Source organism: Bidens hawaiensis, unplaced genomic scaffold (assembly GCF_021521415.1).
Source record: "Bidens hawaiensis isolate Kalapana, Puna unplaced genomic scaffold, B.hawaiensis_p1.1 tig00020146_1, whole genome shotgun sequence".
Lineage (NCBI taxonomy): Eukaryota > Viridiplantae > Streptophyta > Magnoliopsida > Asterales > Asteraceae > Bidens > Bidens hawaiensis.
The window spans coordinates 67,929-140,017 of NW_027493068.1; the positions used below are offsets into that span (position 1 = coordinate 67,929).

The following is a 72,089-nucleotide window of genomic DNA, read 5'->3' on the forward strand; positions in this document are numbered from 1 at the left end:
AAAATGCCGAAAATACACAATGCTGTAAAAAAAGGCATAATGACGAAAATAAACAAAAGACAATTATAACTAAAAACACACAATATATCACAAAGTATAACACAATGCCGAATAAAATATAATACAATGTTGAGTAATATAACACAATATCAAGAAAAAAAGATGTAATGTCAAGGAAAAAAGACACATTCGATAACGAAAATAAACACAAACCACAATGATAAACAAAAAAACACAATGATTTTTTTCCCCCAACATTGTTTTTTTTCTTTTTTTTAAGAACAAGAAAGACGGTGGAAACATTTTTGTGTTTTTACTTTTTTTCTTTCTTTATTAAATTTTGACTTATGATTTTTTAAATTTTTTAGGGGTTTTTTTACGCGGCTACAAATCCTTCTCATCTTTTTTTTTTGTCCCACTTTGTAGAATAAATCAACCCTCTCTTTGTTAGTTCAGAACAAAAGATTACAATTACACAACATGAATATATATATACAAGAAAAAATTAAGGCATCTAACTTGCTTTTTAAAAAACATAAATGAGCCCTAAGGGGGGTGGGGGTGGTTTAAAAACCATCACTTGCTCCCACAAATACAAGTGTGTAACCTCACCCCACCACTTTTCATCACTAGTGATGGAATTTTGGTGGGGGTGGTGGTGTGGTGTGTTGGAAATTTTTTTTTAATATTTTTTTATAACTTAAAAATTAAAAACAATAGTAAATTAAAAAAAATAAAAGTTACATTAAACAATCTACTCCTCGTCTGAATTCGGAAATTCCAAACCTAAAGAACCTACAAGTTCAACTAGATCATATCTCAACCGATGGAGAATATCTTCGTTCCGTAAGTCTAATCGCACGTTCTCAGGAACGGGAACTTGAGTAGGAGGATCCGGCACCCAATCTGGAAAAATTGCACGTCCGTCTTCTTTTATTAGCATATTGTGCAATATGATGCATGCATATAACATGCTAGAGATCATGGGTTTTTTCATTGCACTAACCGGTCGACTAAGTATGCACCATCTACCCTTTAAGACACCGAAAGCTCTCTCGACATATTTTCTTGCCGATTCTTGCAACTTCTTGAACGCCTTTTCCTTGACCTCGACAGAAAACGAAAAGGCTTTCACAAAAACAGACCATGCCCCGTAGATACCATCGACAAGAAAGTACCCACGTCTGTAATATCTCCCGTTGACAAAATACGGATAGAAGGGTGCGGTACCATCTGTCACGCTTTGAAACAACGGTGATGTGTATAGAACACTGATGTCGTTGTTTGAGCCAGGAACACCAAAATAAGAATGCCAAATCCATAAATCATTTGACGCAACCGCTTCAAGTACGATAGTGGGTCGTTTGATATCACCCCTAACATACGCCCCTCGAAACTCCCGTGGACAATTCCTCCATTCGATATGTGTACAGTCGACGCTACCAAGCATCCCTGGAAAATGCCATCTAGCCTCATGAGCGGCATAAAGACGTGTAATGTCGTGTCTTGTTGGTTTTCGTAGAAACTCTTTGCCATACAATTTAATAATCGCGTTACAAAAGAATTGCAGACATTCACGTGAAGTTCTCTGAGACATTTGTAAGTATTCATCGAATTGATCGGGTGGGTTACCTGTTGCTAATTGACGAATAGCGGATGTGCATTTTTGAAGCGCCTTAAAACTTCATTTGCCCCTAGCGTCGTAAGATTCTTGAAACCATTCTTCGCTTGCTTCGACGTCCGCTACAATCTTTAAAAATAAAGATTTCGGCAAACGAAACCGATCCCTGAACGTCTCGTCATTGTATTTCGGCTCCTCCACAAAATAGTCGTTCATTAGCACTTCGTGGGCATGTATACGATCACGATCCACCATTTTTTTCTTTGGACGGCTCGGGCCTTCAAGTTCGTTATATAACAACGGGAACCATTCAACAATGTTATCGTCCGAAGACGAAGAGCTATCGATGTCTAGCGGAAACGAGTTGCTCGGAAAATCCATATTTTTTTGTTTTGAATTGAAGTGGTGAAGAAATAGGTTTTTGTAGTAGAAGATTGAGAGTGTTTTGAGTTGGATTGAAATGGTTGTTAATTTATATTGTTATTTTTTTTTAATTCCCCAACCCCAACGGTCACCCCCCTCCCCAACGTTCAAATTTCTTGGTATTCACCACGTGATGGCCATCACGACCGGACCCCCATCACGCGTGATGGGGGACCGGCGGCGGTGTTCGTGAGGCCATCACGCGTATAACGGACCACCCTCACTTCCCTAATTGTATTATTAGACCCGGCATCATATGCAATTAATTTGAACAATCAGTAAAACAAGCCCAATAAGGCTTTCACATCCAATAGAATTATGTGTTTTGGGATCTTTATAGAATAACTAAGAGTTAGCGACTAATATGCAATACCTCGTATGTGTTAGGCATAAACCCCAAAAGTCCAAACTTTGGGCCCCAAAGTGTAAATGTACGATAATATAGCATGTGATGTCAAAATCTCTCACACCAACCCCATTTTCGTAACTATGCGTCTAAGTCATCGACTTGGTCGCGTTTCTCGTGCCCCCAAGTCTCACGTGATGACGTGAATCGTGATTGTAATTTTCAAAATATATTTTGCTTAAAATATTCTATTCTGTCACAAGCTTCTTATTTACAGTAAACGCATGCTGCATTTATTAACAAAGTACTACGTTTATTGTTTTTTTATAACTATATTACAAAGTAGATAATTATTTTAACGCACAGTAGGTTAAAAAAGAACCATGGTTTTTTTTTTCTTTACATATGTTTATTATAGTATCACGTTGACTCCTATCTTTTTGTTCGTCAAACAAAGATTCTAAAATCAATTTTTTTTAACTTTTATTTTTTCTTGTACATCCTAAGGGCATTCACAGTGGTAACAATGAAAGTCTTGTCACGTAGATGAAAAATTCTTTATAGAAATATGCGTAATGGTTTCACCAATCTTATACCTTCACCCAAGTTTTATCTCCAAATACACACGAGAAAGCCAATTTATACAACCACCAATCTCCATACAATAATAATTAAGATAGAGCTCGTGTGATACACGGATGGTTAAAAAGTAAAATAAAAAAAAGTTAAATTTAAGAATATACATATCAACATATTTTATAAATTCATAAAATATAAATAATTCCTAAAATAAGAGAAGACTAACATCAATTAATCATAGTTGAGTTGCTAGGCCATAAACATTTTAAAAGCAATGTAATGAGTTTAATTCCCACCACCAACATATTTTTCATTTAATCACCTATGAAGGGAAAATTATAAAAATAGAGACTTGTACATTTGGAGCCTGTGTGAAAGATCTAATTGAATGACATGTGCCAAAATTATGTTGTTTTAATAATATAGGTAGATTCGTGCCGATTCCATATAAAACGTATTAATTAGGGCTGTCACTTTTACCCGAAACCCGAAAAAACCCGTACCCGAACTCGAACTAACCCAAACCCGAGAAAAGACTAACCCGAACCCGAACCGAAGTAATTTGGGTTGGTTCTCGGGTTTGATTTTTAAGTTTCGGGTCAACCTGAAAAACCCGAATAAATTTCTTGTTTTAAAATTAAATATATTTTTATGTATAATAAGCTATAAGTCTTAGCTACTAAAGTTATCATAATCTAGCTCTAATCGACTGTTGTCATTCTAACTATTATGGATCGATTGTTTATTATTAATTTATGTTTTCTGTTCATTACTAATAGCAACCGAAATCGAACAACCAAATCACGCCGGATTGAATATGAATAAGGCTCGAGTTAGTTTTACTCTTCTTTTGAATTGTTATATCAAGTTATGTTGGTTTGTTATTTGATTATTTGTGTTATAAGCAAAGAAAAATATGTTGTTTTAATTTTAGCATTGTAGTTTTTAAAATTTTTTTGTTTTGTGGTTTTTTTTTCCTTTTGTTTGTTTGTTTTCTAGGATACTCGAAACCCGATTAACCCAACCCAAAAAGACCCGAATCCGAATTACCCGAACCCGAAAAAACCGTGAGAGATTTGGGTTGGGCTTCAGGTCAAGATTTAAAAATTTAAAACCCGAAAAACCTGACATGAAAAACCCGAAACCCGAAAAACAAACCCGAAGAACACCCATAGTATTAATGAAATATTATTATTATTTTTATAATAATACGTATTAAAACGTATGCAAGCTAATATGAAAATAATATCATTCACCCCTATTAATAAAATATTATTATTATTATATCGCTTTTATGAAATCATAAAGTTGGAAAAAGCAAAATTGAGTGGGACCATCGGCGGTTCAGTCTTTGCACATGAACAGCAAGTGTCGCCTCCGTTTCTTTACACACTTTCTCTCGTCGTCGTCTTCTTCTTCTTCTTCAACCGCTTCCACACATAAGACGATCAAACAAATAATATTAATAATAATAATAATAATAATAATAATGTTATTGCTAACCCTAGCCCTAGCCTCCGGCGCCGGTGTCGGCACCGGCGTTTCCTTCGTCACGGACTCCAACGACATCCAGTTCGCAAACCCTATGTGGTTCGTTTACGCCGGAGTCTCCTGCCTCCTTGTCCTCTTCGCCGGCATCATGTCCGGCCTCACCTTAGGCCTCATGTCATTAGGACTCGTTGAGCTCGAGATTCTTCATCGCAGTGGCACCAACACACAGAAGAAACAAGCTGGCACTATTCTTTTCCTCTTTACTTTACTTATTATTATTACTGAATGAATTTGTTGTGACTTTGAGTCTACCTAACACATAATACGGTTATGTTATCTGTTAGGTATATATATTTTTTGAATTTGATTGTGATCTGTTTTTTATTTTAATTGCTTGCAGCTGCTATCTTACCGGTTGTACAAAGGCAGCATCAGCTTCTTGTCACGTTGCTTCTCTGTAATGCTGCGGCTATGGAGGTAGGTAGATTCAAATTTTGTGTTTATTATATTTCACTGTTAGTATTATATAATTTTTTTAATATTTTCTGAAAGTGGTTGTGAGTGACCGGATTGAGAAAATATAATGATAAAGGTATAAAAAATATTATTTAATTGAACGAAAAGAATAAAATGCAGTGATTTTTAGTGTGAGGGATAGTATCATTTCAAAACTGCAAAAAAGTTGAAAACTTCTAGGAACTCATAACAACCAAACATTTTTTTTGATATTTTTAATATATTAACATTGTTTGAGACTAGTTTTACCATATTTTATATATAAATTTTTTTATTCCATATCAAAATCACAAGTTTACATATGTGTAAAATTTATGTAATAACAAACTTACATATATGTAAATAAAATTTAGGTATGTGTATAAACTAATTTTCATAATTGTATTCGTAAATACAGATATAAAAAGTGATAAAACTACAATCAAATAACATAACATACAAATTTTTTTATAAAAAACGTTAGCTATTAAGAGTTCCTTCAAGTTCTTAAATAATTTAAGAGTTCTGTAATGATACTCATCGTTTAGTGTAATTATATGATATATATGGATATATAGTAGTTTGGGTACTTCTTGCAGTACAATTTGTGTGCATATTTGGAGAAATCAGATATGTAATTGGTAAACACTTTGTATTTGAATAACCTAATTTTATCTTCTTTAGTTAAGACACCAATAGATTTTTTTGGTTTCATAAGTCATTGAATGAACAACTTATAACTTTCACATGTGTATTGTTATTTAACACCTCTATATATATTAATTTGTTAATAAACAGGCTCTTCCTATATACCTGGACAAGATTTTTCATCCAGCTGTTGCAGTGCTGTTGTCTGTGACTTTTGTATTAATTTTTGGAGAGGTATTTAATGCGATCATGTGATGGTTCTTATTGTTACAGTATGATATTTTACATGATTAAAAATATTGTAAAATGGCAGATAATCCCGCAAGCAATATCTGCAAGATACGGCCTTGCTGTGGGTGCTAATTTTGTTGGGCTTGTTCGAGTGTTAATGATCATTTGCTATCCTATTGCTTATCCTGTTGGAAAGGTATATCATGCAAGTCGGTTTAGTAACTAACTTTAGCTTAGGTGGCAATAATTATATAAAAAGCTTTTTTTTTTGCTAATATTAGTGTGACAAATATGCAGGTTTTAGATGCTTTAATCGGGCATAATGATACCCTGTTTCGGCGTGCCCAGTTGAAAGCACTTGTCTCCATACATGGCCAAGAGGTAAATAAACATCCTTGATGGTTGTTTGTGGCATAATGCTACAAATTGGCTAGATGCTGAAATTTCGACCCGTTTACTTGTAAAGGGGTCAATTTGAGTTGTGCTTTTATCTTAAACAGTTGGTCCAAAGGTAGCTGTTCAACGTATTACTTATGAACGAGTCAATTTATGTTGTGTTTTGTCTCAGAACTCGTCAAATAGAAAAAAATTAATTGGTCAAACTGGTGCAGCGGGTTGAAAATTGCTGTCAACATTTTAAATTATGTTGATCGAGATCTAAATTGTTTTTACAACACTGTTTAATTTACATTTCATTATTTATAAAAACTAAATAATGAACAAAGGCGTTTACAGGTCCGCCCAACTAAACCCGCTCTGTAGCCCATAAACAAAAATGGCTCGTTTCAGCCTGGGCCCAGTTTTCCCACCCATCCATCTTTCTACCTCTAAGGTGGCATAGGCTTATTAAAATCCAATGCATTTAGCTCAAAACTTGCATAAGCGAATGGTGGATTATTAGTGTGCTATGGTTTAATTTTTTCACTATAACAATATTTTTTTTATAAATACCATGATAGGCTGGTAAAGGAGGTGAACTTACACATGACGAGACTACCATCATAAGTGGAGCACTTGATTTGACAGAAAAGGTATACTCTGCTGTAAATAAATTAATATATCATTGTAAAATTTCCTGTATAATGCAAGTTTTTAGAAAAACATATAGTGAAACAATATCTTAAAAGCTCTTCTATTGAGCAATCTGGTTCCAGATATGTTTCTTTGCCAAATATCTCGTTTGTTTTGACTTGATATTCTAGTCTACTTGATTGGTCTAAACTCATCTTGTTTTGTGCGTAAATCATACGAATCGCACAACATAATGATGAGCATCGGTAGAGTGTGTTTGGTAGCCTCTTAATGATTTCATTAGAGAGTGTATACGCCTTACTGGTTCATGTATCCTCAAATTTATGGGAAGATTTCAATTTGAGTTTGAGGACAACCAAAAACTTGAGAACAAGGGAATCGATCTGGGCCCTTGTATCCGAAATATGAAGGACCCAGATTAAAGAGATCACATGCGAATAGAAACATTCACATGTGGACACTTTCATTCATTTATGAGTTGTGGTTCTTTATCCGGGCCCTTTATTTTTCTGACCAAAGTCTAGATTGGTGTCTTGTTTTGTGGTTCTAGTTAGTTGTATTTTTTGGGGTTGTATTTGTCTACTATGTTTTTCTTAAAGAAGATGATGAAATGGATAGAACAAATTGGAAATTTTTGTAGACTGCAGAGGAAGCAATGACACCCATTGAATCAACATTCTCACTGGATGTTAAATCAAAACTGAACTGGTGAGTTTTATCACTGTGTCTTTCATGCTTTTGTAAGTACATAATAAGGTCCACAGTATTATGGGTGTAAACAAGCAGAGCTTGCCTCGTTTAACTTAAGAGAGCTCAGCTCGTAAGTGGTTTTCCAAGATTGAGACGGCTCTTTTATTATTTATTAAATAACTTATTTATGCACATTTTTAGTTATTATATATATTATATATACATATAACATATAACATATACATATATATATATATATACATACATGTATATATATATATATTTACAATCTTTTATATATAGTAAAGCACATGCTGTTTAGTTATACTTATCATAATTGTATATATAATAGGGGTTAGGTTCAAATAAGAAGTTTGATTTTCCTAAGAAGCCTAGGAAGGAGGGTATTTTAGTCTAACACTTTAATATCAAAACCCACCTACTTTAATCTCAAAACCCACTTACATTAATTTCAAAAACCCACTTACACAAAACCCAATTACATCTTCACTCATCTCCTACAACCACCACCACTCCACCGCCCACCGCTACCACAACCGTCACCCACCGCCACCACCTCGCCGGCAAAGTTCGAAAAACACAATGGAACACACTATGAAAAACACAATGTAAAAAACACGATGGAAAAAATCACTGAAAAAAAAACACAATGATAAAAACACAATAAAAAACACAATTGTATGACACAATGTAAAAAACACAATGAAAAGAAAACACAATGAAAAATATTATTGTATAACACAATTTTGTAAAACACAATATGGTAAAACACAATTTGTAAAAAAACCCACTAATTTTTTTTAATTTTTATATTACAATATGGTACTCATATAAAAGATAAAAAGACACTCGTTATTATGGTGAATTTGTTTTTCAATAAAAACATCGTAAAAAAAAAGTTATGGATGTTTAAAAATGATGGGGAAATTTGGCATGTGCCTTGCATGTGGAGAGAGAAAGTCAACAAATGTGTTATTCTTTTTATACCCTTTCCCTTATTTTCATACATGATTTCCCCCTAAACTAATCTCAACCCTCCATGTTCAAAATCAATGGATAAGATTACTTCTTATCTTTCCTACAAAAACTATACTTCCTATATAATAGTTATTATATAATTTTTTTTAAATTTGTTAAAAGAAGTTATATAAATAATAGGCTCGTGTCGAGCTCAGTTTTGAACTCGTTTAAGCTCGGTTCGGTTCAAGCTTTTAGCTAGCTGATCTCGAGTAGCTCACGTGCAGCTCAATTCGTTTACACCACTACATAGTACACCTCCATTTATTTGACATGGCTTACATAATAGTTTCACTTATATCAGGGTAGACATTTATTCACCTTATATTAATGTTCTTTTTGTTAATTTGCAATATATGTATCTGATATTATTTAGGGAAGCATTTGGAAAAATTCTTGCTAAAGGCCATAGTCGTGTTCCTGTTTATTCTGGCAATCCAAAAAACATCATAGGACTCTTACTGGTATGTTTTGAAAATCTATTAGTGTCTCAGCTTTTATATATATTCTTTTTTTAAATTATTATCTGTTTTTGTAAAGTTGGGTTCGTTTCTTTTTCACCTAGTAGGTGAAAAGCCTTCTTACAGTTAGAGCAGAAACCGAAACTTCAGTTAGTGATGTTTCTATTAGGAAAATCCCCAGGCAAGTTTGTATTTATTGAATTCTTGAAGGTTTATTTTAAATTAAACATACCAACTTTTCATATTTTATCAATTAAGTCCCTAAAGTTATTCTTTTGAGTGGTTTAGTCTACCAAGTGTTTCTCGTTCTGTTGCAAAGTGCAAACATAAAAAAGGAAAAATGTTTTCTAAATTAGCACATAGTTCTCTTGACTTTATTTAAACCATTAAATTTTCAAATTATGAAAGCTCAACTAAAAATACGTCCCCTTTTGCATGATTGAGTTCCTAAACTCTGTTAAAACTCAAAAAGTAGATACTTTTTTGCATGATAATGCTCTTAAATTTTATATGAAGGCATTTTGTTAAGTTTTTATACATTTAGGGACTTGAGCATGCAAAAATAAAGTTTACAAACTTATATGTGAAAAAGGGTTATGGACGGATGGACCTGGCAGATTATCTGTGTTTTAAGCTTTTTAATAATGCAAATACACATTTGTGCCAAACCACTATGGGCGCGTTCGTTTCACGGACTTTTTTTAAAGGATTTGGAATTGGAATTGGAATGGAATGTTTGAGAATCCCTATCATGTGATTGGTTGGTTAATATGTATTGGAATTGGAATTGGAATTGGAATTGGAATTGGAATTGGTTTCGAGCTGACACGAGTTTTCGCACTGGACGGGTTGGGTTTCGGTTTCCTTTGTTTCTTTTTGGTCGGTTTCGGAGCACTAAGCAGGTTGGGTTTTGGTTTCTTTTGTTTGTTTTTGGTCGGTTACAGATTCGTTTCGGCCTTTTGTTTCGTTGTGGTCGGTTTTTTTGTTTCATTTCTGTTCGGTTTCAGTTTTTTTGTTTCGCTTCGAACGATCTTTTCGGTTTCCATTAATTCGGTTCAGTTTTGGTTTGTGTTTCGTTTTCGTCGACTTTCGGTTTCGGTTCATTTCTCGGTTTTTTTTTATTTTTTATTTTTTATAAAACGAGGGTAAAGGCGGAAACATTTTAGTTTTTTTACATTTTTCGTTTTTTATTTATATTTTGAGTTATGATTTTTTTATTAATTTTTTGAATTTTTTTTTGGAGGGGTTTTTATTGTTAATAAGAAAATCCTTCATTTTCCATAACAATCCTTACAAAATAGGTGGGATTTAAAATCCCATGAAATGTGGGATTTGATGGGATTTTGCTTCCATTCCCATTCTTTCATTTAATGAAACGAACATATCAATTCATGGGATTTAAAATCCCATTCCTTAGAATTCTTTCCAAATCCTTGAAACGAGCAGGCCCTAAGGATAAATTAACTTTTGAGACTTAAATAATGAGTTGTGGGAAGTTGTTTGGTTTATTTCAAAATAAACTCTTTTCTTAAAAAAATAAATTTGGCTAACATTATTTTTTTTTTATATATTTTTTTCAGGGTTCCAGCAAACATGCCATTATATGATATCCTTAACGAGTTTCAAAAGGGCGGAAGTCACATGGCGGCTGTTGTTAAAGTGAAAAGCAAGAATCATCCGCCTGTTGATGTTAGTGATCGAAAATTAGTCGGGAAAAATAGAAATAAAAATAAAAATTCACAACTAACTAAACCATTGTTGCCCACACTTGAAGAAGAGTCAAATGTTGCGGTCGACATTGACAAGGCTTTAAATACAACTGTGCAACATACGGGCCCCACAACCAATGGTTTAAGAGGTGTTAGTGATGATGCGGAAGATGGAGGTGTCATTGGGATTATTACCCTAGAAGATGTTTTTGAAGAACTTCTACAAGTAAATTACTGACTCTTAGTTTCATACATATCCTTTCTAGTTTTCAAACATTCACACACACACACACACACGTGCACACGTGAATATGTATCAATATGTGTGTGTACATATATAAACTTTTAAGTACTCTTAACAACCAATCATTTTATTTATTTATTTATTTATTTATTTTATATATATTTAATATTATTTGAGGGTAATTTTAGGTGAGATTTTACTGGGTATGTGTTGTTTGTTGAAGGTAGTTTTGTCATTTACTTCGTTTACTATATGTAATTTATGGTTAGATATATGTAAATTGTTTATTATACAGGTGTAAATTGGTTATTACATACTCACAAAGTTATTTACAATAAATGACAACAGCCCAACAATAATTTAAATATATAAAATAAATAAATAAAATGATTGGTTGTTAGGCGTTTAAAATTTTTTGGGTATCTTTTCAAAGTTTTGTAATGTCATATTAGGTCTTTCGAAACACTAAAAGTATCATATCTGCCCGTAATAAATAAAATAAAATCAGTTGGCTATAACAATGTGCTTCACTGGATAAACAAATAGGAGAGCGTTGTTATTGTGAATCATTTCAACATAGTGTTCTCTTCGCTTATCAATGTAACAAACTGTTATTAGTAACTGATTTTGTCTTATTTACTATCGGCTGGGTAAAAATAATACTGTGAAATTTAAAAGGTTATACATTTTTTTCCATAACTTTTGCTAAATAGTCTCCCTCATTCATGCAGGAGGAAATTGTTGATGAAACTGATGTGTATGTAGACGTACATAAAAGGTGCATGCACGCACAAAAATTTTTGTTCAGTTATCTGTTTAACATTTCTAGGCGATCTATGTCCCACCTCATCAACTTTTTTCAAATTATTTTATAATGTTTCAGAATACGTGTGGCTGCTGCCGCTGCTGCTTCATCTGTAGCCCGTGCTCCCTCAACCCGAAGACTAGCTGCTCAAAGACCCACGGTATGTTTTCATTAATTTGCTGTATATTTTATTTATTATCGTAATAATATTATATTGTTATTTTAACATATCAAATATCATTTCCATATCCTGAAGGTAGCTAATAAAGCGATTTATGTAGTTTATATATACATCACAAGCAGTGTATCACATTGATTTGTTGTTTATCTTTTACCAATTTACCAGGGGGTTAAAGAAGAAAAGGACATCCCACATGTACTGTAAGGGTTTAATCTAATCAGCATGTTCAGAAGGATGAACTGTAGTAGTAATAGTAGTAGTAGTAGAAACGTTAATTCGCCCATTATCATGTAACTTCTACAGTAAGGGTGAAAAAAGCTAAATAGCTAAATTGTAAAAACTTAACAGCGAGCGTTTTCATAAAGTGTTTTAATTTCGGGAGGCTCAAATGAATACCCAAATCAAATGAACCACTCTTTGACCCTGGAATCATATCTCAGTAATTTGTCGTTTCAGCTTCATGTAATCTACTTACGATAAGACTTGCCAAAGCTTGAGTCTGAATTAGAGCTTGTTTAATAATAGGACGCGAGCCAAACTTTTGTGATTGACTAAGCTCTAGGGATGACAATGGATGGGTTTGGGACAGGTTTGGCAAATTCCAAACTGATTCCTGATTATTAAATCTTATTTCAGCGATGCGGCGACTTTGTCAGGTTAACATAGATTTAGAGCTCTAGATTGACACTGTTGGTGATTTGAGTTTGGCTTTACCAGATATATATTATTTTTAACAGTTAGCTGTCATAATTTGTCGAGATTTACTATATTTTCAACATAAGGGTGCCAGGGAATGAATGATAATGCAAAATATTATTTTATTTTCACCATGCAAGTTCACAGTTTTAATACTTTCAACTATTTAATCAACAAAACTAGATTATATATGGAGGAACCACTAAATAAAACGTTTTGAAAGTAAGCTTAAAACAAGATTTAACGAAAACAGGTTGAAGTTGTATAGCCTTTTTGACAATAACATAAAGTGTTTAGCGTGAATTCGTGATTTAAAACCCAAATGACTCCTGACTTAAATATCTAATCTAAAAGCTACAAATTCTTTGTTATGGATCATCAGAACTAAGAATATATGCATGTATATATATTGATTGTATACTTGTATCATAAGTTTGGCCTATTAGATCTCTGTTTACACCCAAGACGCCTAAGAACAAAGAGACGGCTACTTGAGGTGAGTTCATGCTAACCAACTTTGTACCTAGAATTCATGCATTGCTTATTTCAGATCACAAATTCACATTGAAAACTTTGTGTATATTATTAATAATCAGTTTGAACTACAAAAATTATCAAAAACTCACTTCCTTTTGTGTAAGAAGAAAAAAGTGTGCAATTCATTCTGGATGCGTTAAGAAAGCAGTTGGAACTTGAAAATCAGCTGGCTAACACTCAACCTCCAAGACCTTCTTCAAATCCATCTTCAGTGACTGAGCCTGCAAGTCATGTCTCATCAAGGCCAAGAATCATCAAATGGAGTTGAACAAAGCTACATCATGCATTACTTTAGACACGCTCAAATGACCCCTTCTCACAACGAGAATGTATATAACCCTATTCCGTTCAATTGAATGGCAAAACGGCACGTCTAAAGTTTTTGAATTTTGGAATGAATTACTTGGGCTAAGTCTTGAAGAAGAGCAAAAGAATATTTTGGATTTGCCTTTGGAGAAAGAAGATGATGATGTCCTTGGTCACAACTTTGAACTATAACTTAAAGGGCAGATCAGAGAAATGATTTTTGAAATAAATGAAGACTTTAATAAAGGGTTTCGGTATCATCAGTTCAGGAGAAGATTGCTAAACATTATAAAGAACTGACGTGCCAAAAACCAAACAACTTATCTACAATTAATTGTTCTTCACTAGTAATCAATAAACGTTAACAACCTCTCTCTCCAATAGAAACGACTAAAGCTTGAAAGGACTGATAGAGACATTAAACTACTGAAGATTAGAAAAGTGTTAATCATGAAGAAAGACTTCTTAAAGAAACAACTTATATACACTATATCAGTTGTTCCCATTAGATCAGTATTTTCTTAGTTACGTTTTATCAGTTGTTAAAATGTAACTCAGTCTAATGCATGATGATAAGTTATTCATAACTGAAAATCAATTTTGGTATTCAGGTAGAGTTTGCTTACTTGTCTCATGATCTTGTAGAGCTTGATAGTACGAATTCAAACAGATTGCTTTATACTTGATAGATGAGCTAAGGGTAAGGGGCATCATTAATCTATAAACACAATTCAGTTAATGAAATATGTGATTATGATACGAACCCGTTTAAGTTCAAGGGTCCAAGGGAGACAAATGGATGAGGAAACTAAACGGTCTACGCAACCACAACATTTACTACTACAGTTAGGCGTATATATATGTTTGTGTTCTAGTTTTGGGATATCAATATTTATGTTGTACCTTTTTAATCAGAGGCCTAATCATTCTCGAATTGGATTAACCTATCAATCTCATCTTTTATTTTCCGGGTGCTATCATTTGGTTCTATTGCCGGGAAATTCAAAGATGGTGCAAACCTGGAATAGTTATGGCAACGGTGATAGTATCTCACCAAATTCGATTGCCACATAATTGGCTCCAAATTAGAAGAGTTTGCTTGCTTCTCAGTTGGTAGCAATTGCAGCTCGATTAGACACGCAGCTGATTATAAAGGAGGATATTGCAGAGATCAAGGCTTGGTGGAATGTCAAGGAATCTCAGGAGGAACCTCACGACCCACAACCGGATCTGGATAAAGAGGAAGATGTAGACGATAATCCTAGCGATGATGAAGATCAATCTGAGCAGGTGGTAAATATTAAATAATGGGCATAAGGCTCCCATCAGGAATCTGCAAATCAGACCATTTTGGGTGATCAATTGAATCTGATTGTATTGCCCTTAAATACAAAGAACAAAGATTTGGAGAAAAACCTAGCATTTGATTTGGCCAATCCTCTAGAGGATAAGCTATTGCCTCTGTTTTTTGGGCTGCCTCTTACCAACAGTAGGGTCGTCCATGTGACTTGTGAGCCTGCCCTCCTAATAGACTCTCACCCCATTGGGTCCTTTATGCTCCAATGTTCAATCTAGGGTCCATATTCGACATCAGCCTTGTTTAGTTCAAGATAGCTACGGGGTTTAGGAAGCGGGCCAACCCATGATTGAACGGCTTATCGCTTGGCACAACAGTCAACAAATATCGGGTTGTCGACTTAAGCACAAGTCGTTTCATCTAGCGGGATGTATTGATATGAACATGTCTTAAGCTAAATGGTCCAAGGGAGATAAATGAATGAGGACACTGAACGGTCTACATAACCGCAACATTTACTACTACAGTTAGGCTTATTTATATGTTTGTGTTATAGTTTTTGGGATATCAATGTTTATGTTTATCAAAATAAGGGGTATACCATTTAAATCGAAGACATATTCCTTCTCGAATTAGACTAACCTATCAATCTCTTCTTTTATTTTCTGGGTTCTATCAGATGATTATTTTACTACTTGTTCATAATGTTATTTAAATTACTTACTATCGCTGCAATGATCAATTCAATCATAATTGAATAATTGAATATGACGTTAGTTGTTTCTAATTATTAAGAAATTGAAATATCCAATCCAACAATTTCTATAAAAGCCATGGTTATGAGGTTCTAAATAGTGATATATATACCGTAATCAACAATTGCAATTATAACTTAGGTCTGTTTGGTATGAGTTAATGAAATGGCCAAGATAATGAAATAGACGAGATAAAAATGGATAAGGGAAATGGATCATTGTTATCCCATTATTGTTAGAAATGGATCAATCATTTGTTTGTGTTGTTTGGTAGGCTACTAAAAGACTAATTAATGAAATTGTTGATACATCAGTTGTCATCTCGTTCTTTGTTAATTGGTTTTTGTAATTTATATAAGTTTAGGGACCTGTTTTGTCTTTAATGTAAATGTTATTCTCTAGAGGATGTTAGCGAATGAACATTTTTTGTTTCCTCATACGCTAGCGGATGTTAGCATATGAGATGACTAATGTATAAGGCCATTCGCTAGGGATGTCTAGCGAATGGCGTAGAGAATAGGACTCATTCGCTAAGACTTGCTTTGCGAATGAGTCAGTCGCTATATAAACTTTGTAAACTTATTCTAATAAACGATTGATTATTTTGATAACTACTGAGCTGTTACGTCGTGCCCTAGTTACTCATTGATTGACTATATCACAGACTAGATCCTGTAAATGAATCTGATCATGAATATCTCATGAATCCTCAGGTGATATCAGAGCATATGGATGTTTTTATTAGTCAATTCGTGAAATAATTGAGGATAATTGATTGTGTTTTGAATCGAATTAACATTGCGGACTGTTACAGACTATTTGGGATTCAATTTAGTCAAATTGAAGTGATAATTGGCTGTGAATTGATTCAAGGATTGTTCGTAATGATATGAATTAATTTTTAACTGGTTGAATTGGATTGAATCAACTGATTGAAACTGTTTTGGATTGATTTGAGTTTGAGCGGGAACGAACAACTGTTTAAACGTTAAGTTTTGACTTGATTTGGTCAAAATTGTTGGTATTTGATTGACATTGCTACGGATTGATTTCAGAATAGTTATAGTTTGATTTTTGTGAATTTTTTAAGTATTTGGCACGAATTTGGTGTGGTTTTTGTTTGGTTTGATTTACTGGGTTTAAGTTTTAAGATATGAACTCATTCGCTGATTTCTTGAGTTCATTTTAGTTTATTGGGGTTTTTACATATATCTGCTTACTAAAATCATTTATTACATATATATCAAACCTTAAAAATTAATTACATATTTCTCATTTGTATATCAAATTACCTATTTACCCCTTACAAGCCACTAAATCAAATAAAGTTGAAAAGTAAAAGTCAAACATGCCGGAAACCTACCTCTCTCTCAAAACCAAATCATGGTTTCTGTATATGGGTTTGTTTTTCTCCGGCTGAAACTGCCGCCACCACCACCGTTACATAGATTGCTGATGTCCAGATCTGAAACACCCACTTCACCATTGTCGGACCACTCTTCAAATAAGCAACACCCATGACTCCGGCGTACCAATGCGTGTACAAAAGGGCCATGAGGGACTGACGGCTGAGGCGCGAACGTGGGCCAAATCATTGGCGACGAATTCCACCATTGTTGGCTATGCCCAAATCCTGTTCCGATTTTCCGGCGAAGAACTCTAGAGTCTAGGGGTCTTTGGCGGTTGTCGCTTAGAGTGGTGTGGCTTGGATACAACAAGCAAATAGCATATTTTGTTCCTAATAGTTGGTGGTTCACGAAATTATTTTGTTAATTCTTTCACATCGAATAAAAGTTTTCAATCTGATGATGGCAACTGGTTTCATGTAATGATTAAATTAATAGTAAGTACTATGAAATTATAAGAAATAAAACAGAAATAATAAAAAAAGATAAAAGAAAGTTAGTGGTATCTAAATTATATATATTTTTTATTTAATATGGAGGGTAGTTTACTCATTAAATAAAATAGTTGTAATGAGATGGGTAAATACGTTATATACATGGTTTAGAAAGGGATATATGTAATTGATTTTTTTGTTTGGGTGTATATGTAATAAATGACTTTAAGAAGGGAAAATATGTAAATGCCCCTAGTTTATTTGATAGCCCTTTTGAGTTCATTTGCTAAATGATTGAGAGTTTGTTACAACCATTGTAACAAACCATTCGCTAAAATTTTCAACCCATTCGCTAGAATAGTCATTCGCTGATCTCCCATTCATCACATTATTCTTTCACTAATTTATTTGTTAAAGTCATTCATTCATTCCTTATCTGTTAAATCTCATTCGTCAAAGATAACTTCCTGTTCATTTATCACTCATTCGCTCCCAAATTTCCTCAGTTGTTATCATCCATTCACTATCAAGTTTCAATAATTATAAATTTTTCATCCTTACACTTTCATTTTATACAGTTTAAAAACTAATGTTCAAAAGATGACAAACTATTATGCCATTGCTTCCCAGAACGCTCTCACGCAGACGATGCTCAATTATGATAATGAGATCAAATCACATGCCAAAACTCCAAAGTTGAATAGTCTTGATGATTTTCAATGGTAGGATCAAAGGTTCATATCTCATCTTGGTGTTGTTGAATCCGATTGCATAACATTTTTGGATACTCCTTATGAGAGACCACACTTAAATGCTAATGGTCTTGATCAATTGTCTCCAGCTGAAAAGAAGAAATATGATTTTGAAGTAAAGACATATTCATCATTGACCATGGCTTTACCACAAAATATATATATATTTTTTTTATCAATTTAGCCATATCAAGCTTTCTGCTTCACTTTAAGCGGCATTAAAATCTAGGAGCTTGGGAAATACACAAGAAAGCAAAAAGTCAATGCCAAAGTTTCAATACAAGAACTTCAATATCATGTCAAATGAAACTGTTGGTGAAATGTTTACTAGGCATTGCCACTTGCTAGCTAAGTTAAATTGGGGTGAGTTACATCGTGATGAAGCTAATAGGGTTGATACCTTGAAAGATGCTCTTACAAGTTCTTATTCTACTTATGTGATGGTTTTGACATAAAATAGGTATTTCAAAACCCCAAATCTCAAATGCATGGATTGTGTGGAAAAATTAGAGAAGAGAGAGTATGAACTAAAATGCCAAGGTTCATCTAAGGCCAATCAAGATACTTCTCTATATGGTGGTGCTAATCCAATTAGCAAGAGCAAATCTACACCAATCACTGCTTTCTATTCTCAATTAAGTTATGTGGTTCCTCCACAAGAAGCATTTTCTGAACCACAATTCTTCTCAAGTTCAAGTTCTACTAGTTCAAGCTTAGCTCCTCCTCCAACTACACCAAATGCTAATATGAAGGAAGCAGAACAACACTTTGCATTTATAGGAGCATTTATGTCTTCCTATGAGCAGTTGGTGAGTAGTAAAGTTGCAAACTATGACTTAACATATGAAGATTATGATCAAATCAACTCAGATGATCTGGAATTGATAGACTTAAAATGGAATATCGCTATGATTGCCAGGAAAATCAAAAAGTTTATGGAAAGAACTGGAAATGACTTGCCAACCATGAGCAAGAGAATTGGTTTGACAAGTTGAAGGTGAAATGCTACAACTGTGGTGAGTTTGGACATTTTGCTAAAGAATGTGATAAACAAAGGAAATAGTATTCTCAAACTATACGACTCAAGATAGAAACTCAACAAAGAGGTATAACAACAATGAGTCGAAGGAGATGCATAAGAAACCCTTGGAACAACCAGAGCAAAGTGAGCCTAATGCCATGGTGGTACAAGAAGTTATAGACGGTATAGAAGATTGTTGGATGATTCATTAAGTGAGTCACATCAAGTTAATATGGCTGTGATTACTAAGGGATATGGAAATGTTATTGATGATATGAAGAATAAGCATGTGGAAATTGAGGAATTTGAATCAGATTTCAGAAGTGTCATGTGAGGAACAGAATGACATATTTGCATGTATGGTCAAGATTGAAGACATTAGTTCTAACTCTTATATTACTTCTTCTGATTCTATGAGTTCAAGTTCTTTAGAAAGTAATTTTTCTGATGTTTCTCATATTTCTATGTGTTCTCATTGTGATGAATCTGATTCAAAACTTGAAAATATTCGTTATCACAATGATGCTTTGATTATTGATCTTTCGATGATTAGAGATAACTATCGAATATTGCTTGAAAATGATAATGATTATGAAAACAAACTTAATGCATTAATCGAGAGTAATCATGAATTAAAAATAGAGGCATCTAATAAGCAAGAAGTGGTAAGACTTCAGTTTGAGGAATTACTCAAAAATAAAACCAAGATTCATGAGCTTGAAAGTGAGATATTGGAGTTGAAACAAAAATTGAACAAATTTAAAAATTCACCATTTTTATTAGACCAGATCATTGAAGTGAATGGTAATCATCAAAAAGGTAATAAAAATGGTTAGGATTTGCTGAAATTCCTCCTCCATTTGGTACGATTATACTAAACTACCAAATACTGAGAGTCTGAAAGAAGTGGATATTAATTATTCATTGACAATAGATCCTCATGTATCTGCTAGTAAGGCAAAATCGATTAATGAGGAGAAAGTTGATATAAAGAAACGCGTTGAGAAAATGACAAAGTCTTAACTCTAAAATCCCACATCAAGAGTAATCTTATGTTTACTCAAACTGATGAAGGTGTTGTCATTAAAGACATGTATGAACAGTGTGTGATTCACAAAGACAAGAATATCCCACTTGAAAATCATATTCTTTGTGAACCACAAAAGATTGTGAAATCTGAAATTGGTAATACAACATCTTCTATTTTGTCTATGTCATCTGAGAAGGTGGTCTCAGATGAAGATTTGAGAAAGCTTGTTAATCTAGTTGGTGAAAAAAAAGAATAGGAGGGTCTACAAAGTGAAGGGGGTAATCAACTTTTTGCTGATATTGTAGTCCCTTTGGGTTTGGTTAAACCTGAATATGTTGAAAGAGTTTTTGACTGTGGAAAACCCTTTATGGGTAAGGCTGAAATTTCTTGTGGGGAAATTAAAAAAGTTAAGTCAAAACTCTGAAAGAAATATCAACCAACTTTACTTAAGCCTATCCAGTTTGTAAAATCATCTGGGTCAGATATGCTGAAGGGTTTCTCTGAGTGTTCTAACTTGGATTTTTATAAACAAAAACAAGAGGATAAGTTGTTTCAGTGTCAAGTGAAGGTTGTGACCTTTTAACATGAAGATTTATATGGTAGATTGGTCACCACAAATGTTTGTGGACAGGAGAAATTGTTTCTTTTGTGGTCAACGAGGTCTATTGCCAAATTTTGTGAGTCTAGGGTCAGAAAGATTGAAAAGCCTTCAACCAAAGATAAAGTTCTTATGGTTAAAAGCATTTTGAAAAGGCAACCTACACAAGACAAAGTTTATGGGAAAAAGGAAGTTGTTGATAAGGTTAACCCTAAGAAAGTTGTGGGGGGTAACAACGACTTGAAGAGAAATGTCAAGTGTGATGTAACTCCTATTGAAACTAGATTGACTAAAAGGTATGTTGCGTTTGAGGGCAATCATGATGAACTGATAACCAAGGAGGGTAATGTGATATAGAGAAGGATCTTGATTGGTCTTAGATGAACTTTGGCATTTTGGTTCATACTCTCTATTCTCTAGTTTTTCCATAAAATCCATGCATTTGAGATTTGGGGTTTTGAAACACCCATTTGTAGTCAACACCATCACATAAGTTGCATAAGAACTTGGAAGAGCATCTTTCAACGTATCAACCCTATCAACTTCATCTAGGTGCAACTCATACCGATTTAACTCAGCCAACAAGTGATAATATTTAGTTAGCACTTCTCCGATAGTTTCATTTGACATGATATTGAAGTTCTTGTATTAAAACTTCAGCATTAGCTTTTTTGCTTTCTCGTGTATTTCCAAGCTCCTAGCTTTTAAAGTTGCATAAAGTGAAGTAGAAAGCTTGAGATGGCTAAATTGATGAAAAATATTTTTTGGTAAAGCCATGGTCAAGGTTGAATATGTCTTCACTTCCAAATCATATTTCTTCTTTTTAGTTGCAGATATTTGATCAAGATGTTTATCCATGTCACCAAGAACATCATCATTTAGACGTGGTCTCTCATAGGAAGTATCTTAAAAGGTTTGACAATTGGGTTCAATAAACACCAAGCTGAGATCCGAAACTTTGTTCCCACCGTTGAAAATCATCAAGGCTATTCAACTTTGGAGTTTTGGCATGTGATCCGACATCATAATTGAGCATTAGTTGCATGAGAGCATTCTGAGAAGCAAGGGCATAATAGTTTGTCATTATTTTAGTTTTTTGGGTTTATTCTGTATAAAATGAAAGTGTAAGGATGAAAATTGACAGGTTTTGAAATTCTGGTAGCGGATGGATAACGAATGAGCAAGACCAGCAGTTTCTCAACCTGCTGATGTTCGAAAAACTACTGATGCTCCACAAGAACTAACAGTAGTTTCAAAGACTGTTGATGCACCCAAAGTTGCACAATAGCCAGAAACTAATCCAAGGTTGCTAATACCTTGAACTCAAAGCCTATTCATCAAAAAGCTTCTAATAATAGTTTGAGAGGAAGCTGATCCTGCCTAAAGGAGATGAGTCACCACCATCTCCTCATATGGATGGAAATGGATCAATTTTGGGTCAGGTTTAGGTATTCTTAAACCCATACCCGATTATTAAAGTCCGTCCCAAACCCATCGGGTTTTAATCGAGTAATTACCTGTCCGGTTTCGGGTTTTGACAAAATACTAATTGGGTATATACGACCCAAAATCCATCCGGTGTCTATCAGATTTTGACAATATAAAAATAATAAATTACAAGCAATAATTACCATAAAATTAAAATATCTCAAATAATTGCCGTAAACAAGTTTCGAAAAATAATATACATAAAATATACTATATATAAATATATATAATATAAAAAAAAGTTATGTCGGGTTATTGGGTATATAATCGGGTAAATGCCAATGCTAACGTGTAATCAGGTTGGGTATCAGGTATGTTACAGATCCCAAACCTACGAAAAATTTCAAAACTGATCCCAAACCCTAACGGGTTGGGTATTACCCATCCCATTTATGTTGGGTTTCGGGTTTCCTCATCGGGTTTGGGTTTCATTTTCATCCTCAGAAATGTTGAAGATATGATAACTCATCAAGAGCAAGAGGCTGCAAGAGCTTTGGTAGAGGCTGCAAGAATCATGTCAGATGAGAAGCTGCAAGAGTATATCAACAAGATCTTATGAAGACAAGAAACCTAGAATAAAAATATTATGAAAGAAGCTTGATTGTGTCTAAAAGACCAATAGTTGACAAACAGCTATTGATGGAAGCAAAGAAAGCTGCTCTATTATGGCTTCAAGAGCATGCAAAAGATAAAGTCTCATCTACAAGTTCCATTCAAGAAGAGAAACTGCCACGTGGGGGATCGATAAGATTGGGTTTCTTATAATGATCTTTTACAAGAAAGAAAGAATAATCCAATAAAATACCTAGAGCAAAGCCTTAACTGAAATCAAACTCCCTAAATGGCAAAGGAAAGCCAAAACTACCGCTCTAATCCTTATTTCAGCACAAGAAGGGATTAAGGCAATGAAGTTGGCCTTGCAAGCCAAGAGAAGGAGGCCGATTGAAGAAGAAGAACTTCAAGCCATAAAGGATATCCATAAAAATGCCAAGATGGGATTTGATTATGACATTCAGTTCATGCCTTCTTCATCATTCCTAACAACATCCATCGGCGCACCAACTAAAGATCAAAGCCAGTCAGATTCAAGAATCATCAAATGGAGTAAACTCAAAAGTAGCTCCTTTATGGCTTTGGAATTTGATACTAGGATATCAGAAAGGGTGGATCTGCAAGATGTACCCATTTTGAAAGAAGATGTGTTAAGAATGTTGATAGACCTTCCACTGCATATGGAAGAAGATGATAGTCTGGGAGCTGAATTTGTGAAGTTTATCAGAGAATCAGCCAAGAGAAGACTATTAAGATAATATAACAGAACAAAATAATAAATGGTTTTGGCAACATCAGTTCAGAGGGAGATTGTTGAGCCTAGAAAAAAACCGATGGCCATAAACAAAACAACTGATGATATAAACATCAGTTGTTCTCCATTATTGTATTTTGCCAAACTACTGCTCCAAACATCTGACACTAAAAACTGCTTACATGAAAGAACTGAAGACTCAACAACTATTCAAGCAAACTATTGAAGATCCAAACAAGTGAAGACTAACAACCGATGACATAAACATCAGTTATTTCAGCAAAGATTAATAGTCAGCATAGGATTCTTTTAACAGACAATTGTGTCTAATTATCCATCAGTAGTTTGTAACTGATTTGTTATATGTCGATTTCACCTTTAGCTTATCAGTAGTTTCACACATGTATATTATGAAGAATAGAGTCTCTTCTTCATTAACACTTTACACATCACAAAATTCACCTGGTAAGTGTACTCTTGTACCAGAAAATGAGAGCGAATAAAGAGCTAAGGCTGAGGGGGAGATATAGATTGTAATCATTTGATTATAATCAATACATAGTTTTCTTCCGTATGATACCTCAATTAGCTTTATGGTTTCGGCTGCTTATTTGCTTTAACAATACTAATTAGTTCATAAGTCAAGTATGAATTCAATTATTGTGATACTAATTTGTTCAAAAGATTAGATCAGTTGTTTACTGTGCTATTAGTGTAATTGTGCTCATTAGCTTAGATTAAGATCTATATCCTAACAATAAAACTCCTCTTTGGTTATCAACTTCATACGCTTGGCTATGCTACCTCATTAAAAACACTGCTAGGAAAACCTAAGCAACAACCATACCTAAGGGAAAAAGAGTGCAGCGCGTATTGTCTCCCCCTGATTTATATGTCCTTTAAAATGATAAGTATCCATCTATTGTGAAAGTAGCCCAAAACTTTTGTAGTCAATCATTTGTGTCTTGGTCTTTGATATGCGAATTCTTACTTTGAACAATGTTATATGATTTTCATGTGAAAACATCTATTCCCTCGTCTCGTAAACATACACCGTTGTATCATAACCTTGCTGTGTTTCTCTGCATCAACAAGACTAACCAAACCTATTTTGATGTTAGTAATATGTAAGCACATATCTTTCGTACCTAAAATATATGTTTTACCCATTCCAATATCTCCTAGACGGACATATGCTACTAAATATAAATAAAAGATATAAAAATCATATAGAGTTAGCAAGACATCTTAATGTGCATATGCGTTTAGTTATAGTACTTTTGAACCAATAATATTTCAATATGTGTTTAGAAATGATATAGAGTACCTTGTTGAACATCCTTTAATGTACTCAAAGAATGAATGCTGTTCATGTTAAAATGTCTCTGCACTTTACATATGAACTTTGATGAAATGATAAACATACAATTACAAATATACTCAAACTACAGGTAGAGCAATAATCACATCATGTTAATGTGATTATATTGAACTTTTAAGAGTAAAATTTTGATAAGAATATGACAAACTTTTATCAAACTCATATACCTCTTTATCATAATATCTTCTGATTTATGCTTGATCGGATATTTTAGTTCATGCATTTCGTGCTTAGACATTTACAGTCCATTACAAATTTCTTTCCATCTTAACCAATTATTGATGTGCGTTTACTCTTTATGATTTTAGCTACATGAACTTGCTCATTTAACACATCAATTTCTATACAATATATAAAAATCTATGGTGTACCACGATAATCATCAGATACAATTTCTTCTACAAATGCTTATTGGTGCACAAAAATTGCCTCCTTAAGATGTTTCATTAACCTTTTAAGCATTCATGTGCCTTAGGAACTCTTCAGAATTCGAGCTATATTTAACATATAAAATAATCACAGTGTATTCAAATTTGGGTATGATGAGTCATACTGTTCTAGGAACTTATTTCAAATCCTTCAGATACTTTCATGTAAACTTCCAGTATCAACTGAATTACAACATTTATTAGACGCTGATCAATTCCCTCTTTGGATTACCAGACCATTAAGGTATTGGAAAGTTGTTGCCTCCACCACTAGAGAATATGTCTCCTCAAAATCAATCACTGGTCTTCGCAAAATTCTTGAGTCACCCCTTCTGCCTTATATCACTTAATTTGATTTTTTCACGATTCACATAAAAAAACCCGTTTCTATCCAACATATTTTACAATTTCAATTGTATGAACTACCGGCCTGAAAACTTTTCGTTTCATTTGAGTGTTTAACTCAGCCTTACTCGCATTTTTCAATTTGGCCAATCATTTATAGGTGGATCTTAAATATTGATCCTCATCATTTCCAGCGCTATTATATATAACAACGTTGACTTTATTTCGATTCCATATATCTTGTAGAGATGATAAAATATAATTTATTAAGAGCTCTTTATTTTAATGTACTTGAGGTTCTTCTAGAACCATCATGTCTAATGTGTCTAGACCTTTTACTTTACATCGACTTGACCGTCTTTATTACTTGCTCCTATTTTCGAGGAAATTTTACCTTTGAAATCAACTGGTCTGCCACGCTTTAGGTGTGATATATACTTATTACCAATATGTAATCGTCCTTTTAGGACGTTAATATTAATTTGAGGATAAGCAATTGATTTATATGACTTAGTTAGTCACTCTATTTAGGTCAATGGACATGTGGTAATTTATTCAATAATCTTTGCAAATGAATTATTTGAACTTCTGGTTCAAATAATTTAGTTTGAGGATCAATAATAATTCATTCTAGTTCTTTTCTTTTTCCAACTACTTTTTTATCTCCCCATAATGTAGGGAATGCTAATTTACTTATAATGAAAACTAATGTGCCATAAAATATCTCTCTCATTAATGGCTCTGTATTTAATAATACATACGTACCTAATATATATATATGTGTGTGTGTGTGTGTGTGTATGTGTATATATATATATATATGTAAATATATATATATATATAGATGTTCCCAACCTCCTTTTAGTTCCTATCTTTGTGTGTTGTGGTGGATCAATTTCTATATATACCCCACAATAAAAATCCTTGTTGGGAAGCACTCGGTTCTGACTGAAACCATATGTAAAGAGGAGGAAGTATTATAACTTCCTTTCTTGATGTGAATTAATGTTACTACATGCAAATGCATGTACTCAATACAAACATGAATTGTTGCTCTCATAATCACTTTCTTTGAAATCAATTGAAGACGTTCAATAACTGTCTCAACGAAAGCAATTTGTGTGTGAACATACTGTATAAAATTGAACACTTATTTCAATTAACTGATAACTTAGGAATTAAATTCAGTGTAGTTACCCAAATAAATATGATAATCTGGAATAATGTGTTTATTATCTTATTAGCTAAGCCACAAATCACACAAACTTTAAGTTATGACTTTGATAACCATTTATACTATGCATCGATTTTAAACACTAAATGATATCATGTTAGGATATTCATATCCTTTAATTATTTCCATATTATTTAAGAAATTTGCACCATACTTTAGTTGGTACATAAGTAATTTCCATTGAGAGCAAAATTTGAATGTTTAATTATCATGAAGAATCTCCTGGTTCTTCACTGTATTTCACATCATTGAATTGGTGTGGTTTAAGTGGTCATGCCATTAGATAATCAAGATCTATAAACATCTTGTTTATGATTGTATATGTATTATATATGTTTAATATAATACAGAAAATACGAGAAAACAATGTATCATCATTTTAAAACGATCAAGTTATATCACTTTTATATTTTCATATTTTGTTCTCATATATGACCAATCCCTTTGCCACTCCAGGTGGTGAATCTCATTACTATCATGAATATGATCATTCATACAATCTTCGCTGTTATGTCCATGATCACAACAATCAATATATAGTCACACTCATTTTAGAGAATGGAATAAACCAAGACAGTTTCATGGTTTGATTATTTTCTTAGACTCAAGAATATGAAATCATATTAAACACTTCATATTGCTACTTCGAAAGCATACTTGAGGGTGAAAAAATTGTCTAATTCAATTTTCCTCATATATAATATTTTCTTCACATAACAACGATTGAGAAATAGTCACATGATCCATTCATGTAAGATTTATTGATTTTAAAATCTTACACGTTTTAGTGAATATATAATAAGATTTAGGGAGTATGACATATGAGATGTTATATCTGAGCATAGTTATATTCTTTAATGAGAGTACTAATAAACCAAAGTTTTGGTTTACTTGTTTTATGTATAAATAATATATAATACAATATATCATATCATAAAGAACAAAGAGTACATAAATTCATATACAGAGATATATTTAGTTCTCAACTGCACTTTAACACTTATGTGCAGTTCTTCTAGTAAGTAATTTTTTATGTATTTGTTTCTATCATTCGTTCTAAAGAATGAAATATTATAAATAGGTAATAACTCAAAACATATAAGCATACAAATAAAGTAAATAAAAGATCACTTAATTACTTTATAATTGGTCACTCAAATCTCTACATTTATTTTTTTGAATAATAGAAAGATTAAAAAAATAATTCGTTATCTCTCATGGAGCTACAATTCTATTCATTTAAAACAAAATACAAATTTTGAAGCAATAAACTTATGGTTTTTGTAATATATTATCTTTTTGTCACAAGAAAACTTATGTATTCAAGTTTCATACAAACCATATATCTTAATGAATTTCAAATATAAACATATAGATGTTAAATATCATGTTAAATATCTATAAATATAATAGATGATAATAAAATTAATTAAAATAAAGATGATAGATACCTTTAAATATTGTTGATAGTAATTGAGGAGAGATGAATGTTATAACTCTTTCATCTACTTACGAATTTGTAATATTCTCCATTTATCACTCGATTTATGAGCATCAACATGTATAAAACTTAAACAATAACTTTAAACTTTTACGAGAGGACGAACAAATAAAACAAAGATGAGTCACAACACTTGTTCGAATAATTTCTACTACGGAAACTCTCTGTTCCTGATCCTTGTTAGATATATTTAGTCATTAAGAGTTTCTTTTTAATTTAGCTTATTTATAAGTAATATCAAAATAGTGACTCCATCCAAACCATGAGAAGACAAATATTAAAATTATAATTTAAAGTTATAATAACCGTAATTCTAGTTGTAGATATTTAAAATCCACTCTTGATATTTATGTTTAACATATTTCACGGAATAGTTAATCTCCTAGCAATTAATTGTAAGAACCAAAATCAAGTTCACAGAAATACAATTATGCTACATGAAATAAAAATTGAAGTTACCTCAAAAGATAATAACAAGCGTTGGCGTTGGGTATTGCTAGCTTTTGATGACAGCCTATGGTTCACACATCGTTATTTGATCGCTCACTTGATTTGGATTGTTTTCTGGATCTTCAGAGCTACAAGTAGTGTTACGGAAAGTGGAGATAACCATCGACACATGCTTTTTAGAAGAAGTAGTGTTTCAAATTTGTTAAATACTTAAATTCAAATTAGAATAAAAATAAGAAAGAAAAATAAATAACTAAATAAATAAATTAGAGACAAGACAACAAATGCTTCCTGGTAGTGTATTGGGACTGCACAAGGGCTTGTTTCTTTGTTTACTTGGTGGTTTATTGGGATGCAAAGTGAAACCGAATAAAAAAATAACGAGCGAACTTGTGCTGATTACGTATTGTGAAACTAGCCAAATAGCATATGAATAAAGATCTGTAGAGAGAAAGAGATAATTGTATTGTTGATAGATGTAAAATACAATGGAATATTTATAGAATAGAAAATCTTGAGAAAGAAGCTAATCTATTTTAAAAGTTGATAATCATAATAACAATAATATATTTAACACAAACACACACACATACATATATAGGGTCAAGTTATTCTACAAATAGGGATAAAAATGAGAATGATTTATAGCCAGACAAAAAAAACACTCAAAAAAAAAAATAATAAAAAGAATTTTAACTCAAAATTTAATAAAAAAAGAAAAAAAGTGAAAGCACAAAAATGTTTCCACTGTTTTCATCGCTTAAAAAAAGACACAATGTTGAGGGCAAAAGATCATTGTGTATTTTTATTTATCATTGTGTTTTCTGTTTATTTTTTTCATTGATTGTTTCGTTTTTCCTTGACATTATGTTCTTTTTTTATATTGTGTTATATTACTCAACATTGTGTTATATTTTATTTGGCATTGTCTTATATTTTTCGATCTATTGTGTCTTTTTTTAGTTATAATTGTGTCTTTTTTTCATTTTCATCATTATGCCTTTTCATCGTTTTTTCGGAACGAGTATGACGAAGGAAGCATTTGAGTTTTTAAATTTATTTATTTATTTTGAGTTATGATTTTTTTATTATTTTTTTCAAATTTTTTGTTGAGGAGTTTTTTGTGTGGCCACAACTCTTTCTCACACTTCTCATTTATGTATTCCTTTGTATTTTAACATTTACTTACACACACACACACAAAACACAATTCTCACGTAGATGTGGAAATTACAACAATTAATGAAACATTTAACAAATAAGGTCCGTTCTACTTGACATAAGCCAAGATACTTGAACCGGGTGCATGATCATACTATGGGGATGAAGATGAGAACGCAGAAGAGCCAACAAAACATAAAATAAATACACTCATATAAGCACAAATCAATAATGAGCAATTACACATAAACACATGTAGGTGAATTGTGGTTGAGGATTCGATGTTATAAATATGAGGTTTTGTGTGCGTATGTTACATATTTTTGTCAAAAATTACACAAGGATAATCAAGTAAACAAAACTTTGTATGAGAGGTATGATGCTTGATGAGGTAAATGTAATAAATGAATAAATGTTGCAAGTGACACAACGATTAAGCGAGGAAAAAAACCGTGATCCTTAGAGGAACTCCGTCAAAAAACCTCAATCACTACCTTAATTTTAATAAGCAAAATTTAGTGAGTACAAATGTGGAAGTGTTTGATCGCTGCAATGAGTACAAAAGAGTGTATATGGGGTGAGTATGTGTCTTATGCAATCTCAATCACTTCTTTATGTAGTTACAAGAAGGATAATATGACAATAATTGGCAATAATGAGCATTAATTTGTAAGACCCCGCTTCCCGGGAATCCTACAGCTAGAATCATATCCAAAATTTCCCAAAAATTTAAAACCACAAATAATTCGTTTTATTAAAAACCATTTCAGAGTAAATTAACAACGAGTATTAAAAATGCCCAAAACCTGGGAAAAGGTTCCAAACAATAAGTAGCGGTAAAGGTTAAGTATCCAAAATCCCAACCCGGGTACAAGTGCCCAAAAAATCAAATGTAAACAAAATGTCTGTTTTATTTCAAAATCTCTGACTAGGAACGCCTTCAACCATCCGAGTAGTCTCCAGCACGTCCAAGCAGTGATCTCGAGTCCCTAAACAGAAACTCCAACTAACATGCACACAAAGTCAGCTTGAGCTGAGTGAGTTCAAGTTTTAATAAATGACATTTATACAAATCATTCCAAGAGTTTAAATTTAATACAGGATATGAACAAATAGGCAACGGGTAAATGATAAGTAGCCACACACACACACACACACACACACACACACACATATATATATATCCCTATGCATAACATCCAAATAATAACATCAAGGTCGAACACTCGTACGACCCAAGCATTTGATACGGGATTTTAGGGACCCATTATGATGATAATGCCACAAGAGCCGCCCCCTTATGGGCTTTCCAGGGCCTGCCACAGGATTTTAGAACCAGAGTAGTATAGTTTGGCCCGGCTAAGATAATCATGCACACAACACTCCATCCGATGGTGATCATGCCACACGAGCCTCCCCCCTTACGGGCTTTCCAGGGCCCGCCACAGGATTTTAGAACCTGAGTAGTATAGTTTGGCCCGGCCAAGATCACCACCCACCATATGCAAACACAAAGTAGGCATACGCAAACATCCTTAGTTAATAATAACTAATTAACATCACTAATCATAGGCCATAAAGTAACACATGCGTAAACATACGTATATATTATTCCAAGAAATACCCTACTGCAAGTAAGCCTATGGGCCATAAGGTAACACATGTGTATACATACATAAATGTCATCCCAAGATATACCATAATCCAAGTATGCCTATGCAAAATCATTTAAACGGTTTATCACAAATGAATTGGCTTATTCAAAAAAGGCCTTGGTTCCACTTTGCAAGAACTCCGAATCATTCTCTTGAAGCTTATTCAAAAAGGCTTATTAGGTGTGTATGCTAGCCCAAAACTTGAAAAGAGTAAAAAGGGGCATCATGAACTCACCTGACAAGAGGCACACAAGCACCACTAGCTAGAGAATTCCTAATAATTTCCACAACTCACACACCTGTCGGATTATACACAATAATTGCTAACGATACCGAATGGACTCGTTTTTCCAACGAGGTGTTCTAACATGGTTTGAGTTACCTGCGCCTCATCCTTACCAATTTCAATTACAACAGCCTCCGGGGCCTTATATTTACCAAGATCACCCTTAGATAGTCCTGGAAATAAAGAATTCCCAAATTTCCTGCAGAAGTGCTATGTGAGACAAATATGCGCGTTTAAGAGTTGTTTAGGAACTTAACATCCAACTCAGCCCTGTTGGGCCAAATTTGATAAAATCACAGCCTACTAGCCCACACGACACTACACGAGTTGGATGGGTCGGTAACTCGCAAGCACAACGCACCAACTATCAAATAAACGCGAATTCGCGTTGTACCGACCCATTTGAGTAACCGACAACCAATTCAGCTTAATCAGACACTTAAGTAGCAAACCTGAAAAGAACTTCGCAAGTTTAGTTTTTCAGATGTAATCAACTTAATTACTACTTAAGTTGACACATGGCGGTCTTTTAAGGAGCAAATACGCAAGAAGGTGAACGGGAAGCAGAGTCTAAGATCGAAGAGTAATTACTACTTAATCAGTAAAACTAAACTAAACTTAAGTTACAAACTAAACTTAAGTAGTAATTAACTTCGCAAGTTAATTACTACTTAATCAGACACTTCGCAAGTTACAAATCAGCAACTAGGTGTCCCAATTGATTACATCTGAAAAACTAAACTTCTTTTCAGGTTTGCTCCTCAACTTCGAATTGACTCTGACTCGAGGACGGAGCTCAGGTTTGCTCCTCGCACTCGAAGACCTACAATTGGTATCAGAGCTTTTGCTCGATTGTGTGGTTCGGGATTATCACGCGGGTGTAGAAATCGTTCCGTTCGACTATTCGCGGGACGAGTTTTCTGAGTTTTTGTGTTATACTCACCTCCTAGTCTCCTACAATCATAAACAACCCATAACACCTTCACAAACCTCGTTAAATCCAGAAATAAAACCTGCATATTCATCGTGTTCATCAGGCGAAGTTGCCGTCACTGTTCGTAGGGTTTCAGCGAAGATATAACGTTAAGCGAAGTTATCCACAACTTCGCCTACCTTCTCAAGTTCGCTTATTTCAAGCGAAGTTACCCATAACTTCGCCTACCTCTCAAGTTCGCTTACCTCAAGCAAAGTTATTCACAACTTCGCCGAATCAGGCGAATTTAAAAAGGAAGCGAAGTTCAGAATCAGCGAAGTTCAGACCTAAGCGAAGTTATCCACAACTTCGCCTACAGTACTGTTTAAAATAAAATTTTTTATTTTTCGAGTTTCTTTGGGTTTCGTGAAAGATGTCTTCAATAAACATTACGGAACTAGTTAAGATGGAAGTGGAAGCGGGTTCGGCTACAAAGGCACCGAAGATGCTTAAGAAAACCGATTATGTAGCGTGGAAAGATCGTTTTGAACAATATGTCAAGTACCAAGATGCTAAGATGTGAGTGTGCATACAAGATGGTTACATTCCACCTACTGCTGAGTATGAGGGTCGTGATCAGATCAAGAAATACAAAGAGATGGAAGAAGAAGAGAAGAAAATGTATGAGGCCGAAAGCAAAGCTCATGCAGCAATTACAATGGCTCTTCCACAAGAGATTCTGCACACTTTCAGAAAGTATAAAACTGCCAGAGAGCTTTGGGAAGCGCTTGAAAACCGGTTTGAGGGCAATGTGGGAATTCGTGCATCGAAGATTAAACTTCTAAAAACCCAATTCTCGGTCTTCAAGTATCTGAAGAATGAATCACTTGATGATATCATCACTAGATATTATCATCTGATGACTGAACTCAGCAACTATTCAATTGTTTACAAAAAAGATGAGATTGTTGAAAAGCTTCTTGATGCTCTCCCACCGAAATGGGAGATGTATACTGTGTTGATGAGAGAAGACAAAGACTTTGCTGACTATGACCTGGAGACAGCAGTTAACAAGCTAAGAACGTTTGAACTGAACATGGTACGGAAGGAGACACCTACCGATCAGGTTCAAGATCCGGGTATGTATGGTGCAAAGGTTAATTCAGGATCAAGTTCGAAAACTGAATCATCTGCTTATTACTCTAAGGGAGAGTCAGGCGCTAGCTCAACACATGAAGGACACGTATCTCTCAACATGAACGGTGATGTGTGCTTTGTAGCTGGAGGATCAAATGCTTCTCAACCTCAAGCGACCAAGAGTAGTTTTTCCCCAAGTGTTTCAAACAACAACTACTCGAAGATGCCCATGAGTGTTAAATCTGCTGAACAGCAGTTTGCTCTCTATGCATCTTTTATTGCTTCGTATGAGAATTACATTCAGGGTAAGATTGTTGATCCTGCAATTTTGGATGAAGACTATGATCAGATCGATGCTGATGATCTGGAGGAGATGGATCTGCAGTGGCAGATGGCTATGATTGTCAGAAGGGTTAAGAGGTTCATGAAGAAGACTGGTAGGAAGTTTGTTGGTGAGAGGCCAGGGTTTGATAAGTCGAAGGTTCGCTGTTACAACTGTCAGCAGAATGGCCACTTTGCAAAAGAGTGCAAAAATGAACGTGTAGAACGCAGTCAAAACAGATCTACACAGCAGAGTGGTAGTGGTAATGACTATAGAGCCATGATTTCCAGACAGAATGAGGAGTACAACTGGAATCTGCATGTTGAAGAAGTATTTGAACAGGCCAATTTGGCAAACATCGAAACTGCAGATAGTGAGAAGGGAACTGGCGAAAATGAAGCTTACATGGCAGATGTGGCAGACCAGCTCTCTGAGGTAAGTACCGAACTCCCTTGTACTAAGTGTGAACATCTGTCTGAACAACTGACAACTATAACTGATCAGTTTGTTAGTTTGGATGCGCAATTTAAAACTTTAAAAGAAGATCATCATTTCACTAAAGCTAGAGAAAATAGTTACAAAGTAAAAATTAAAGCTAGTGAGAAAGATATTAAAAGTCTTAAAGCAAAGCTTGCTGAAAAAATTCAAGTGATTGATCTTAGCTATGAAGTACTAGAAGAGAAAACCAAACTAATAGCTGAAAGGGATAAACAGATAGCTGATCACCAGGTGAAAATGGTGGAACTTAACAGGAAACTTGAGCAATTCAGAAATTCCTCCGCTATACTTGATCACCTCGTTAGTGATCAAGGTTCCCCAAAAAGGGGAGGAATTGGTTATCATGAAGTTCCACCACCTTTCAATCATAATTACACTTATGACCCTAGTAATAAGAAATCTGTCGATGTTGACTATGATCAGACAGTTCCGGTTAAAGTAACGATTAAAGAATCAGAAGTTAGTAAAGGCGAAACAAGTAAGCCTGTTACTAGTGTTAAGATTTCTGCTCCGAGTCCTGTCTCATCAAACTCGGACAAGTCATCTGAGTCGAGTGAGACAAAACAAGAGGAAGTGTTACCAAAAAGTGGAGAGAAAAATAAAACACCTGAAAAGAAGTCTCCACTAAACCCGTATGTCCCACCATATGTGAGACAAACGGGCAGTAATACAGCCTCAACATCTAAGACAACTTTTGATAAGAAAGTTGAACACATGAGTTGTTTCAGATGTAATCAATTGGGACACCTAGTTGCTGATTGCCCTCTGAAGCAGAGATTCAGAGATGTGAGGCCTTCGAGAACTGATAATAGAACTAACGGAAATGTTAAAACTGAAAACCCATCAAAATTCAGAAATTGGTCTAATTCAGGTTTTCAAAAAAAAAGATCTCAATTTTTCACTGCTGACAATCAAACCATAAGTAATAATTCATTTAATTCTCGATGGTTTGGATGGCCTCATAGACAATCCACAAGAAGGTATCCTGTTAGGACTCACAGAAATTATTATGATACTAACTTTGGACAGCCAAGGTACGGAATGTATCGACCCAAGACCAATCGGTCTTGGGTCCCCAGATTTTAATCATCTGCTTTAATCGTGCAGGAACAGTTGAACATGGCTGCTAACAATCAATGGGTTGTGGATAGCGGCTGTTCCCGGCACATGACAGGTAACAAGAAATTGTTACACGACTGGAAACCTGTTCAAGGAGGAAGAGTGAGTTTCGCAGGAGAGAGCGGTGGTAGGATTACAGGAATAGGGAAGGTGTCGAATGGAAAGATGACTTTGGAGAAAGTAAATTTTGTTGAAGAACTGAAGCACAATCTGCTGAGTGTTTCGCAGATCTATGACAAAGAGTACACCGTACATTTTACAAAGAATGAGGCGATCGTGCTATATCCTGGTTTCAAGATACCAGAGAATTGGATCGTTATGAAGGCTCCAAGAGTGAAGAATACGTATATCATGGATATGAGGTCGACTGAGATGGCCACAGAAGAATCGTGTCTTCTGTCAAAAGCAACTGAATCGGAGTCCGAGTTGTGGCATAGGAGAATGGGGCATATTCATCTTCGGAAAATGAACTACCTTGTCAAAAATGGGCTTGTTCTGGGTGTTCCCTTGAAGAATTTCAACTTTGAAGACAAATGCTTATCATGCAAAAAGGGAAAGCAACACAAGAAATCCCATCTCACCAAGAAGGTCAATTCAATTGTCAGTACCCTAGAATTACTTCACATGGATCTCTTCGGTCCCGTGAATGTAAAAAGTCTAGGAGGAACATCTTACTGCTTGGTGATCACTGATGATTTCTCTCGATATTCCTGGGTATATTTCCTGAAGTCAAAGGATGAAACAGTGCAGATGGTAAAGAATTTGATTACCAAGGTTGAGAATATCATGGGGAAACGGGTTAAATTCATCAGGAGTGACAATGGAACTGAGTTCAAGAACTATGAGATGGAGATCTTCTGCTTACAGAAGGGGATAGAACACCAATACAGCGCACCGTATACACCGCAACAAAATGGAGTGGCTGAGAGGAAGAACAGAACCTTAATTGAAGGAGCCAGAACGATGCTGGCTGATTCGAAACTTCCCGTGGTGTTCTGGGCTGAAGCTGTTGCAACAGCCTATTATATCCTTAATAGAGTGTTAACTGTTAAAAGATTAAATAAAACCTGTTATGAACTTATGCATGGGAGAAAGCCCAACTTGAGTGGTCTTGAACCATTCGGGTCCCCGTGTTCGATATTAAAGACCAATTCTAAATTTGGTGAAGTAGCCGACGAAGGAATCTTAGTCGGATACGTTGTGGGGACTCCCAACAGACGGGTCTTTAATACATCGACCAACAAGGTTGAGGTGGTGTGTAACACTGATATCACAAGTTACAAATCACCAAAACCAAGCACGGGACCCGCTGGGGTTTTCGACTATGATAGACTTTTTAAATCTTTTAACATACCTTATCTGGATTTTGCAGAAGTTGAGGAAAGAATTGCTACGAAGATGATATGCGATGAGGAAGACACTTTGGTGCAACGACCACAGTAAGATGAATGTCAGCCTTCCTCGTCAAATGCTGTCAATACCCCTGCTGCCTCTACTGAAGAGGAATTCATCAATCCGTTTCACTCTCAACATCAATCACCCATTGATGAGCTATCTTCAAACTTGGAAGATAATCTGAATGTCAGTTCGGTTCCGACTACGAGAATTCACAAAGATCATCCTTTGGAGAACGTGATAGGTGATCTGTCCGCCGGTGTACAAACAAGAAAAAGCTTGAATGAGCACACCTGTGTTTTCACATGCATTAAAGACACGGGCATTATCAACGAATGCTTGTACACCTGCTTCATCAGCCAGATTGAACCAAAGAACTATCAAATGGCTCTTAAGGACAGCTCGTGGGTCGAAGCCATGCAAGAAGAGTTAGCTCAGTTTAAGAAAATGGAAGTATGGAATTTGGTTGAAAAACCGAAGAATGTGCTTGCGATAGGCACGAAATGGGTCTTCAAATGTAAGAGAGATGAGAAAGGGATTGTTATCAGGAACAAGGCGAGGCTGGTTGTTAAAGGCTTTAATCAGCAAGAGGGGATTGATTACAATGAGGAGTTTGCTCCTGTGGCAAGATTGGAAGCCATTCGGCTGTTTTTGGCATTTGCTACTCATAAGGAGATGAAGGTCTTTCAGTTGGATGTGAAGAGTGCGTTCCTAAACGGTAAAGTCGACGAGGTTGTGTATGTTGAGCAACCTCCGGGTTTTCCTGACTCTGACTTTCCTGATAGGCGAAGTTATCCTTAACTTCGCCGGTACATCTGTGACCCTATATAAAGGAATTTAAAGGTCAAATTGCTCATTATTTTCAAACCTCAGCGAACTTATCCTCCGAAACCTTAGCGAACTTATCGATCTCAATCATCTGTGTTCTTATTTCGATTCCAACCCGTGATTAAAGGTGTGTAAGGTTTCTAGTTTCGTATAATCAATGTTTTTGAGGTTAATCATCGGTCGTTTCGACTCGATTCTCGACCTCGTCTTTCGAAACCTTAAACACCCGATTTCAAACTTGTTTTCACGTGTTCGTAAACTACTTGAACGTCTAAAACTTCATAAAATCATGTGTTACGGAGTCCTCGATCTCCAATTTCATAATCTACACGTCGTTCGATTATAACTGTTGCCGATTCAAATTCAGCGAAGTTACAGTTTAGGTGAAGTTATCCGTAACTTCGCCTGAGGTTTAACTTCGCCTGATTATATATTTTGAAACAGTTTATGAGGCGATGTTGTGGTTAGGCGAAGTTATCATTAACTTCGCCTGGACCATTTTACTTAACAGTTATCAGACGAAGTTCAAGTTGAAGAGAACTTGTTTCCCAACTTCGCCCCACCTTTAACTTCGCCTATACAGAAGAGATCACAACTTCGCTCATGGTAACAGGCGAACTTGTGATTCGCTTTGACGTTTATCTAACTTAGCCTGTTTGTTGCAGATATGGCTGCTGTTGCTGGAGCAGGTGGTGCAGGCGGTGATGACGGAGGTGATAACCAGAGACAGTTCTTCCCGGGTCACAACATGTATATAACATTAGACCCGGAGGCGAGCGGAGTTGATGATTTCCGCGAAATCATCACGTTTCTGTTACGCTCGCGGATATTCCACGCGATTACAACAAGTCTACCGATATCCTTGCCCAACATTGAGGATTTTTGGCAGACTGTGGAATATGACTGTAGAGTCGAACCCCCGGTGATGCGCGCAACAGTCAACAATCAGATTGTTCAGTTCTCTTCTGAACAAATCCGGGCGGCTTTACGGTTTGGAAATGAGACAAGGGATGACCCGACAGAGTTTGTAGCTCCTTTCCGTGATGGAGCGTTTTTGAGGATGGGATACCCTGGTCCCTTGGGGGATACGCAGAGAAGGAAAGGGTTTTTGCTTGACCAGTGGCGCTTTCTCATGCATGTCATGATTGTATGCATGTCAGGGAGAAAGGCGGGCACTGATGGCATGGGTGCGACCATGCAGTCGGCGATGACTGCTCTGACTTACAACAAGCGATACAGCTTTAGTCAGATGGTCTTCTATGAGATTGATCGTCAGAGAAGGGCGATGGCGCGTGAGAGATTCATCATGTATCCAAGATTCCTTCAAATGATCTTGAATCATGTTGCTCCTACGCTACCTCAGCGCCGTCCAATCAGATATGTAGAGAGTGTGAACAAAAGAATATTCGCCCAATGCAGATCTTCGAGTGCGAGGAGCAAACCTGAGCTCCGTCCTCGGCATACTTCACTTTTTGGGAACTTGATCAACCCGGGGTATGTGCCTGCTCGTGGGGACGAGTTTAGGGACCCGGCACCACAACAGGCAGGAGCACCTCAAGCTATACCTGCTGCTCCTGTTGTGTCACCGGAGGAAAACGTTGACCTTGACGCAGCGTTTGGCGGTCAGGGATTTTTTGACATGGAAAGGGTTGATCCAGAAGAGAATGTACAGGTCCCGGTTGAACGTGCTTCGGGTGTGAATGTTACTAGGACAGCTGCTACGGTGGCAGGTTCTGATGAGGCAAGAAGGATTTTAGTTACACATGAACGGACTCATGGGAAGAGAAAGAGAACTGATGATGACAGCGAGTCAGACTATGAGGAATAGGTACAACAGTTGATCCGGAGGTCAAGAAGGGAACGGATAGGTGCATGATCGGGAGCCGGTGAGAGCTCTAGGGTGGTACGTTTCACTCCACCAGCACTATCCGGTATGACAATGGTTCCCTCATCACTACAGGTTACAAGGCCAAGCGCTACGGTTGTTCCCGTGGTGGCTACCTCATCTACATTTGGCCTCCCACCCACTACTTACCAACTTTTGGCTCCTGAGATCGTTTCGTTGCCGCCTCCGACTGTTACTCCAACGGAGGTCGTGGCACAATTTATCGAGTCGACTGTTGTGGCCACTGCAGGGTTATTGGTGACGATACCACCTGCGGTTACGTCTATTTCTACTTCTGAGGTCCCGGTGACATCGGAAATCCCTCCTCAGTACACTCAAGATATATCACATATGAGGTTCGATTTCGATGCAACCCTATCAGACTCTGAACGAATAGCAGCACTTGAACGGGTCATGGCAGAGCAGTCAAGGATTAATCTTATCCAGACCCAGGCTATTCAACGCCTAGTTGCAGAGAATCAGATGCAGTCGTCCCTGCTGGTAGAACATGGAAAAATCATAGATGCTTTCAAGGAGTTCTTGGCATCTCAGGGGGAGACGAGCTGTAAAGGCGATGAGTTGAGGACCAAGAGACGAAATGATAGAGACGATGATCCCAATGCATCGAAAGGTGCAGGTGGTGAGTTGCCAAGAACTGATCAAGCTCTTGGAACTTCCACAACTCAGGGGGAGTCGACAACTGCAGCTGGTGGTGATGATGTGGTGGTAGTGGAAGTAGAGGAGATGGATGATGAGTTGGTTGGTAAAGATGATGTATTACCGAGTGAAGAGATAGAGAAGATTGGTGAAGAGATTGTGATTGATACAGAGATAGAAGAGGGAGAGATAGTTGAGGAAAATATTGAGCATGACATTCCAGATGTTGAGAAAGCAGATATGAGTAAAGAGATGGCAAGTGATGAATCTGAATGGGAAGAGCAGCCTAGATGGTAAGAAGGCTATGCTCAGTGGTTTGTCAAAACGAAGAAACCAGCAGTTCCTACAATGTTTATAAAGAGTTACAACATTAAAGGTTATGCTGAAGCGAAGAAAGGGATTATTTGCTGGATATATGATGAGCAGTTGAGGCTCTTCGTGGTTAAGAGATATGACGGTATTCAGTATTTCAAAAGACTGTTAAGATCGTTGAATACACTTCCAGAATGTGAAGGGAAAGACTTAGCCAGATTGGGGTTGATTAACCGAAGTGATGATAATATGGCTAGAGTTATTGGGAAAATTGTGTGGAAAGAGAGTATAAAAGAGAAGAAATTTGAGCTGTTGAAACCACAAAAGGGAAAACTTGTTGAAGACAAGGATAGAGGTTTGAGAGCAGATGGAAAGCCTTGGATGATTATGAAGTATAAACCGATCCGGTGTTTGAAAGAAGTGCCGATGAAACTAATGCCCAAGGATGTGCTTAAAGACCTGAAATGGTGGTATGTAGATTGTGAGACAGCTGAGGCATTGATGGAAGACGAAGATGAACAAGAGCTGCTTAGAGTGTACGATCCGATGCATCTAGTAAATTTGTCGCAAGCTGATTTGCAGGTGTTGAATGAAAAGAAGATATTTTATATTCCTGCTTGGAAAGACGAAGCGAGGAAATATCAAAGAATAGTATCGGTTTGTGTTCGAGAAGGAGTGCATGCTTAAAGATGAAGATAAGAGTGTTGAAGATTACAAGACACGTGTTTGAAGCTAAAGAGATGAAGCTACTGCCAAGGGGGAGTCTGTTGGTGCATGATGCCAGTAGTTCAGTGTCGAGTGTCTGTAATCGTGTTAGTTAGATTTGAGTTTTGTATGTAAGCGAAGTTATCACAAGTTCGCTAGTTATAGGCGAACTTGTGGAACAAGCGAAGTTAGGAACAACTTCGCCTGAACTTACCAGGCGAAGTTGTCGCCTATATATTCAGCTAGGTTACGGCTGAGATTAAGAATTCAGTTTAGTGTTTCGTGTATTCGAGTCAGAGAGTTTGTATTCAGTGATCATAGTATCACGTGTTTACGGTTGGAATACAACGTGTGTTTGATTATCGTATCGTGTGTTAGCTCGTATCGTTTTCTATACTCGTAACGTCTTACGTAGGGATTCCGCACCTACGTAGAACGCGATATCTCGTGTAGATCCGGTTGGGAACCTACAAGCCCCAATACTAAAAAAATAATTTTCAAGAGCCCATATATCAAACCGAAGCTACCCTAACTGAATTGGTTGTTAATCACTTCAAACCTCGCGTTAAACGCAACAATTCACTATTCTAGACAACCGAACACTAGCTTTCAATCTACCACTAGTTGACCAAGCAAATGAACACCAATACACACGATTTTAAAGTATGTTACATTGGACATACCTAAGAAGATTATGGAGCAATAATATCAATCAAAACAGCCCCGAAAGTGGTCAAAAGGACAGCCACCGGTTAAGCCTAAAACGGAAGTATCGATCAATAACTAGTACAACATGCAGATTTTAGCATGCAAAGATGTATTTTATTATATAGGAAAACCATAGAAATAAATTATGAAATTTTTACCAGAGTTTGATAAATGTCATTTGCTTTTAAAAATATTTTTTTTATATTTTTCCAATGCACAAAAAAATCATAAAAATTCCTCCAGCACAGAAAGGTACCTGCAGCTATTTCAGTGCGCAACAAAAGTGTTTTATTTGTTTAAAAATCAATACCAAACCAAATTAAACGATTCCAATTGTATTGGGATACTAAATCAAATGTGAACTTTCATTAGTGGAATCAACCAATTTGGACTTGTCAAAAAAGATTTATGATGTCGGGAAGACAGACCAGAATCCGTCACCCCGCATCATCTTTGACACACGCTTTTATAAAATCATAAAAAGCATTCAAATCTCGTCCAAAAATTACAAATTATACCTTTCTGGAAGCTAGACTCAAATTAGAATATCATGGAATCAATAATTGATAAAAATAATCAATTTTCATTGAGTTACAGGCCAAACAATAAACGAGTACGAATCTGTCAGCAACTGTTTTAATCAAAACTCAAACCCTAACATGTTTATGACGTCTCTAGGGTTCAATAAATGGTTTTAATGGTGAAAAAGATGATCCTTGATGTAATACTAACCTTGAATTGGAGTTTGGCTCCATAGAATGGCTGGAAAAATAAAAAAAACATGGTGGGGTTTCTCTCTTGCTCCGATCGTATGTAGGAGGGAGGGAGGGAGACAAGGTTAGGACTTATTACATTAAAATGTTACACATAGGCCCTCAAAATTGTAAAACGTAATATTTTGGACCGAAAGTTAATTAATATTACTTACAAGAATGCCTAGGAACTCCTTGAAGAATGCCAGATCGATCCCGATTAGTATACAAACTCAACAATGTGCATGCCGTTAAACGAAAGTTAGCGGGAGTTACATAATAAACTAGCCTTCAAGGAATAAGAGGTGATGTTTTGAGCAAAGCGATGGATAAATGGACTTTCAAAACGTATTACAAGGCTCTGACTTAGAAAGATGAAACCCCGGCTTTTAAACAAACATTTATAAACGATCAAGCCGATTAACGAAATTTACGGGCGTTACAAGTCTACCCTCCTTACAATGGGATTCGTCCCCGAATCCCGCCCACACAGGAACTGCTGCTTGTAGAGCTCCATCATATCATCCTCGGGTTCCCAAGTAGCCTCGGAACCCTCACGGTGCCCCCACTGCACCTTCACGTGACTAACCACCTCATTCCTCAAACGCCTTTCCTGTCGGTCAAGAATGGCAATAGACTCCTCAATATAACTCAGCTTACTGTCGAGTTCAATGACCCCAAGAGGCACTCGGGCCTTCTTGTCTGCCAAACATTTCCTTAGATGCGACACATGGAAGTTAGGATGAATCCCAGCAAGCTCGTCAGGTAAATCCAGTCTATAAGCTACCTCCCCATCACGGGACAAGATACGAAACGAACTTAAGAATCTCGGACTAAGTTTCCCCCGCTTATGAAAGCTAATGATACCTTTCCAAGGAGAAAACTTTAACATAACCCGATCGCCGGCCTCGAACACAATAGGCCTTCCCCTTTTATTCGCATAGGACTTTTGCCGGTCCTGAGCGACCTTCATAAAAGCCTTAATCTATCAATTTATTTTTTATTTTTTTTGTCGCAGCCTTAACCATCTCTAAACTACCTAATTGGTTTCGACCAATGGAGCCCCAACAGACAGAAGTCCTACACCTACGCCCGTACAACATCTCAAACAGTGGTATCCCAATAGTGGCGTGGTAATTGTTGGTATAAGAAAATTCAACCAATGGCAAATGATAATCCCAACTACCACAAAAGTCGATAACACAAGCCCGCAATATATCATCGAGAGATTTTATGGCCCTCTCGGATTGGCAATCATTATACTTCGCCCCGTCGCCAATGACTTCCAGCAACTTTTCTTGACCCCACATATGTTCCGACATAATCCATTCCACCTGCAATGCCTCACTCTGAATGTTGGCTATCTGCTGCAAAATATCAGGTTTCAGAATAAGCAGATAAGATTTCATACTGATGGTTTTCGGCCTCTCCTTCCGGTTCAACGCGTCGGCCACCACGTTAGCCTTACCGTGATGGAACATAAACTCAAGATCATAATTCTTAATTAATTCTAACCACCGACGTTGCTGCATATTTACTTCCTTTTGCTCGAAGAATTACTTTAAACTCCTATGATCGATGCAAATGACACAAGGAATAACATGTAGATACGGTTTCCATACTTAAGCGCAAACATGACCATCGACAGTTTCAGAAAGCTACGAATTTCAGATGGTAAGTTAGGAGATTCCCACTTATTTATGGCTTCCACATTTGCAGGATCTACCAAGATGCCATTTGGGTTAATAACATGACCCAAGGATTGAACCTCTCGTACCCAAAAAGAGTGCTTAGAAAATTTCCCGTATAACTTGTTTCCTCCCAAAGCATCCAAAACTTCAGTGAGGTGACGAGCGTGATCGATTTCGCTTTTGGAATACATGAGAATGTCAACGATGAAAACAATAACAGAACGGTCAAGATCGGCCTACACACCCGGTTCACAAGATCCACGAACGCTGCCGGTGCATTGGTCAAACCGAAAGACATCACGAGGAATTCATAAGGTTCATAGCGAGTGCGGAAAGCAGCCTTAGGGTTATCTTGCTCCCGAATTTTCATCTGATGATACTCCGACCTAAGGTCGATCCTCGAGAACTAACTAGCTCGGTGAAGCTGATCTAATAAGTCATCGATCCTTGGTAGAGGGTACTTATTTTTCACGGTAAGTTTATTTGATTAACGGTAGTCAATACACAAGTTCTGACCACAGGTAATCCGAGCGTCCACGCTAGCAAGCCAATCCAACCCAAGCTCCACATCGTAACAGCCCCGCGGCTTTCAATACTGCCGCAACGAAAATCTATACCAAGACAACTCAATAAAACAGCCTTGAATAGCTTTAGACACAGAACAGAACTTCCTACCGCGACCTCAATCTCAAATATATCATTTACACGCTTGGGTGATTTATTTAACGCTGAACAAAGAGTGGAAGACACAAAACCCCTACTAGCACCCGAGTCAAACAAAACCGAAGCCCGTAATTCAACAAGTAAAATGGTACTTGGGATAATATTACGCTACTACTTGGCTAAACTATTGCACATACGTTCTTGAAGAAGCGAGGAATTTAAGCGGTCAAGTAAAAAGGAGCCCAGAGTGACATCATGCTACGCCTCAGCTAAACAATTACACGCAAAGCGTTCGAGAGGATGGGAAATGAATAGAAGAATTTAAGGAATGAGATAAACTTTAACGCTAACGACACAAGCATTAGCCATATCCTATCCCTACAAAGACGAAACCCTAACACAGTCAAGCACAAGTAACATTTAGAACATGAAAGGTAACGACAAACTACTAATAACGTTGATCAAGTGTTATTACTTGTTTACTTTATCCGTCCGTCCTAAGCACCTCTGCCCCTAACCATATTAGCATACCATCTAACACGTAAGCAATTATACACATAATGAAATTATAAACTTATAAGAATGACTAAACAATTAAAATTACCTCTTGGCGTGCAGCTACTCGCGGTTGGCATTTCTAGTCTTTTCTTTTACAGTTCGAGTCCAAGCATTCGGGAATGCTCGGATCTCTCGAACCAAGGCTCTGATACCAACTTGTAAGACCCCGCTTCCCGGGAATCCTACATCTAGTAATCATATCCAAAATTTCCCAAAAATTTAAAACCACAAATAATTCGTTTTATTAAAAACCAATTCAGAGTAAATTAACAGTGGAAATTCATGAATATTAAAAATGCCCAAAACCTGGGAAAAGGTTCCAAACAATAAGTAGCAGTAAAGGTTAAATATCCAAAATCCCAACCCGGGTACAAGTGCCTAAAAATCAAATGTAAACAAAATGTCTGTTTTATTTCAAAATTTCTGACTAGGAACGCCTTCAACCGTCCGAGTAGTCTCCAGCACGTCCAAGCAGTAATCTCGAGTCCTTAACCTGAAACTCCAACTAACATACACAGAAAGTCAGCTTGAGCTGAATGAGTTCAAGTTTTAATAAACGACATTTATACAAATCATTCCAAGAGTTTAAATATAATACGGGATATGAACAAATAGGCAATTGGGAAATGATAAGTAGCCATATTAACACACACACACACACACACACACACACACACACACACACACACATATATCCCTATGCATAACATCTAAAAAATAACATCAAGGTCGAACACTCGTACGACCCAAGCACGTGATACGGGATTTTAGGGACCCATTATGATGATAATGCCCCACGAGCTGCCCCCTGACGGGCTTTCCAGGGCCTGCCACAGGATTTTAGAACCTGAGTAGTATACTTTGGCTCGGCCAAGATCATCATGCATGCAACATTCCATCCGATGGTGATCATGCCACACGGGCCTTCCCCCTTACGGGCTTTCTAGGGCCCGCCACAAGATTTTAGAACCTGAGTAGTATAGTTTGGCCCGGCCAAGATCACCACCCACCGTATGCTAACACAAAGTAGGCATACGCAAACATCCTTAGTTAATAATAACTAATTAGCATCACTAATCATAGGCCATAAAGTAACACATGCGTAAACATACGTATATATTATTCCAAGAAATACCATACTGCAAGGAAGCCTGTGGGTCATAAGGTAACACATGTGTATACATACATAAATGTCATCTCTTTGATATACCATAATCCAAGTATGCCTATGCAAAATCATTTAAACGGTTTATCAATCAAAATCAATTAGGTGTGTATGCTAGCCCAAAACTTGAAAAGAGTAAAAAGGAGCATCATGAACTCACCTGATATGAGGCACACAAGCACCACGAGCTAGAGAATTCCTAATAATTTCCACAACTCACACGGCTGTCGGATTATACACAATAATTACTAACGATACCAAATGGACTCGTTTGTCCTACGAGGTGTTCTAACATGGTTTGAGTTACCTACGCCTCATCCTTACCAATTTCCATTACAACAGTCCCCGGGGCCTTATATTTACCAAAATCACCCCTAGATAGTCCCAGAAATAAAGAATTCCCAAATTGCCCTCGGAAGTGCTAGGTGAGACGAATATGCGCGTTTAAGAGTTGTTTAGGAACTTAACATCCAACTCAGCCACGTGTGGGCAAATTTGATAAAATCACAGCCTACTAGCCCATATGACACTACACGAGTTGGATGGGTCGGTAACTCGCAAGCACAACGCACCAACTATCAAATAAACGCGAATTCGCGTTGTACCTACCCATTTGAGTAACCGACAACCAATTCAGCCCCAATACTAAAACAAATAATTTTCCAACAGCCCGTATATCAAACCGAAGCTACCCGAACTGAATTGGTTGTTAATCACTTCAAACCTCATGTTAAACGCAACAATTCACTATTCTAGACAACCAAACATTAGCCTTCAATCTACCACTAGTTGACCAATCAAACGAACACCAATGCACACGATTTTAAAGTATGTTACATTGGACATACCTAAGAAGATTATGGAGCAAGAATCTCAATCAAAACAGCCCCGAAAGTGTTCAAAAGGACAGCCACTGGTTAAGCCTAAAACGAAAGTATCGATCAATAGCTAGTATAACATGCAGATTTTAGCATGCAAAGATGTATTTTATTACATAGGAAAACCATAGAAATAAATTATGAAATTTTTAACAGAGTTTGATAATTGTCTTAGGATTTTAAAAATATTTCTGTTATATTTTTCCAATACACACAAAAATCATAAAAATTCCTCCAGCACAGAAAGGTACGTGCAACTATTTGAGTGCGCAGCAAAAGTGTTTTATTTGTTTAAAAATCAATACCAAACCAAATTAAATGATTTCAATTGTATTGGGATCCTAACTCAAAATGGGAACTTTTAGAAGTGGAATCAACCAATTTAGACTTGTCAAAAAAGAGTTATGATGTCGGGATGACAGATCAGAATCCGTCACCCTGCATCAGCTTTGACACGCGCTTTTATAAAATTATAAAAGCCATTTAAATCTCATCCAAAAATTACAAATTATATCTTTCTGGAAGCTAGACTCAAAGTAGAATATCATGGAATCAAGAATCGATAAAAAAAATCAATTTTCATCGAGTAACAGGCCAAACAATAAACGAGTACGAATCTGTCAGCAACTGTTTTAATCAAAACTCAAACCCTAACATGTTTATGACATCTTTAGGGTTCAATAAAAGGTTTTAATGGTGAAAAAGACGATCCTTGATGTAATACTAACCTTGAGTTGCAGTTTGGCTCCATAGAATGGCTGGAAAAATAAAAAAAACCATTGTGGGGTTTCTCTCTTGCTCCGATCATACGTAGGAGGGAGGGAAGGAAGGTAGACACGGTTAGGGCTTATTACATTAAAATGTTACACATAGGCTCTCAAACTTGTAAAACGTAATATTTTGGACCGAAAGTTAATTAATATGACTTACAAGAATGGCTAGGAAGTCCCTGAAGAATGCTAGATTGATCCCGATTAGTATACAAACTCAACAACATGCATGCCGTTAAACGAAATTTAGCGGGTGTTACATACAAAACTAGCCTTGAAGGGATTAGAGGTGATTTTTTGAGCAAATTGATGGATAAATGGACTTTCAAAACTCATTACAAGGCTCTGAAGTAGAAAGATGAAACCCCGGATTTTAAACAAACATTTATAAACGATCGAGCCAATTAACGAAATTTACGGGCGTTACAAGTCTACCCTCCTTACAATGGGATTCATCCCCGAATCCGGCCAAGACAGGAACTGCTGCTTGTAGAGCGTCATCAAATCATCCTCGGGTTCCCAAGTAGCCTCGGAACCCTCACGGTTCTCCCACTGCACCTTCACCTGACAAACCACCTCATTCCTCAAACGCCTTTCCTGTCGGTCAAGAATGGCGATAGACTCCTCAATATAACTCAGCTTACTGTCGATTTCAATGACCCCAAGAGGCACTCGGGCCTTCTTGTCTGCCAAACATTTCCTTAGATATGACACATGGAATGTAGGATGAATCCCAGCAAGCTCGTCAGGTAAATCCAGTCTATAATCTACCTCCCCATCACGGGACAAGATACGGAACGGACCTAAGAATCTCGGACTAAGTTTCCCCCGCTTATGAAAGCGAATGATACCTTTCCAAGGAGAAACCTTTAACATAACCCGATCCCCGGCCTCGAACACAATAGGCCTTCCCCTTTTATTCGCATAGGACTTTTTCCGGTCTAAGCGACCTTCATAAAAGCCTTAATCTATCAATTTATTTTTTTTATTTTTATTGTCGCAGCGTTAACCATCTCTAAACTACCCATTGTTTATGAACAATGGAGCCCCAACAGACAGGAGTACTACACCTACGCACGTACAACATCTCAAACGGTGGTATCCCAATAGTGGTGTGGTAATTGTTGGTGTAAGAAAATTCGAACCAAATGGCAAATGATAATCCCAACTACCACCAAAGTTGATAACACAAGCCCGCAACATATCCTTGAGAGTTTGTATGGCCCTCTCGGACTGACAATCATTATACTTCACCCCGTCGCCAATGACTTCCAACAACTTTTCTTGACCCCTCATATGTTCCGATATAATCCATTCCACCTGCAATGCCTCACTCTGAACATTGTCTATCTGCTGCAAAATATCAGGCTTGAGAATAAGCAGATAAGATTTCACACTGATGATTTTCGGCCTCCCCTTCCGGTTCATAGTGTCGGCCACCACGTTAGCCTTACCGTGATGGTACATAAACTCAAGATCATAATCCTTAACCAATTCTAACCACCGACGTTGCTGCATACTTACTTCCTTTTGCTCGAAGAATTACTTTAAACTCCTATGATCGATGCAAATGACACAAGGAATAACATGTAAATACGGTTTCCATACTTAAGCGCAAACACGACCGCCGACAGTTTCAGAAAGCTACGAATTTCAAATGGTAACTTAGGAGATTCCCCCTTATTTATGGCTTCCACCTTTGCTGGATCTACCAAGATGCCAGTTGGGTTAATAACATGACCCAAGGATTGAACCTCGCGTAACCAGAAAGAGTCGCTTAGAAAATTTCCCGTATAACTTGTTTCCTCCCAAAGCATCCAAAACTTCAGTGAGGTGACGAGCGTGATCAATTTCGACTTTGGAATATATGAGAATGTCATCAATGAAAACAATAACAAAACGGTCAAGTATCGGCCTACACACCAAGTTCACAAGATCCATGAACGCTGCCGGTGCATTGGTCAAACCGAAAGACATCACGAGGAATTCATAAGGTCCATAGCGAGTGTGGAAAGCGTTCTTAGGGATATCTTGCTCCCGAATTTTCATCTGATGATACTCCGACCGAAGGACGATCCTCGAGAACCAACTAGCTCCTTGAAGCTAATCTAATAAGTCATCTGTAATGACCAAAAAAAAATATAAAAAAAATAAAATAATAATAATAATAATAACAACAACAACAACTACTAAGTGTGGTAACATATAGATACGATTGAAATATAAGTGAAGGAAAACAAAAATGAAAATGAATGAAAATAGGTTCATCTAGTAAAGGTGACGTTGACCCCCAAGTTTTATGTAATTGTCATTCAGATTTACCACCCATTTCTATCCTTACTTTTATTGTAAGGGATAAACAACAAAAAAGTAATTTAATAAAAGTAGAGCACGTGTAGACAAATTAGAAGATAAACGTGGACCATTGAAATTTAGAAGGTATCTCATCTCTTCACCTTGGCCACCAAGAAAGAATAGTTATTTAAGAGTTGGGTTTGATAGCTTTCAACATCACAGTTCAAAAATATTTCCATCAAAAATTTCCTAAGCCAAAAACAAACTAAAATACCAACATAACAACCATACTACCTATCTTCACTTTGTTAGTAACTAACTTTCGGTTACGTCTCCACCTCTCGTAGAATCTAAAACAAGTTTTCAGCCAACCTACAAATTTTCCGGTAAACCAGAGTGAACCGAAACACCAAAATAATTGCTTTGTTTACCATCTCCGCTCCATAGCCAACCCCTGCCACCTCTGAACCACCTCGCGACATCACAACGGAAGCAACTTTAACCGAGAAACTTTCTTTTATCACTAACGTTAAACATAAGGTAACACAACTTTGTTACTATCTTTAACTATCTAAACCTTATTGGTAATATCCGGTCACTTTGTCACGTTCAGGAAACCGTAGAGCTCAAAACGAATTTCCGGCTAACCGGTACTTTTTTTTCGGCGAACCATTGAAGAAGAAGGAGCATAGCAAGGTTTACTTTATCAAATTATTATTTCATCACTTTATCAAATCTAAGTCTAGTTAAAATGGTTTAACACAAAACCTATTAAAACACTAGGTTAGGGGTTCGAAACCCATCCCTTGGACCCTCTCTTTTATATATATATTAAAACCTTTGAAGTATTTAAGTTGATTCACCAAATATTTATAGTTACTAACATATAAAGGAATATAAAACCTTTTTCTTGAAATATGACATCAGTTTATTTCCACAAGTTAAAAGATTATATTCTCGTTAAACTTTTAACTCTAATAATAATGCTTCTGGGTAAGTTATTAAACAAGAATCAATTTCAGTTTTGAAAACTTATTAATATACGCTATGTTTGTTAATTAAATATGAACTAGTTTAACAATCAAAATAAGTCAAAGATTATTTATCTTGTTAGGATTTATATTAATTTAAAATATAATATTATTACATACAAAGCTAACTCAACTAAATATACCAACAATTTAAACAATTTAAATATTACTCTAACAAATACATATAACTCATATGTAGATAACTAGAACGCTCGTGAACAAGTTATTATTGCCTTGGATCGTTAAAGGTACGGATCCTTACTCCCACGCTTCGTTACTTTCATATTCAATTGTTATAAGCCCATTAGTTTCATATATATTGGAAAATCCCCTGCATCTTTAAAATATCGATTCGGTTGACTTTCCGTTGAATTCCTATTCTGACTGTGATACTGTTTGACGTCATGCGATAGAATTATGTTAGTTATACTCATTATCGCATGTTCCAATATATGTTTTGATTATTGTATAAATAAGTAATTTGTATTCTGGCGCCCTGAGTTTCGCTTCTCGTTGAGTGTCCCACGAGCATGTTGTTGCGGCATCGACAACATGTGCACCACTCGTGACGGTGAGATTAATTCATGGCGTCTCTTAAGTACGAGTAGTACATATGACTATTAGGAGGCGTATGGATCGGTCCTAGGATTAATATTAAGGAGATGGATAGCGGGAATGCCAACTCGCCATCTCGTGTGATAAATATGCAGGAGTAGCTACTTGTATCTTATCACGTTTTATGTTTCACTCATGGGTACATCCGTATGATACGATTGAATTGATTTAATAAGATTACTTTGCATCGTATCATTTATTATAAGTTCCATCTAAATGACGTCCCATTAAATCCTTTATTGTTTGAGCTTATTATTCCGTACTGACCATTCGGCTCATTCCGTTGTTATTTATTTTTATACAGGTACGCAGGTTACTTTGGGCGGGGTTAAGAAAGAACAATAAAGCATCAGGATCCTAATAAAATATCTTTTAAACGTGTTAGTTTGTAAATTAGACTTAAGTTTGTCTTGTCTAATATATTATGACTTTGACAAGTAAATAAATAAAATTATGTCTTTTGTTCAGAAACCATGTGTATTGTGACACATCAGCCCTTTTGGGCCGAAGTGTTACATCATCGATCCCTGGTAGAGGGTACCTATTTTCACGGTAAGTTTATTCGATTAACGGTAGTCGATACACAAGTTCTGACCACAGGAATCCGAGCATCCACGCTAGCAAGCCAATCCAACCCAAGCACCACATAGAAATAGCCCGGCTGCATTAAATACTGCCACACCGGAAATCTATACCAAGACAACTCAATAAAACAGCCTTGAATAGCTTTAGACACAGAACATAACTTCCTACCGCGACCTCAATCTCAAATATATCATTTACGCGCTCGGGTGATTTATTTAAGGTTGAACAAAGAGTGGTAGACACAAAATCTCTATTGGCACCCAAGTCAAACAAAACCGAAGCCCGTAATTCAACAAGTAAAATGGTACTTGGGATGATATTATGCTACTACTTAGCTAGACTATTACACATACGTTCTTGAAGAAGCGAGGAGTTAAGCGGTCAAGTAAAAAGGAACCCAGAGTGACATCATGCTACGCCTCAGCTAAACAATTACGCACAAAGTGTTCGAGATGATGGGAAATGAACAGGAGAATTTAAGGAATGAGATGAACTTTAACGCTAACGACACGAGCATTAGCCATATCCTATCCCTATAAAGATGGAACCCTAACACAGTCAAGCACAAGTAGCATTTAGAACATGAAAGGTAACGGTAAACTGCTAATAACTTTGATCAAGTGTTATTACTTGTTTACTTTACCTATCCGTCCTAAGCACCCCCTGTCCCTAGCCATATTAGCATACCATCTAACACGTAAGCAATTATACACATATTGAAATTATACACATAATGAAATTATAAACTTATAAGAATGACTAAACAATTAAAATTACCTCTTGGCGTGCAGCTACTCGTGGTTGGCATTTCTAGTCTTTTCTTTTACAGTTCGGGTTCAAGCATTCGGGAATGCTCAGATCCCTCGAACCATGGCTCTGATACCAACTTGTAAGACCCCGTTTCTCGGGAATTCTACAGCTAGTAATCATATCCAAAATTTCCCAAAAATTTAAAACCACAAATAATCCGTTTTATTAAAAACCATTTCAGAGTAAATTAACAGCGGAAATTCATGAGTATTAAAAACGCCCAAAACCTAGTAAATGGTTCCAAACAATAAGTAGCTATAAAGGTTAAGTATCCAAAATCCCAACCCGGGTACAAGTGCCCAAAAATCAAATGTAAACAAAATGTCTGTTTTATTTCAAAATCCCTGACTAGGAATGCCTTCAACCGTCCCAGTAGTCTCCAGTACGTCCAAGTAGTAATCTCGAGTCCCTAACCTGAAACTCCAACTAACATACACACAAAGTCAGCTTATGCTAAGTGAGTTCAAGTTTTAATAAACGACATTATACAAATCATTCCAAGAGTTTAAATATAATACGGGATATGAACAAATAGGCAATGGGTAAATGATAAGTAGCTGTATTTACATATATATATATATATATATATATATATATATATATATATCCCTATGCATAAAATCCAAATAATAACATCAAGGTCGAACATTCGTACGACCCAAGCACATGATTTTAGGGATCCGTTATGATGATAATGCCACTTGAGCCGCCCCAATTACGGGCATTCCAGGCCCCCCACAGGATTTTGGAACCTGAGTAGTATAGTTTGGCCTGGCCAAGATCATCATGTACGCAACATTCCATTCGATGGTGATCATGCCACACGAGCCTCCCCCCTTACGGGCTTTCCAGGGCCCGCCACAAGATTTTAGAACCTGAGTAGTATAGTTTGGCCCAGCCAAGATCACCACCTACCGTATGTAAACACAAAGTAGGCATACACAAACATCCTTAGTTAATAATAACTAATTAACATCACTAATCATAGGCCATAAAGTAACACATGCGTATATATTATTCCAAGAAATATCATACTGTAAGTAAGCCTGTGGGCCATAAGGTAACACATGTGTACACATACATAAATGTCATCCCAAGATATACCATAATCCAAGTATGCCTATGCAAAATCTTTTAAACGGTTTATCAAGCAAAATCAGTTAGGTGTGTATGCTAGCCCAAAACTTGAAAAGAGTAAAAAGGGGCATCATGAACTCATCTGATATGAAGCACACAAGCACCACGAGCTAGAGAATTCCTAATAATTTCCACAACTCACACGCCTGTCGGTTTATACACAATAATTATTAACGATACCGAATGGACTCATTTGTCTTACGAGGTGTTCTAACATGGTTTGAGTTACCTACACCTTATCCTTACCAATTTCAATTAAAACAGCCCCCGGGGCCTTATATTTACCAAGATCACCCATAGATAGTCCCGGAAATAAAGAATTCCCAAATTGCCCCCGGAAGTGCTAGGTGAGACGAATATGTGCGTTTAAGAGTTGTTTAGGAACTTAACATACTAATCAGCCCCGTGTGGGCCAAATTTGATAAAATCACAGCCAACTAGCCCATACGACACTACACGAGTTGGATGGGTCGGTAACTCGCAAGCATAACACAGCAACTATCAAATAAACGCGAATTCGCGTTGTACCGACCCGTTTGAGTAACCGACAACCAATTCAGCCCCAATACTAAAACAAATAATTTTCCAACAGCCCGTATATCAAACCAAATCTACCCGAACTGAATTGGTTGTTAATCACTTCAAACCTCGCGTTAATCGCAACAATTCACTATTCTAGACGACCGAACACTAGCTTTCAATCTACCACTAGTTGACCAATCAAACGAACACCAATGCACACGATTTTAAAGTATGTTACATTGGACATACCTAAGAAGATTATGGAGCAAGAATCTCAATCAAAACAGCCCGAAAGTGTACAAAAGGACAGCCATCGGTTAAGCCTAAAACGAAAGTATCGATCAATAACTAGTATAACATGCAGATTTTAGCATGCAAAGATGTATTTTATTACATAGGAAAACCATAGAAATAAATTATGAAATTTTTAAAAGTGTTTAATAAATGTCTTAGTATTTTAGAAATATGTTTTTTATATTTTTCCAAAGCACAAAAAAATCATAAAAATTCATCTAGTACAGAAAGGTACGTGTAGCTATTTCAGTGCGCAGCAAAAGTGTTTTATTTGTTTAAAAATCAATACCAAACCAAATTAAACGATTCCAATTGGATTGGGATCCTAAATCAAAATGTGAACTTTCATAAGTGGAATCAACCAATTTGGACTTGTCAAAAAAGAATTATGATGTCGGGAAGACAGACCAGAATCCGTCACCCCGCATTAGCTTTGACACACGCTTTTATAAAATTATAAAAACCATTCAAATCTCGTCCAAAAATTACAAATTATAACTTTCTGGAAGATAGACTCAAAGTAGAATATCATGGAATCAATGTAACGCCCGTTAATTTTCGGTTTAAATATTTAAAGCATGTAAAGTATGTATAATTCTCGGGATTTAACCGACATTTCTCGGAAACCTTCTCGTCATCCCGGTACGTTAAATCACTTAACTTTTCTTTCAAGTTGCCATATCTTTCAACTTGGAGGGGCTAGGAGGAAAACATTTTATATTATAACATAAAACATAAAAACCCCCCTTCCCATTCACTTCATCCAATCGGACCAAAGGCAGCCCCAATCACCCTCGTTTTTCTTTTTTGCAGCCGAGGTTTGAGAGTAAAACTTCAATTGAAGTTTAGTACTATGTCCCTACAAGTCTTTTACACCTTAATTGATCTTTATATTGCGCGTATTGATCGTTAAACGGCTTGTTTTAGGTTAACCGGGTGGCTGTCCAATTGAGCGGTTTCAGGACTATTTTGATTGAGGTTTTTGCACCAAAATCTTCCTAGGTATGTATAACATACTTTAAAATCATGTTCATTGGTGTTCGTTAGATTGGTCAACTAGTTGTAGTTTGAAAGATTGTTTTCGGTTGGCTAGAATGGTAGATTGTTGCGTTTAACGCGAGATATGAAGTAAGTGATAATCAATTCAGTTCGGATAGCATCGGTTTAGTGTACGGGCTGTTGGAAAACGATTTTTATAAATATTGGGGCGGAATTGGTTGTCGGTTACTCAAACGGGTCGGTACAATGCGCATACGCGTTTATTGAATAGTTGGTGCATTGTACTTGCGAGTTACCGACCCATTTGACTCGTGTAGCATCGTGTGGACTTGTGTCTGTGCATTTATCATATCGGGTCCACACGGGGCTGAGTTGGATGTTAGTTGCCTAAACGACTCTTAAACGCGCGTGTTAGTATCACCTAGTGTTTCCAGGGGTAATTTGGGAATTCTTTACTCCCGGCAGTATCTATGGGTCGTGTTGGTAAACTTAAGGCCCTGGGGGCTGTTATGATGGAATTTGATGAGGTCAAGGCTTTAGGTAACTCGAACCATGTTAGAACGTCTCGTAGGATAAACGAGTCCTTTTGATGTCATTTGTGATGATTGTATTTTACCGGCAGGCGTTTGAGTTTTTGGGGATACTTAGGGTTCTCTAGCTTGTGGTGAATTCGTGCCTTGTGTCAGGTGAGTTCATGATGGCCCTTTTTACTCTTTTTAAGTTTTTGGGCTAGCATGCACACCTAAGCGATTTTGCTTGATGAATCGTTTAAACTATTTTGTATAGGCTTACTTGTATAGGGTAGGCCTTGGGATGATATTATGGTATGTTTGTATGTATTATTGTATGGCCAATAATTGGTGATGTTTATTAGTCGTTGTCGACTAAGGATGTTTACGTATGCCTACTTTGTGTTTGCATACGTTGGATGAGATGTTACGTGTTTGGGTTGTACGTGTGCTCGACCCTGATATTATTACTTGGATGATATATATATATATAGGGATGTAATTATAAGGATGTTTATATATATATATATATATATAATGATTACTTATTGTTGTTGACGGCCTAACTGTTATATCCCCTTTATTTTAAAAACTCTTGGAATGACTATTATGATTATTATTATAGATGTTAATTAATAAAACTTGAATTCACTCAGCTCAAGCTGACTTTGTGTGCATGTTAGTTTGAGTTTCAGGTTAGGAGGTGGATGCATTACCGCTTGGACGTGCACGAAGCTACTTGGACGGTGGAGGGCATGCTTAGTCGGAAGTTTTAATAATAATAAAAAATTTTCTTTTAACGTTTTATTAAATATATTTCAATTTGGTTTTGGGCATAATTCCCGGGTTTTGGGAACTTGTTTTATTAATTATGATTTTCCACTGAATTATACTCTGAATTGGTTATTTTAATGAATGAACTGTTTTTAAGTTTAAATAATTTTTTAAGTATTTTGTATGAATACCAACTGTAGGATTCCCGGGATTCGGGGTCCTACAAGTTGGTATCAGAACCATGGTTCGAGGGATCCGAGCATCCCCAAATGGTTGGACTCGAACTGTAAGGGAAGAGACTAGTATGCCCACCGCTAGTAGCTGCACGCCAAGAGGTAACTTTAATTGTTAGTCATTCCTTTGAATTTTAAAGTTCCAGTATGTGATTAATTTTTTAAGTGTTAGATAGAATGCTAATGTGGCTAGGTGCAGGGGGGTGATTAAGACGGACGGGTAAAGTAAACGACTAATTACACTGATCAACGTCATTAGCAGTTTACCCTTACCTTACATGTTCTAAATGCCACTTGTACTTGACCGTGTTAAAATTCTGTCTTTGTAGGGATAAGCCATGGTTAACACTCGTGCAGCTAAGAGAGGCCGTCCTAGCGTTCGTTGTCGTAAGCCACGTGCCGAAGGTGAGAGTGAGATCCCTACTCCCCAGCAGGAGGAAACCCCAATTCATGAGGAGGGGGATAACCCCGCCTTAAATCCTGCTATGCGCGCGGCAATCGCGGATGAGGTTTACCAGGTGCTCAACAGCGCCATTCCAGAGATCGTTGCTGAGGCCGTTAGGGCCATGGAGGAGTCTTTGGTTGGTAAGGGTTTGGGTAAGGAAAGGAAGGGTAAGGAGACGCAGGTCGAGGAGGAGGAGGAGGTGTATGTGCCAAGTGGGGATCAAGACGATGTGCAGACTATTAGTTTATCTACCCGGAGTCGTTCGTATGGTGACTTTAAGAAATGTGATCCTCCTTCTTTCGATGGTAAAAAGGATGCTTTGGCAGCACATCAGTTGGTGTGAAAGATGGATGCCGTTTTGAGAGTTAGTAGGTGCAAGGGGGATGACATGACGACTTATGCTACTGCCTCGTTTCGTTCCGAGGCACTATGTTGGTGGGATAATCTAGCGCAGGCCATGGGTGATCGTTTGATTAGGAGGATGTCGTGGGATGAGTTGAAGAAATTGGTTCTTGATCAGTTTTGTCCTCCACATGAATTGGATAAGATTGAACAGGAATTCTTGACCTTGGAGGTGGGTAGTATGACGCATTGGTAGTATACCACGAAGTTTAATAAGATGTCTATATTATGTCCTGACCTAGTTCTCCTGAAGCTAAGAGGATTAAGAAGTATGTGAAAGGTCTTCCGATGGATGTTCGTAGGGGTGTGGTGACCACCTACATGAGCTCGTTTCACTCGGTGGTTACCCTAGTAGGTACATTGTATGAGTCAGAGGGAGAAGTTACCGCCGACTGAGGCTAGAAAGTCATGGAACTCAAATTCGTACGGTAAGCAGCCCGGGGGAAGCAATTTTAATTCGGCTGAGAAGAGGGTAAAGACTGAGACTTCGGATTTTAAGAGGGATGCGGCGTTTGGTAATTGCAAGAAGTGCGGGAAACCGCACAAGGGGGAATGTAAGGTTGGGTCTGCAAGAAGTACGGGAAACCGCACAAGGGGGAATGTAAGGTTGGGTCTGGTTCCTGTTTTCGATGTGATAAGGTTGGACACCCCCATTTCGAGTGTCCGACGTTGACTTGTTTCCACTGTAAGAGTGCCAACCACTTGGCATCAAACTGTCCTACCAGCAAGGCGAGAGGGGGGGGTCCGGTCAGGGGACTTCCTCGAGGGGGAAAGTGGAAGAGAAGCCGAAGGTCAGGGCGAGGGCCTTCAACATCTCCAAGAGAGAGGCAAAGGATGATGCGGACGTTGTTTCAGGTACTTTTTCCTTATTCATCTTTTATTCAACCGTTATAATTTATCATTCCTTTGGAATCATATGTGATGATCATGTAGCTAAGCAGTAGTATAATATTATCCCAGGTACCTTTTTACTTGGTGAATTATAGGCATCGATCTTATTTGATTCGGGTGCCAGTAGAAGTTTTGTGTCTACCGCTTTCTGTTCCCTGTTGAATAAATCGGCCGAGCGTGTAGTCGATGTGTTTGAGGTTGAGGTCGCCGTAGGAAATCCGTTTCCGTGTCTAGGGCTATTCAGGGTTGTTCCATCGAGTTGTCTGGGTATAGATTTCCGGTGCGGTTGTACTTGATGCCGCTTGGTTGTTTCGATGTGGTGCTTGGGATGGATTGGCTCGCAAGTGTTGATGCTCAGATCGTTTGTGGTCAAAAACTTGTACATCTAAGGGCTCCGGATGGGACCCAAATTACGGTCTTCGGTGATCGGAATGGTGCGACGCCACATATCATATATATGCTTAAGGCGGGGAAACTGATTCAGCGGGGGTGCGGGGCGTATCTAGCGTATTCTATAAACGTAAAAACCACGGTGGCTTCCGTCGGTGATGTTCCTATTGTTCGGGATTTCCCGGATGTATTTCCAGATGATTTGTCAAATGTGCCGCCGGATCGCGAGGTTGAATTACAGATAGACCTTGTACCGAGCGCAAAACCCGTTGCTCGAGCCCCTTACCGTCTAGCAACGAATGAAATGAAAGAACTTATGGCTCAATTGGAAGACTTGCTCGACAAGGGCTTCATTCGACCGAGCATCTCACCTTGGGGTGCCCTGGTCCTGTTCGTTAAGAAGGACGGTAGCATGCGGATGTGCATTGACTACCGTGAATTGAATAAACTCATTGGTAAAAATCGGTACGCTCTACCAAGGATCGACGACTTATTTGATCAGCTCCAAGGAGCTAGTTGGTTCTCGAAGATCGACCTTAGGTCCGGGTATCATCAGTTGAAAATTCGTGAGGAAGATATCCCTAAGACTGCCTTCCGCACTCGTTATGGGCATTATGAATTCCTCGTGATGTCTTTCGGTTTGACCAACGCACTGGCTGCGTTCATGGATCTTATGAACCGGGTGTGTAGGCCGATGCTCGATCGTTCGGTTGTTGTGTTCATCGACGACATTCTTGTGTATTCCAAAAGTGAATCCGATCACGCCGGTCACCTCACGGAAGTTTTGGAAGCCCTGCGAAAGAACAAGTTGTACGTGAAATTTTCTAAGTGTTCTTTTTGGTTACGCGAGGTTCAGTTCTTGGGTCATGTTATTAACTCGAGTGGTATTTTGGTTGACCCTGCAAAGGTGGAAGCCATAAACGAATGGGAATCTCCAATGTCTCCATCCGAAATCCGTAGCTTTCTGGGCTAGGCGGGGTATTACCGCCGCTTCATTCCCGACTTCTCAAAAATTGCTTCGTCATTGACCAAGTTGACAAAGAAGAGTGTTAAGTTTGTTTGGGGTACCGAGCAGGAGGAGGGTTTTCTCGAATTAAAGAACAGGTTGACGCATGCTCCGATTTTAGCATTACCCGATGGCACTGACGATCCAGTTGTTTATTCTAATGGCTCTTACCAGGGGCTTGGGTGTGTTCTGATGCAGCGAGGCCGAGTCATCGCTTATGCCTCACGGCAGTTAAAGCCTCATGAGGCGAATTATCTTACCCACGATTTAGAGCTGGCGGCGGTTGTGTTTGCGCTTAAGTTGTGGAGGCATTATTTGTACGGTGTCCCTTGTGTTATCTATACGGATCATAAGAGCTTAAAGTATTTCTTCGAACAAAAGGAACTGAATATGCGGCAGTGTCGATGGCTGGAGTTGATTAAGGATTATGATCTGAAGATTATGTACCATCCCGGTAAGGCTAACGTGGTAGCCGACGCGTTGAGCCGGAAGGAGAGACCGAAACCTATTCGTGTAAAATCTTATCAGCTTATTCTTAAACCTTATATTTTGAAACAGATAGCCAACGTTCAGAATGAAGCTTTGCAGGTGGAATGGATTATGTCAGAACGTATTTGGGGACAAGAAAAATTGTTGGAAGACGTCGGTGATGGGGTGAAGTATAAGGATGGGCGTTTATGGGTATCGAGGTATGGGGGATTCAGAGGTAAAATTTGGATGAAGCACACAAGTCACGCTATTCCATCCATCGGGGCGCGACCAAGATGTACCAAGACCTAAAGAAGAATTATGGTGGCCTGCGATGAAGTTTGAAGTGGCTCAGTACATGAGTAAGTGTTTGACGTGTCTGCAAGTTAAGGCCGAGCACAAAAAGCCTTTCGGGAAACTTCAACCTCTGGAAATACCTTAGTGGAAGTGGGAGCATCTTACGATGGATTTTGTGACTAAACTGCCTCGTACTCCTAGGGCACCATTTGGGTAATCGTTGATAGACCGACCAAGAGCGCTCATTTCTTGCCGATTCGAGAAACTTTTAATTCTGAGCAGCTGGCCGATGTGTTTATTCGTGAGATCGTTTCTAGGCACAGGGTGCCGGTATCCATTGTTTCGGATAGGGATACGCGTTTTACCTCTTATCACCCGCAGGTATCCATTGTTTCGGATAGGGATACCAGGTTTTGGAAGAAGTTTCATGAGGAGATGGGTACCAAACTTCTCATCAGTACCGCTTATCACTCGCAGATGGATGGTCAGTCCGAGAGGACCATTCAGACTCTCGAGGATATGTTGCGAGCTTGCATAATTGATTTTGGTGGTAGTTGGGATCGTCACTTACTGTTAGTCGAGTTTTCTTATAATAACAGTTACCACGCCACGATTGAGATGCCACCGTTTGATATGTTGTATGGTAGGAGGTGTAGGACTCCGGTCTATTGGGGTTCCATTGGTCATAAACAGTTGGGTAGTTTGGAGGTGGTTGAGGCTTTGACTGAGAAGCTCGATAAGATCAAGGCTTTTATGAAGGCCGCTCAGGATCGTCAAAAGTCCTATGCAGATAAAAGGCGAAGACCTATTGTGTTTGAGGCTGGGGATCGGGTTATGTTGAAAGTTTCTCCTTGGAAGGGTATTATTCGTTTTTGTAAGAGGGGGAAGCTTAGTCAGAGGTTCATTGGTCCGTTCCGTATATTGTCCCGTGTTGGTGAGGTAGCGTATAGACTGGAATTGCCCGATGAGCTCGCGAGGATTCATCCTACTTTCCACGTGTCCCATTTGAGGAAATGTTTAGCAGATGTGGAGGCCCATGTGCCTCTTGATGACATTGAGCTTGTCAGGACCGTGAATCGGGTGGAATCTTCTAGAGGTTGACAAGAACACACCGACTCGATTACCCAAAAGGCCTGTTAAATATCCCGGCGGAATCAGGATATCCAACGAGTGGGAACGAAGGGGTGTGAATAACAAACACAAAACAACAATAGATAGTCAATGAAAGCTTATTCAAAGACAAAGATTCACTGTATTAAATATATCATTAACGGAACAGTGAAAGGAATGTCTAGGGTTTCGTCTGACGGCGGCGGCGGCGGCTGTACGAGGAAACAAAATAGAATATTCTTTGGAATGTTTTTCGTATTCAGTATGTGCCAGCCTGTAATTCCGTCTGGAAATCCGTGCCCTAAATGGAATCCTAGGACCCCCATTTATAGACCCTGACATTCCTTCTAGAAGTTCCTAAACATTACATAATGAAATACAAAATGATACAAGTGTTGAGTCCTCGAGCAAGGTAACAATCTTGCTCGAGCAAACTCACTATGCTAGGTATGCTCGATGAGTGTCCTCGAGCATACTTTACTTAGAATATATTCAGTGAAGATATTCCCTTCCAGCAGACTTCATTGTAACATCCAACTTTTGTTAAATAATAAATAACAGAAAGTTTTGTTAATAGTTGTGTGTCGTTAATTTAGTCGTGTGTTAAGTGTTTGAGAGTTGGAATTGGGAGCGAGTGGTGGGACCCATGAAACCCCTATATATATGTGTAAACCCAACCACTTCTCCATTTCTTTTCTTTTCCTATCCAAACACACAAACACACACACTCAAGAAACACACACATACTCTCTCTAGCCCGGATCCAAATCCGAGCTAAAAGAAGGAGGAATCTCGTGAGTAAACACCGTTTAAACAACAAGGACACGTCCAGATCTACTAGTTGGTCCAGATCAGAACCGAACCCGAGACCAAAAGTTAGCCGAGCTCAACTAAGGAAGGACATTACCATTAACGGCGAGAGAAACCGGCTTCAGGTGAGTTTTAGCCCCTTTTATGTGTTATGTTTTCGGGGCTGAGTGCATACTCCTATGTGATAGATAATACACTTACTTTAATGGTAAGTGTATGATACGTGTATGAATATGTATTGGATGTTATTATTATATGACGATTATATGAATGAGCATGTATATATATTATATACATAAGACAAGTAAAGTATGCACGTATGATAAATGTATGGATGATTGATGAGACAGGTATGGTTGAATGGGTAAAGGGTTGCATACTCTAATAATATATGCGAAGAGTACGGGGTTGCATACCCTAATAATATATGCAAAGAGTACGGGGTTACATACCCTACTAATATATTCGAAGAGTACAGGGCTGCATACCCTACTAATATATGAAAAGAGTACAGGGTTGCATACCCTAATAATGTGAAGAGTAAAGGGTTGCAGACCCTAGTAGTATCTGCGAAGGTCATAGGGCGATAAGCTCTTTAAAACGTAGAACGGTTGTGTATGTATAAAAATAATGAAAGTAAGTAAAGATACGAATGTATGGAAGTATGAAAGTAAGAACGAACGTAATATGTGTCTTCAGATATATATATATATATATATATATATATATATAAACATGGTGTAAGAATATGAATGTAATGTATGTTACCTACTTAACTAGAACTCACTCAGTGTGGCTGACTTTTAGTATGTACGCAGGTAAGTATAATGAGGCAGATTGTTTGAGTGGGAGGCACGTGGCATTGAAGTGAAGACTGGCATAGAAGAAAGAAGATTCGCGTGCTATTTATTTTATGAATCATTATGTTATGTTTTTAGACAATTAACTTTTGTAAGACTAGATTCAATGTTTTGTAATGTAATGCATGAAGTTTTAATTATTCCGCAAAAATTTTAGTTAACTCTGATTTTAGAACTGTGTTTATGAGTAAATCCAATGCCAAAGTAGGGGCTTCCGGGAACGATGCCTTACATTCATCCCTCTTGACTAGTCCATGCTTTGCTCGAACTCGTCCATCGAGCAAGCTCATTCTTCTTGATGTCTTCAGATTTTCTTATTCAGCAATCTTTAGCATGCTCGGATGTAAATCTTGCTCAGGAACTGAACTGTGCTCGAAGTCCTTGCTTTGATCACGTGACATCTTTTTATTGCATCCATGCTTGTCCCCATGTGCTCGATCATCCTGTGCTCGTAAAACTTGCTTAAAACTTGTATGATCAAGCTGTTTGCTCGATTGACAATCCATGCTCGATAGAAGAATACTCTTGCTCGTTGAAGTGTAGCTTGCTCGAAGCCTTAACACTTAGAAGAATCAACCATTTAAGGTTCTGAAGACCTTGCTCGAAGTAGTAAAACCATGCTCGATCGTCTATGCTTGCTCGAAGTCCATACTTTGCCATTTTCTAAGGAGGTTGAGAAGATTCCAATCTTCCTTATCATAAATCCAACCCAACAGAGCATGATAGTAAACTGAACTACATTGAAGAACCTATTGCTATACTTGACCGTCAGGAAAGGCGTTTGAGGAACAAGGTGGTTAGGCAGGTGAAGGTGCAATGGAGGCACCGTAGGGGTTCCGAGGCTACTTGGGATTCCGAAGACGAGATGATGAAACTCTATCCGTAGTTGTTCCTGTCACATCAGGATTCGGGGACGAATCCCATTGTAAGAGGGTGGACTTGCAACGCCCGTTGATTTTCGGTTTAAAGATTTAAAGCATGTAAAGTATGTATAATTCTCGGGATTTAACCGACAATTCTCGGAAACCTTCTCGTCATCCCGGTACGTTAAATCACTTAACTTTTCTTTCAAGTTGCCATATCTTTCAACTTGGAGGGGCTAGGATGAAATATTTTATATTATAACATAAAACATAAAAACCCTAACCCCCTCCCCATTCACTTCAGCCGATCGGACCGAAGGCAGCCCCAATCACCCTCGTTTTTCTTTTTTGCAGCCGAGGTTTGAGCGTAAAACTTCAATTGAAGGTTAGTACTATGTCCCTACAAGTCTTTTACACCTTAATTGATCTTTATATCGCACGTATTGATCGTTAAACGGCTTGTTTTAGGTTAACCGGGTGGCTGTCCAATTGAGCGGTTTCGGGACTGTTTTGCTTGATGTTTTTGCACCAAAATCTTCCTAGGTATGTCTAGTATAACATACTTTAAAATCATGTTCATTGGTGTTTGTTAGATTGGTCAAATAGTTGTAGTTTGAAAGATTGTTTTCGGTTGGCTAGAATGGTAGATTGTTGCGTTTAACGCGAGATATGAAGTAAGTGATAACCAATTCAGTTCGGATAGCTTCGGTTTAGTGTACGGGCTGTTGGAAAATGATTTTTATAAATATTGGGGCTGAATTGGTTGTCGGTTACTCAAACAGGTCGGTACAACGCGCATACGCGTTTATTGAATAGTTGGTGCGTTGTACTTGCGAGTTACCAACCCATTTGACTCATGTAGCGTCGTGTGGACTTGTTGGCTGTGCATTTATCATATCGGGTCCACACGGGGCTGAGTTGGATGTTAGTTGCCTAAACGAATCTTAAACGCGCGTGTTAGTATTACCTCGTGCTTCCAGGGGTAATTTGGGAATTCTTTACTCCCGGCAGTATCTATGGGTCGTGTTGGTAAACTTAAGGCCCCGGGGGCTGTTATGATTGAATTTGATGAGGTCGAGGCTTTAGGTAACTCGAACCATGTTAGAACGCCTCGTAGGATAAACGAGTCCTTTCGATGTCATTTGTGATGATTGTATGTTTACCGGCAGGCGTTTGAGTTTTTGGGGATACTTAGGATTCTCTAGCTTGTGGTGAATTCATGCCTTGTGTCAGGTGAGTTCATGATGCCCCTTTTTACTCTTTTTAAGTTTTTGGGCTAGCATGCACACCTAAGCGATTTTGCTTGATGAACAGTTTAAACTTATTTGTATAGGCTTACTTGTATAGGGCAGGCCTTGGGATGATATTATGGTATGTTAGTATATATTATTGTATGGCAAATAATTGGCGATGTTTATTAGTCGTTATCGACTAAGGATGTTTATGTATGCCTACTTTGTGTTTGCATACGTTGGATGAGATGTTACGTGTTTGGGTTGTACGTATGCTCGACCCTGATGTTATTACTTGGATGATATATATATATATATATATATATATATATATATATATATATATATATATATATGAAGATTACTTATTGTTGATAACGTCCTAACTGTTATATCCCCTTTATTTTTAAAACTCTTGGAATGACTATTATGATTATTATTATAGATGTTAATTAATAAAACGTGAATTCACTCAGCTCAAGCTGACTTTGTGTGCATGTTAGTGTGAGTTTCAGGTTAGGAGGTGGATGCATTACCGCTTGGACGTGCATGAAGCTACTTGGACGGTGGAGGGCATGCTTAGTCGGAAGTTTTAATAATAATAAACATTTTCCTTTTAACGTTTTATTAAATACATTTCAATTTGGTTTTGGGCATAATTCCCGAGTTTTGTGAACTTGTTTTATTAATTATGATTTTCCGCTGAATTATACTCTGAATTGGTTATTTTAATGGAATGAACTGTTTTTAAGGATAAGTATTTTTGTAAATATTTTGGATTAATACCAACTGTAGGATTCCCGGGATTCTGGGTCTTACAATCAAGAATCGATAAAAACAATCAATTTTCATCGAGTTACAGGCCAAATAATAAACGAGTACGAATCTGTCAGCAACTGTTTTAATCAAAACTCAAACCCTAACATGTTTATGACATCTTTAGGGTTCAATAAAAGGTTTTAATGGTGAAAAAGACGATCCTTGATGTAATACTAACCTTGAGTTGCAGTTTGGCTGGAAAAATAAAAAAAAACCATGGTGGGGTTTCTCTCTTGCTCCGATCGTACGTAGGAGGGAGGGAGGCAGACAAGGTTAGGGCTTATTACATTAAAATGTTACACATAGGCCCTCAAACTTGTATAACATAATATTTTTGACCGAAAGTTAATTAATATGACTTACAAGAATGGCTAGGAAGTCCCTGAAGAATGCCAGATCGATCCCGATTAGTATACAAACTCAACAACGTGCATGCCGTTAAACGAAAGTTAGCAGGTGTTACATACTAAACTTGCCTTCAACGAATAAGAGGTGATGTTTTAGGTAAAGAGATGGATAAATGGACTTTCAAAACGTATTACAAGGATCTGACTTAGAAAGATGAAACCCCGGCTTTAAACAAACATTTATAAACGATCGAGCCGATTAACGAAATTTACGGGCGTTACCTAATTGCCCCGACTAGGATCTTGGAGCGTTTATAGTTTGGATATCTCCATCATAATCGAGTTATAACTCACTCCAACGTCCATAATCTTCAATGCTTTGACCAAGTCTCCAGCTAGACATTTATTTCAGACCATTTCCTGTAAAACCAAGTGAAGAATGAAAGGATAATGATAGTTAATAACGAAACTTTATGAGGATCCTGTCTATATGTGATCCTAATTCATTGCGAGGTTTCTCTTGAGGATTCTGCCTATAAGGAACCTTGAAATTTCTCCCCACAACAATTTCCCCCAATATTTGTAGTTGTAATCCACCTTATGAGGCTATGAATATTTCAAATACTCTAAGTTCCATCTTGAATGACGGTTACATAGGTTGATTAGACAATGAGCAGTTATCGAGGAATGATTATTGCAATTGTGGTTTAATAACTTCTTCAAGATCTCAATCTCTTCTTGCTTGCCAATTCCTCAACATTTTTTTAGGTAAATCTTCCATCCTTTCACCTGTTTTTCTTTTTGCTATTTCTTTTAGTTGATCATGAGGAAGAAGATGACTAAATCTACTTCATCTGCTTTGGTTATTCTGTCGGATGAGTTCATAGATCAGCGCATCCTTAACCTTTCAGATCAGGATAAGTGTTCTTTCACCGATTCGAACATCGCATCCCTAAAATCTTCCCTTGATTTTAATGAATAAGCTGTTTAGACCATTTGATCCCAATATCAAATCTGATTTAGCATCGAAGAATGTTCCTTATCTCCATTTAAGATTGGTTTCACTTATCCATTCCTTAGTTTAACCACTAAATTTTTTAAAGTTACTTGATTAAATTTTGCTCAACTGATGCCAATGGGTTGGAGAGTCCTGTTTGTTCTTGAAGATCTGATTCAAGACCTTGAGCTTGATCTTAATTTTGGTGTCTCTGAACTTGCTTATTTTTATGATCTTTGTCCCCATGGTTCTCACTGCTACCTTTTTAAAACTAAACCTGGCCAAGAACCTCTCATCTTGAAGAAAACTCAAAATGATTCAAACTGGAAGGGCTAGCTCTTTTTCGTGTGAAGGGATTTGATAACCAATGGAGAAGATCTTCCAATTCTTTGGTTGTCAAGGGTAGGCTTCTTAGGTTCTACAATAATTATCTATTATCCTTTGTTAATCTTGACTATTTTATACAGGTATAAACTTTTGGGAACTTGCTCCTCCCCACGAGGATACTATTGACAGGGTGAAGCTTATTTTTAATCTGGAACCTGCTGAAAGGACTTTTCCACCGAAAGCCCTGTATGTAGAAGTGAGTTTTGAATCTCAGCCTTACCATTCCACCATGTCTCAAGGTAAGGATCGTGCATAAGTTATTTAGCATGTACAAATGTATTTAAATATGGGACTAACCTGATACTGGGTCTAAGGATGCGGAGGATGCAGAGGATATGGACTTGATGAAGGGCGCGGCTACCAAAAAGGATAAGGAGAGCGGTGATGCAAAATATTGAATCCTTTTATTTGGTGAGTGAATCATGGTTTGGCCCTGCATGGTTTTTTAAAACAATCTTTATGTATACCCTCTATTGTGTTTAAGACAATTTCCTTTTCTGCACTTAGGATCCTGATGATTTGGGTGGATGGTTCCTTCTTTTGGATGAAGCCTAAGTCATCTTATTTTATGCATCTTTATAAACCTTTTGTCTTTAAACCTTGTGTTCTTGGTAGTTATGCATAGGATTGCCCCCTGCATGTTAATATTAAAAATGTGTTTTAAGTATCTGGGGATTCATATATTTTTCTGAAAGGTTTTGGATCTAGGATCCTTTGGAATAATCCTTGAAAATTTTAAAGTTTTTGATGCAAGGATCCTTCGGGACAAACCCAATAATGTGTAATTTATGGATCAAGGATCCCTGGGGACAAGCCCTATCATAGATGACATGTAAATGATGAAGTTCTTGTTTAACATGATAGTGCTAATTCCTTAAACGGGGACAAGCCTGTATTTCTTGGGGCTCCTGCCGCACTTTGAATGGTATGAAAATGCCATAATTTCTCATTGGCACGTTTGCCACATTTTAATTTTGAAACCTCAACCTAACCAGCAATTAAGAAATTGCAACCAATACGTATACAAATCCCGCCATCTTGAATTATCCTTAGATTTCATGCGCTCCTAGCGGGGTGTAGAAACCCTTATGCTTGAAAAGTGAAAACCTTTAAACCTTTGAAGGGGTTCGTATCCCTTAAACTTAAGAGAGATGGCCAATCTCTTTCTTGTACCCTGATCTTTAAGGATCTTGGAAAAACCTTGAAACCTCGGTGAGGATGGGTGTTATATAGGATAACACCCCTCCGATGTTTAAGTCAGTATATTCGTTTTGACTAATAATGAATATAATGAAAAGAATAAGGATAAGACACGTACCTGTATCCATCTAAGGATAATTTTATAACTTACATGAAATAGATTTTGAGATGTGTAGCATTCCATGATCTTGGGAGGATTTCTCCATCCAGAGTTGCTAACCAATATGATCCTTTACCTGCTTCTAAATCTATTAGATATGGACCTTCCCATTTAGGGGCAAACTTCCCAGCGCTTGACTTGATAGTATTCTTTAAAGTCTTCCTGAGTACTAAATCATCTACTTGAAATCTTCTGATCCTTATACTATTATTGTAAGTGAAGAAACGTGGATCGACTCACTGGTAGACGATCTACTTTCCTCGGGTGTGATTATGCAATTTCACCGATGGTTTCTCTTGGATTTGATGGATCTGGGTTCTTCCACCTACAAAACGAACAACACCGTCAACTTACCCCTCAGAAAGGGACAGAGGGTCCTCTTTGGGGTAACCCTCCGGTGTGAGAATAAGTATTTGTGGGAGAAGATAATAATATGTGAGAGTAAGGAACTTAGAGTGTATTGCTTAATAGCTGAATACTCTGTGATTGTATGTTATCAGGTGATATTTGATGATCCTTCCTTGTGGAGTTGATGCTGTATTTATAGTGCTAGGGTTTCCACTGATTGGGCTCAGACCCAATTA

The 72,089-nt window shown here is 37.2% G+C and overlaps 2 protein-coding genes across 2 annotated transcripts; one reads left to right on the forward strand and one right to left on the reverse strand.

The window, feature by feature from the left end:
• The first annotated feature begins 4,458 nt into the window (after nucleotides 1–4,458).
• Nucleotides 4,459–19,172, forward strand: LOC143559970 (DUF21 domain-containing protein At4g14240-like). The gene is made up of 15 exons (XM_077048383.1): nucleotides 4,459–4,702; nucleotides 4,861–4,937; nucleotides 5,754–5,837; nucleotides 5,917–6,030; nucleotides 6,132–6,215; nucleotides 6,794–6,865; nucleotides 7,507–7,574; nucleotides 8,971–9,058; nucleotides 9,163–9,236; nucleotides 10,636–10,990; nucleotides 11,740–11,786; nucleotides 11,892–11,973; nucleotides 14,644–14,823; nucleotides 14,929–14,996; nucleotides 18,638–19,172. The coding sequence occupies exons 1-15, from the start codon at nucleotides 4,459–4,461 to the stop codon at nucleotides 19,170–19,172; spliced, it is 2,172 nt and encodes a 723-aa protein (XP_076904498.1).
• Nucleotides 19,173–25,455: 6,283 nt separating this feature from the next.
• LOC143559972 (uncharacterized) lies at nucleotides 25,456–50,535 on the reverse strand. Its single transcript, XM_077048384.1, has 5 exons — nucleotides 50,256–50,535; nucleotides 49,462–49,967; nucleotides 44,366–44,755; nucleotides 43,784–44,259; nucleotides 25,456–25,495 (listed from the first exon to the last, which is right to left on the reverse strand). Exons 1-5 carry the CDS (start codon nucleotides 50,533–50,535, stop codon nucleotides 25,456–25,458), a joined length of 1,692 nt encoding a protein of 563 aa, XP_076904499.1.
• Between the last annotated feature and the right edge of the window lie 21,554 nt (nucleotides 50,536–72,089).

What these genes read in the sequence shown, in the direction of transcription:
- LOC143559970 (XM_077048383.1), top strand. Translation starts at nt 4,459, where the DNA reads ATGTTATTGCTAACCCTAGCCCTAGCCTCCGGCGCCGGTGTCGGCACC. An exon ending in TTGCTTATCCTGTTGGAAAG is followed by an intron (nt 6,031 to 6,131) that starts GTATATCATGCA and finishes ACAAATATGCAG; the next exon opens with GTTTTAGATGCTTTAATCGG. An exon ending in TCTCCATACATGGCCAAGAG is followed by an intron (nt 6,216 to 6,793) that starts GTAAATAAACAT and finishes ATACCATGATAG; the next exon opens with GCTGGTAAAGGAGGTGAACT.
- LOC143559972 (XM_077048384.1), bottom strand. Translation starts at nt 50,535, where the DNA reads ATGCAGCAACGTCGGTGGTTAGAATTGGTTAAGGATTATGATCTTGAG. An exon ending in ATTCGGGGATGAATCCCATT is followed by an intron (nt 44,756 to 49,461) that starts GTAAGGAGGGTA and finishes CATCACGGTAAG; the next exon opens with GCTAACGTGGTGGCCGACGC. An exon ending in CTCTACAAGCAGCAGTTCCT is followed by an intron (nt 25,496 to 43,783) that starts GTGTGGGCGGGA and finishes TGTTAAATATAG; the next exon opens with CTCGAATTCTGAAGAGTTCC.